Source organism: Homalodisca vitripennis, chromosome 5 (assembly GCF_021130785.1).
Source record: "Homalodisca vitripennis isolate AUS2020 chromosome 5, UT_GWSS_2.1, whole genome shotgun sequence".
Taxonomy (NCBI): domain Eukaryota; kingdom Metazoa; phylum Arthropoda; class Insecta; order Hemiptera; family Cicadellidae; genus Homalodisca; species Homalodisca vitripennis.
Window position 1 is genome coordinate 7,933,197 of NC_060211.1, and position 60,948 is coordinate 7,994,144.

The following is a 60,948-nucleotide window of genomic DNA, read 5'->3' on the forward strand; positions in this document are numbered from 1 at the left end:
AACCAAGAAATTTTCTTCAAGACTCATATTAATCCTGCAACTTATAAATTTACCCACAATAAGTTTTGAATTTTTTAATACATATTATATATATATATATATATATATATATAATATATATATATATTATATATATATATATATATTATATACGAAGTAATTGAAGAATAAAACGAAACCGCAAAAGAACCTTATTGATAAGTCCAAATACATATAAATTTCATTAGATATTGTTAAACATTAGCGGACATTAACCATGATACAACTAGTAAATCACAGAATAATTATATCTATAGAGAAACTGAGTACAATCAAAAATGTTAACATGTGACATTATGATGTCTGGTTAAATGAGCTATAAACCTATAATTTTGGATAAACCCTTATCGGAGCCTGTTAGCGGCATGTGATGTGATATACCACCGTACTGTATCTTGTTTATACGCAGAGGCTACAGGAAAACAAGGAAGTGACGACGTATCTTCTCTTCTACATGTTATTATGTTCTATTTTGTAAACTAAATTTCTATTGTAAGATATTTTAATGAATTACGGTTTTATAAATGGAGTTATGAATTGAAATTAATTACTGAATCAAAATCAGCTCAAATTTATTAAGGCCTCAAACATTCTAAGACACATTCTCAATCCTCATGTCCTTTATTCTGATTGGTTGTATACATTCATGTACATTATGTATAATTGACCCACGTTTTACGATTGATTTAGAAGGATGCTTTCATTACGTTCCGAATTACACCTATTTTAATGTTTTCGATTTAAGCCATCCTATTACTAATCCGTTTAGAAATCCTTGTTTTAGTGCAGTGGATCAGAATAACAGATTATGGCATTGTCGTAGATGGCACAACACTGTTCTAAATTACAGATACAATAACACAAGAACTTTGAGTTAGCCACATTTCACCTTCCGCTTCTGAGATCTGTCACTGTCACAGACTTGACTCCTGGAATCTGGAGGCCACGTTCGCCTGAAGAGATCAAACAAGATCAGGAGGTACTTCTACCAAATCTCTGTTGTAAGCGGTGGGTGAAAATAAATTTACTATAAGGACTTTATATTATGTGCAATGAACGATATCGGCTGTTTTCAATATTACGAAAACATTTATTATCTACGACTTTGTATTATTCTCCTAGAGATTTGAAATTAGTGTAGATGCAATTGATTTTCTGCGAAAAATCTTTGAGTAATAGGGTAACAACCAGCCTTACTGGCAGCCATCTTTATTGTAGAACCATTGGATGAGTGTTAAAATTTAAACGCTTTTACAGTTTTTAGTCTTATAATTTTGAGAGATGTCTCATTTTAAACATATAATTAAAACACATCCAATAGGCTATATCGATTTTTTTGATTAGTTTATTAGTTTCAAGTAAGAAATCTTTTTGTAGTTTATATTTAAAATGCTCAAAATATGTACTCTATACAAGACAAAATTATAAAACGTTTAGATGCATATGGTTTAACGCCTTGACTGCGGCAGACGATTTAGTTAGTCTCACTCGACATAGACCTGCAGTGAACGGGTTAAAATGAAACATCAATCATAACTCTACTAAAAAATAAGAACCTAAAAGCATAAAAAGTGTATTGAACGTATTGGACAAAACTCAATGTCGTTTAGTTACAGCCGACTGTTAATCAACATCAGAATGCCGGTCGGTAAGTTATCTAGCTTTTCATTACTATCTTCTATTGCCTTCATTTCAAGAATATATTACAAAAAAAGTAAAGCAGTATAACAATTTTGTAAATTTAATCGGATAGCAATTAAATTTTCCATCGAATAAAAATATTTTAATCATTATTATTACTTAACTTACCTTGTTTGAAAGTTATTTTTTGACGATGGAAGGATTATGAAGGAAACAGTATTTTTTCCGGACATTTGCCATCGTTCAGTGAAACAAGAAATCAGTAACGCTACGTTTCGAGATCTGCAATCTGATCTCTTCTTCAGGTAAATAACTAAACTAATACATAATTACAAACTAGGTTAAAATAAACAAATCTTACCAAAGCGTTGTGGCACGCCTTAGTCAGGAATCACAACTTACATGTTGTTTGTCATATTCACAGTCATAGTTAGGGCTGTGTTTATGATTCATGCATTTAAGCGCAGGCTATGAATGTCTTTTATGTAATATGTAAAAAATATAATGTACTTTGTAAGAGTACATCATTTACATAAGGAGGTAATTACTGTTTCAATATAGCCTAGTCCCAAATGTTTTTGAGAGATTCTACCATCATTTCTTTATAACAATTATTACCTTTGCTAATATTAGATAGCTGTAAATTACAGGCAATTTCATTTACATAATTTACAATCATTTACTTAATTTTTTATAAATAACTAGCTGTATCCCGCTGCTTCGCACGCTCTTCGTAAGCTTTGCCCGTGTATGTGCACTTCTGGTTCAAGTGAATTATATTTCCAGTGCCGATGTCGAGTTTGCCTTGTTGCCACGGTCAAGAAAATCTGTGTATGTTTATAGGCATCATACACTTACATGTAATTTATTATAATGTGGTCTAACACTCGAACTTTTGAGTTAAATCAGAAATTTATCTTCAAGACAAATATACATCATCACTTCAATATAGTGTTTGGTTGTTAAATATACATAACTGTTTTGTAATTGCAGTTTTTAGTGTGCAGGCGCTTTGAAAACTTGTATATTTTGCAGCACTGCCTGGTGGCGAATTACATCAATAGGCATAGTATATAAACCTTTCTCTGTGGAAAAAATAAATATACATAAAAATTTTCATAATGGTCTTTTAAATAGTTTACGATTCCATGAAGAACAAACACACAAACATTCATTTATATATAGATAGATATATGATAATAACTCTTTCAAAAGTGTATATTCACGATACTCTTAGATGTATTTATAATTATTCGATACTTCATATGGTTTGCTCATAATGTTAGCCTCCACTCTCTTGTGTGTTTGAAATTATAACATGGTTTGTTATATTATATTCAATACCCGATAATCCTCCTGAGGAAACCCCAGAGCACAATGTTCGATAAGACACTAACTCCGGTATCACTCGCTGTCGCACGTTTCTCAGTAAAGCAAACCGCTCACATTCTCTACATCTTTCTCTCTCCTAGCAGCTGTGCATGTTAACATTTAGTAACCCTACGACATTTTATTTCAGTCTAATAATTTTCCAAGCCTTTATGAAAGGTAACTAACGTTTAATTGTGTAAGAGGTGGAATCGGAAACTCTAAAATAGACTTATATCATACTATTATCATGTATATAAAAACAAAAATCTAAGTAAACCGAATAGAGCAAAAAACTAAATTAAATATCTAATGGTTTACTGCAATAAGATAGATTTATATAATCAATAAGTTTGAGAACACACAAATGTTTTAAACGCTTGAACACTGACATGAACAGTATGGCAAATACATTTAGATCCACGTGCGATATATTCACACTGACACTCTGACTGGATTGAGCACGTCGCAGGGTTCAGGTCCACGGGCGATACATTCACACTGACGCTCTGACTGGATTGAGCACGTCGCAGGGTTCAGGTCCACGGGCGATACATTCACACTGACGCTCTGACTGGATTGAGCACGTCGCAGGGTTCAGGTCCACGGGCGATACATTCACACTGACGCTCTGACTGGATTGAGCACGTCGCAGGGTTCAGGTCCACGGGCGATACATTCACACTGACGCTCTGACTGGATTGAGCACGTCGCAGGTTCAGGTCCACGGGCGATACATTCACACTGACGCTCTGACTGGATTGAGCACATCGCAGACTTCAGGTCCACAATCTCTAAACCAGACTTCCTCTTAAAAAACGTCTACATATTACAAATATGTAATATATCGGTAAATCAAATATTGGTTATTGTACTTTGTACCTCTATAAATACAATACTTAGAAATCGTTCCGTCTTTGTCTATATCAAAGTTACTACCCGCTGAATGTCGGAAAAGAACAAACATTTTTTATTAATGAACACTAAATAGATTTTGTGTTGAAATAATAAAATATTTTCAAAGCCTTTTATATTAAATTTCTCTAAGCAAAATAATAATCAAATACAGAAATTAAACAAAATCACTGTCTCATATTTGGATAAAACTGTTTATTGACTGACCACATCGGTTAGAACGTAACACCACGTAACGTGTAACAGGCTTCGTTCAGGTTACTTGCAGAATTTCAAATCTAGAGCACATCCTGCGGACATATATATAAACATACAGACAACCATATAGAAAAGAAATGTTTTCACCCGTACGACAGAGAGAATAAAAATTATGTCTGCGTCCTTTAATAACAGTGTCGAAGGTTAGTAACACCTTCTATACAGTAACAAATGTCGGAGGTTTTATATTCATTAAGAAAATAATCGCAGGCCGACATCACAGCCACACTTTCCGGAATTGTAAGATAAACTGTATTTATATAACAGCTGCTCCTATTTGAAGTCGGCTGGAATAATTATACGTGAAACAGAAGGTTTGTACACAATTAGTTTTTGTGCTACTACCCCAGTCCATTGACAAACGTTATTATCCCCACCTCACAACTTAAGTGATGTGACGTAAAATAAGTAATAACAGAAGACGTAAACTGAACTAATGGTGATAGCAGAAATATAAATTAAAAATATATACATAAAGAAATTGCTCCTTATTGGCTGTTGTATTGGGATACTACTCTAAAGATTCAAAAGTATATTTCCTATTTTAGGGTTTAACTGTATATAACGTAAACCTTACACACATTGGTAGAAATGGATGTTTACCTCAAGAGTATGTCACACTGCCAGAAAGAGTATATTTGAGAAAACAAATTATAGCAATTAAAATTACTAACGTAAAATGTTCCAATATTGGAATTAGCGAATCGAATAAAAGTGTCACTGGGGAAGCAATTTCAGTTGTTTATATCGGTATTGGGGATCCAAGAGTCCGTGTTATTTTCACCCGTCCGGGCGAGTATGACTTCTGTGTAAGCGAATTATACATGACTACATGTCCTTGTTCAGTAGCTCACAATAATATTTGTATGTATATATTTGTATATTTATTCATATTTATTCAAAATCTGTTAATATTTTTATTTTTTTATTTCCTCAAAGCATTAACATGGAACACATTGTTATTACTAAAATATTCAATACATAAGTTAAGTAAAAGATGTGTGCATTACAACGTAACCATAGTTTTACAAGATACACAGCTTTACTAGAAAGTCCAACCGGTATATTATAACTATTATAACTTTCACTAAACTTCTGTTAGAATCCGAAATCCATGTGAATGGAGGATTCCTAATGGATCCCAATTGAGTTACAAAGTAGACTCAGGTGGTGTATAACTTGTAACTAACAGTTGGCATGACGCCGAGCTCAGGCCGTAACTTGACTTTCAGAACATATCACTGAACACTTACTGTGACTGGAGGATTGCTGATGGAGCCCAATCGAGTTACAAAGTACAGTCAGGTGGCATATAACTTGTAACTAACAGTTAGCATGACGCGGAGCTCAGGCCGTAACTTGACTTTCAGAAGATATCACTGTACACTTATTATGACTGGAGGATTGCTAATGGAGCCCAATCGAATTACAAAGAAGACTCAGGTGGCATTTAACTTGTAACTAACAGTTGGCATGACACGGAGCTCAGGTTGTAACTTGACTTTCAAAACATATCAGTGAACACTTACTGTGACTGGAGGATTGCTAATAGAGCCCAATCGAGTTACAAAGTACAGTCAGGTGGTGTATAACTTGTAACTAACAGTTCGCATGACGCTGAGCTCAGGCCGTAACTTGACTTTCAGAACATATCACTGTACACTTATTATGACTGGAGGATTGCTAATGGAGCCCAATCGAGTTATAAAGAAGACTCAGGTGGCATATAACTTTTAACTAACAGTTGGCATGACGCGGAGCTCAGGCCGTAACTTGACTTTCAGAACATATCACTGAATACTCACTCTGACTGGAGCCCAATCGAGTAACAAAGTACAGTCAGGTGGTGTATAACTTGTAACTAACAGTTGGCATGACGCGGAGCTCAGGCCGTAACATGACTTTCAGAACATATCACTGTACACTTATTATGACTGGAGGATTGCTAATGGAGCCCAATCGAGTTACAAAGAAGACTCAGGTGGCATTTAACTTGTAACTAACAGTTGGCGGGACGCCGAGCTCAGGTCGTAACTTGACTTTCAAACCATATCAGTAAACACTTACTGTGACTGGAGGATTGCTAATGGAGCCCAATCGAGTTACAAAGTACAGTCAGGTGGTGTATAACTTGTAACTAACAGTTGGCATGACGACTAGCTCAGGCCGTAACTTGACTTTCAAAACATATCACTGAACACTTAATGTGACTGGAGGATTGCTAATGGAGCCCAATCGAGTTACAAAGTACAGTCAGGTGGTGTATAACTTGTAACTAACAGTTGGCATGACGCTGAGCTCAGGCCGTAACTTGACTTTCAGAACATATCACTGTACACTTATTATGACTGGAGGATTGCTAATGGAGCCCAATCGAGTTACAAAGAAGACTCAGGTGGCATATAACTTGTAACTAACAGTTGGCATGACGCGGAGCTCAGGCCGTAACTTGACTTTCAGAACATATCACTGAATACTCACTCTGACTGGAGCCCAATCGAGTAACAAAGTACAGTCAGGTGGTGTATAACTTGTAACTAACAGTTGGCATGACGCGGAGCTCAGGCCGTAACATGACTTTCAGAACATATCACTGTACACTTATTATGACTGGAGGATTGCTAATGGAGCCCAATCGAGTTACAAAGAAGACTCAGGTGGCATTTAACTTGTAACTAACAGTTGGCGGGACGCCGAGCTCAGGTCGTAACTTGACTTTCAAACCATATCAGTAAACACTTACTGTGTCTGGAGGATTGCTAATGGAGCCCAATCGGGTTACAAAGTACAGTCAGGTGGTGTATAACTTGTAACTAACAGTTGGCATGACGACTAGCTCAGGCCGTAACTTGACTTTCAAAACTTATCACTGAACACTTAATGTGACTAGAGGAATGCTAATGGAGCCCAATCGAGTTACAAAGAACACTCAGGTGGCATATAACTTTTAACTAACAGTTGGCATGACGCTGAGCTCAGGCCGTAACTTGACTTTCAGAACATATCACTGAACACTTACTGTGACTGGAGGATTGCTAATGGAGCCCAATCGAGTTACAAAGTACAGTCAGGTGGTGTATAACTTGTAACTAACAGTTGGCATGACGACTAGCTCAGGCCGTAACTTGACGTTCAAAACTTATCACTGAACACTTAATGTGACTAGAGGATTGCTAATGGAGCCCAATCGAGTTACAAAGTACAGTTAGGTGGTGTATAACTTGTAACTAACAGTTGGCATGAAGACTAGCTCAGGCCGTAACTTGACTTTCAGAACATATCACTGAACACTCACTGTGACTGGAGCCCAATCGAGTTACAAAGTAGAATCAGGTGGCATTTAACTTGTAACTAACAGTTGGCATGACGCGGAGCTTAGGTCGTAACTTGACTTTCAAAACATATCAGTGAACACTTACTGTGACTGGAGGATTGCTAATGGAGCCCAATCGAGTTACAAAGTACAGTCAGTTGGCATATAACTTGTAACTAACAGTTAGCATGACGACTAGCTCAGGCCGTAACTTGACTTTCAGAACATATCACTGAACACTTACTGTGACTGGAGGATTGCTAATGGAACCCAATCGAGTTACAAAGTACAGTCAGGTGGTGTATAACTTGTAACTAACAGTTGGCATGACGACTAGCTCAGGCCGCAACTTGACTTTCAAAAAATATCAGTGAACACTTACTGTGACTGGAGGATTGCTGATGGAGCCCAATCGAGTTACAAAGTACAGTCAGTTGGCATATAACTTGTAACTAACAGTTAGCATGACGCGGAGCTCAGGCCGTAACTTGACTCTCAGAACATATCACTGTACACTTATTATGACTGGAGGATTGCTAATGGAGCCCAATCGGGTTACAAAGTACAGTCAGGTGGTGTATAACTTGTAACTAACAGTTGGCATGACGACTAGCTCAGGCCGTAACTTGACTTTCAAAACTTATCACTGAACACTTAATGTGACTGGAGGATTGCTAATGGAGCCCAATCGAGTTACAAAATACAGTCAGGTGGTGTATAACTTGTAACTAACAGTGGGCATGACGACTAGCTCAGGCCGTAACTTGACTTTCAAAACATATCACTGAACACTTACTGTGACTGGAGGATTGCTAATGGAGCCCAATCGAGTTACAATGTACAGTCAGGTGGTGTATAACTTGTAACTAACAGTTGGCATGACGACTAGCTCAGGCCGTAACTTGACTTTCAAAACATATCACTGAACACTTACTGTGACTGGAGGATTGCTAATGGAGCCCAATCGAGTTACAAAGAAAAGTCAGGTGGTGTATAACTTGTAACTAACAGTTGGCATGACGACTAGCTCAGGCCGTAACTTGACTTTCAAAACTTATCACTGAACACTTAATGTGACTAGAGGAATGCTAATGGAGCCCAATCGAGTTACAAAGAACACTCAGGTGGCATATAACTTTTAACTAACAGTTGGCATGACGCTGAGCTCAGGCCGTAACTTGACTTTCGGAACATATCACTGAACACTTACTGTGACTGGAGGATTGCTAATGGAGCCCAATCGAGTTACAAAGTACAGTCAGGTGGTGTATAACTTGTAACTAACAGTTGGCATGACGACTAGCTCAGGCCGTAACTTGACGTTCAAAAACTTATCACTGAACACTTAATGTGACTAGAGGATTGCTAATGGAGCCCAATCGAGTTACAAAGTACAGTTAGGTGGTGTATAACTTGTAACTAACAGTTGGCATGAAGACTAGCTCAGGCCGTAACTTGACTTTCAGAACATATCACTGAACACTCACTGTGACTGGAGCCCAATCGAGTTACAAAGTAGAATCAGGTGGCATTTAACTTGTAACTAACAGTTGGCATGACGCGGAGCTTAGGTCGTAACTTGACTTTCAAAACATATCAGTGAACACTTACTGTGACTGGAGGATTGCTAATGGAGCCCAATCGAGTTACAAAGTACAGTCAGGTGGCATATAACTTGTAACTAACAGTTAGCATGACGACTAGCTCAGGCCGTAACTTGACTTTCAGAACATATCACTGAACACTTACTGTGACTGGAGGATTGCTAATGGAACCCAATCGAGTTACAAAGTACAGTCAGGTGGTGTATAACTTGTAACTAACAGTTGGCATGACGACTAGCTCAGGCCGCAACTTGACTTTCAAAAAATATCAGTGAACACTTACTGTGACTGGAGGATTGCTGATGGAGCCCAATCGAGTTACAAAGTACAGTCAGTTGGCATATAACTTGTAACTAACAGTTAGCATGACGCGGAGCTCAGGCCGTAACTTGACTCTCAGAACATATCACTGTACACTTATTATGACTGGAGGATTGCTAATGGAGCCCAATCGAGTTACAAAGAAGACTCAGGTGGCATTTAACTTGTAACTAACAGTTGGCCTGACGCGGAGCTCAGGTCGTAACTTGACTTTCAAAACATATCAGTGAACACTTACTGTGACTGGAGGATTGCTAATAGAGCCCAATCGAGTTACAAAGTACAGTCAGGTGGTGTATAACTTGTAACTAACAGTTCGCATGACGCGGAGCTCAGGCCGTAACTTGACTTTCAGAACATATCACTGTACACTTATTATGACTGGAGGATTGCTAATGGAGCCCAATCGAGTTACAAAGTACAGTCAGGTGGTGTATAACTTGTAACTAACAGTTGGCATGACGCGGAGCTCAGGCCGTAACTTGACTTTCAGAACATATCACTGTACACTTATTATGACTGGAGGATTGCTAATGGAGCCCAATCGAGTTACAAAGTACAGTCAGGTGGTGTATAACTTGTAACTAACAGTTGGCATGACGACTAGCTCAGGCCGTAACTTGACTTTCAAAACATATCACTGAACACTTACTGTGACTGGAGGATTGCTAATGGAGCCCAATCGAGTTACAAAGTACAGTCAGTTGGCATATAACTTGTAACTAACAGTTAGCATGACGCGGAGCTCAGGCCGTAACTTGACTTTCAGAACATATCACTGAACACTTACTGTGACTGGAGGATTGCTAATGGAACTCAATCGAGTTACAAAGTACAGTCAGGTGGTGTATAACTTGTAACTAACAGTTGGCATGACGACTAGCTCAGGCCGCAACTTGACTTTCAGAAAATATCAGTGAACACTTACTGTGACTGGAGGATTGCTGATGGAGCCCAATCGAGTTACAAAGTACAGTCAGTTGGCATATAACTTGTAACTAACAGTTAGCATGACGCGGAGCTCAGGCCGTAACTTGACTCTCAGAACATATCACTGTACACTTATTATGACTGGAGGATTGCTAATGGAGCCCAATCGAGTTACAAAGTACAGTCAGGTGGTGTATAACTTGTAACTAACAGTTGGCATGACGACTAGCTCAGGCCGTAACTTGACTTTCAAAACATATCACTGAACACTTACTGTGACTGGAGGATTGCTAATGGAGCCCAATCGAGTTACAAAGTACAGTCAGGTGGTGTATAACTTGTAACTAACAGTTGGCATGACGACTAGCTCAGGCCGTAACTTGACTTTCAAAACATATCACTGAACACTTACTGTGACTGGAGGATTGCTAATGGAGCCCAATCGAGTTACAAAAGTACAGTCAGGTGGTGTATAACTTGTAACTAACAGTTGGCATGACGCGGAGCTCAGGCCGTAACTTGACTTTCAAAACATATCACTGAACACTTACTGTGACTGGAGGATTGCTAATGGAGCCCAATCGAGTTACAAAGTACAGTCAGGTGGTGTATAACTTGTAACTAACAGTTGGCATGACGCCGAGCTCAGGCCGTAACTTGACTTTCAAAACATATCACTGAACACTTAATTGTGACTGGAGGATTGCTAATGGAGCCCAATCGAGTTACAAAGTACAGTCAGGTGGCATATAACTTGTAACTAACAGTTGGCATGACGCTGAGCTCAGGTCGTAACTTGACTTTCAAAACATATCAGTGAACACTTACTGTGACTGGAGGATTGCTAATGGAGCCCAATCGAGTTACAAAGTACAGTCAGGTGGTGTATAACTTGTAACTAACAGTTGGCATGACGCCGAGCTCAGGTCGTAACTTGACTTTCAAAACATATCACTGAACACTTACTGTGACTGGAGGATTGCTAATGGAGCCCAATCGAGTTACAAAGTACAGTCAGGTGGTGTATAACTTGTAACTAACAGTTGGCATGACTGAGCTCAGGCCGTAACTTGACTTTCAGAACATATCACTGAACACTTACTGTGACTGATTGCTAATGGAGCCCAATCGAGTTACAAAGTACAGTCAGTGGTGTATAACTTGTAACTAACAGTTGGCATGACGCCGAGCTCAGGCCGTAACTTGACTTTCAGAACATATCACTGAACACTTACTGTGACTGGAGGATTGCTAATGGAGCCCAATTGAGTTACAAAGTACAGTCAGGTGGTGTATAACTTGTAACTAACAGTTGGCATGACGCCGAGCTCAGGCCGTAACTTGACTTTCAGAACATATCACTGAACACTTACTGTGTATTGCTAATGGAGCCCAATCGAGTTACAAAGTACAGTAGGTGGTGTATAACTTGTAACTAACAGTTGGCATGACGACTAGCTCAGGCTGTAACTTGACTTTCAGAAAATATCACTGAACACTTACTGTGACTGGAGGACTGCTAATGGAACCCAATCGAGTAACAAAGTACAGTCAGGTGGTGTTTAACTTGTAACTAATAGTTGGCGTGACGCCGAGCTCAGTAACTTGACTTCCAGAAATAATAGAAACACTGTATAAATTTCACATGATATTACTACGGGTATATAGTACTAAGTTCCGATTTGCTAATGAAATAATATCTCTATATCCTACTTGTGGTTGCCGTCAATGTCCGCAGTCATGTTCTCTTTCATATCGATGAGATGCAAATGGACAGTGACATCTGCCGACAAAATGTGAGGCGACATCTCTATCAGCTTCTCTTGTGATATCTACCGCGTCAATGTCCGCAGTCATGTTCTCTTTCATATCGAATGAGATGCAACTGGACAGTGACATCAGCCGACAAAAATGTGAGGCGACATCTCTATCAGCTTCTCTTGTGATATCTGTCGCGTCAATTTCCGCAGTCATGTTCTCTTTCATATCGAAGAGATGCAACTGGACAGTGACATCAGCCGACAAAACGTGAGGCGACATCTCTATCAGCTTCTCTTGTGATATCTGCCGCGTCAATGTCCGCAGTCATGTTCTCTTTCATATCAATGAGATGCAACTGGACAGTGACATCAGCCGACAAAATGTGAGGCGACATATCTATCAACTTCTCTTGTGATATCTGTCGCGTCAATGTCCGCAGTCATGTTCTCTTTCATATCGAAGAGAGATGCAACTGGACAGTGACATCAGCCGACAAAACGTGAGGCGATATCTCTATCAGCTTCTCTTGTGATATCTGTCGCGTCAATGTCCGCAGTCATGTTCTCTTTCATATCGATGAGATGCAAATGGACAGTGTCATCTGCCGACAAAACGTGAGGCGACATCTCTATCAGCTTCTCTCTTGTGATATCTGTCGCGTCAATGTCCGCAGTCATGTTCTCTTTCATATCGAAGAGATGCAAACTGGACAGTGACATCTGCCGACAAAACGTGAGGCGACATCTCTATCAGCTTCTCTTGTGATATCTGTCGCGTCAATGTCCGCAGTCATGTTCTCTTTCATATCGAAGAGATGCAACTGGACAGTGACATCTGCCGACAAAACGTGAGGCGACATCTCTATCAGCTTCTCTTGTGATATCTGTCTCGTCAATGTCCGCAGTCATGTTCTCTTTCATATCGAAGAGATGCAACTGGACAGTGACATCTGCCGACAAAACGTGAGGCGACATCTCTATCAGCTTCTCTTGTGATATCTGCCGGGTCAATGTCCGCAGTCATGTTCTCTTTCATATCGAATAGATGCAACTGGACGGTGACATCAGCCGACAAAACGTGAGACGACATCTCTATCAACTTCTCTTGTGATATCTGCCGCGTCAATGACCGCAGTCATGTTCTCTTTCATATTGTAGAGAATACACCAGATGAATAAATTACATTAACGAAAATGTCTGTTCTTTCACTATTATTTCATAAAATTTTCCGGTTGAGAAAGCGGTTGAGTTGTTTTAGGCTAGAAGTGAGCACATCTGTCAAAGTGTGAGAAGCACAATATTGTCGCGTGTAACGACTTGAGAACAAGCTGTTACAAGGCTAACACGTCATTCTTGGAAACTGTCGTTTCTTGTCCTTGTCCTGTTATTGTGAAACACCGCTATTTGTAACTTATTTTAATGTTCTTTTGTACATGCTTTCCTTAACCACACTAAAACTTGTTTACAATGATTACATATAGCTCTGTGTTTATTCGTCACAATATTACATTTAAAATTTACTTGGAATTGAACTTTGCTGTGTGCTATATAATTACAATGAAGTTATACATAGATAAAGTAATTGTTTTGAAGTTGCTATATGCGAATCTTAACAAATGTATTCATACTGTACTATTATGGATGAATGTGTACATACGAAATGAATATTGTTGTCCATACTATAGTTAATTATAGACTAAAACTATATCCTTGGTTAGGAGATTTTATTAGTTTTCTTCGATTTTTGGGGAGAGAGAGCGCGGCTGCCAAGAGTCTGATCACTTACTAAAAGACTAACAAACACGCGCACGCGCGTACGCGCGGGAACCACCTTTGGTATACAAATGATTGTATCAAATTTTTTTATCATCGTTATTCCAACGAACTAACGTTTTCTCCAAGAAATAACTTCCACTTCCGCAGGAACTTTGCTTCGTTTCATAAGAACATTTTTATCAAAATCTCTCGTCAAGTTTTTAGAATCTAGAATAATATTATACAAAGTACTATTCTTGTACTTATAGAAGAAATTTAATAAGTTTATTAGGTAGAGTCTCATGTGAACTATTTTTTTTTATTCCACGATTTTGTAATACCTTAAAGAGCAAATTTTAATATTTAAATATTAATAATAACAAATAACAATATTCGGTTTTATTACTAGCAATTACATGCATTGGATGTTTAATATAATTGCTTTGAACTCATTCTAACATTCCTCGCCCACTCGTTCATTTTGCGTGTTTAAAGTACGAATAGAAGAGCTTAAGCCTTAATTGGAATCATAAATATATCCTCTTTATTTAAGTAGAAACCCCTCCGCTCCAATTGCTTGAACCAAAGCCAACCAAAGTTTGTGTTATTGTGAGGATGATCAAATTATCCAAACAAACTGTAACTAGGTTTGCCAACTGCCGCAAAAGTTCAAAAGCTTAAAAAGTCCTGAAAGCTGAATCCATTATTTATTTCTTAGTATCATGCGATATTCTGTAGGATGTCATTTCCTTGTTTAGTGTTTGTTTTTGGCGATGGAGGTTTGGGAAGTGTAAGGTTGGTTTTGTTTAGATTAAGGTTGTGAAATATATAGTGAAATATATGTATAATGAGCAAGGGCTGTTGTGAGAGGATTTAAATAATAGGTTCGATTTGCAATACAACACCCTCAAATGAACCAAGAAATATTTTATTTGTAATAGCATCTCTTTATAATGATTAAAATTTTAAATGACAATGGATATATGGCATATTGAACACAACTTTCATACCAATTATGTTTAACATTATTCATTACAATTTATGTTGTGCTGCAATAAATAATGAACTAACGTGAGAAAACTTTCTCTTAAAATATCTAAACATTTACATAAATTTACATGATTAAAACAAATGAGTGACTTTTCCAAATTGAGAACATTTAGATAAAATATATGAAATATATTTTTTAATATAAGAAAATATGAATTTCAATATTAAATTATTCATTTGATTTCTACACTTTATAATCTTTTCTTTTCGTTATTTTAGGTACAGGTACCTTGGAATTGTAAAATTAGACGTATTAAAATGATTAAATGAACCCTGATATATAATACTACGTTCCTAAAATTAAATACAAGATTTTCTTAACTTACATTTTATTTGCACTTGACACTTATTACGCCTAAAAGATTTTCCCCGCACACACACAAGCACAACACAACACAAGCACTGGCACTCCCTAACGTCGTTTTTCGAATCCAGTCCTCGACTTCTTCCCTCTCCCTCGTTGTTCCTGATTTTTTATGTTGTTCTCCCGCCAGATCTCCTGACCACGCCTATGCCAAATCTCTCCATCATAATTGGTGAGTAACAAGTTTTCATATCAGCATGGTTGTCCCTTACATCATGGCATGATTTTTAGAAACAAGCATTTCCGCTGCTTAAACAAGCATTTCCTGTTTGTTCATCATCGGTGTCTGGGTGGATGTGCGTATCCACTTACATCCGGAGGATGTTTGTATCGAATTGTAATACAAGACTTCCTTTCCATCAACTATCTGTACATTGATTCTATGAATTTTGTTATATTAATAATTACGTATGTCTTACAGAAGTAATAAAATATTTTCGGATATTTGCAACTGATACTTGAAACTAAAAGAACAGTCTCACTACGTTTCGAGATCTGCAATCCAATCTCTTCCTCAGGAGGATAACGAATCTAAGATAAAATTAAAAAATTAAGTTAAAGTGAGTAAAACTTGCAAAGCGAAGTGACAAGTTGAAGCCTGAAATCATATAAAACATGTTGTGTGTCCACTACGTTCACTCAGTAAACTAATGCAGTTATAAAAGCAATTAACGAACTTACTACATCTGAGCGCCACAACCAATCTCAGAAACTTGAAAGTTAAAATATTGCATTGTTTGAGAGACCACCCTCCAAGCACTACTGCGATTATCTACTCAAAGTCAAAGTTTTGAAGTCGTTCCCATTTCGGCTATTTAAATAACTAAATAAACTAAAATTCGGCAATAACTACATCGACCAATTCCTACGCATTAATGGTTGATTTAAAGACCATTTACTGATAGAAATTAAATATCATATAGTCTTGATGGAAAAGTTACAAGGTCACTATGAGTGCTTATATTAATTATATTTAACCTTTTCACATTTCAGATGGAATTTAAAGAAGGCTATTGAATAATGAGCTTCCGGAAATGGAGTAAAGGTACTCCTTCAATCCTTTTCCTAAGGTCATGCTTCCGTGCGTGTGTAGATTTTTAGGAGATTTTCATGAACGTGAAAGTGTGAATTTCGTGTGTGTGTGTGTGTGTGTGTGTGTGTGTGTGTGTGTGTGTGTGTGTGTGTGTGTGTGTGTGTGTGTGTGTGTCTTTATTCAGACAACAGCATTAGCATCGAATTCCAAGGACTATAAAACTTTTCTCTTCTTCCTTCATGCCTTCCAGCTTCCTTTTCTTAGTTTTTGCTGCTGCTCCGGTCCTTATGGTAATATCCTCAGATCTTTTGTCGACTTTTATTTGACGCATACGATCGAACGCTTGGTTCTAAGTTACTAATAGAATCCCAAACTCCTATTTTGAAAACCTCCAGTGCAACACAAACTTGTTTGGATGTCCGTGACCATAGACATTACAGACAGAATCATTTGGACTTTGAGGCTTTCCATGCAGGCATTTCCAGAGCAGAGTCCTATTTGAAAAGTCTTTGTAGATAGGCTTTATTTGATTCATAACTGCCAAAGGGAATAAAGATTAGTATATCCGACAAAAAATATTGGGCAAACAATTAATATTTCAAAATATATAGTAGTATAAGAATAAAAAAATGGAGAAATAAAAAATGTTCCATATGACGAGTAACTTAGCTAATTGAATGTGTGTGTGTGTGTGTGTGTGTGTGTGTGTGTGTGTGTGTGTGTTTTAGTAATTATAATAAAGTACAATAAAAAATTTAAAATAAAAACAAGTCCATTTTTTGAAAAAGATACGTCTGTCTCCCCTTTAAGTTAACAAAATTTTACAGTCAATTTTCATGTGTTTACTTATTTTCTACGTGATAAATAATTAGCAGGTCAAATTTTATCAACGATAGAGGTTATTCTAAAATAAAATCCAAATAATAGTGATTAAGAAGCGAAACTTTCCCTCCCTGAGATTTTCAGGACATATTGCAAAAACTTTCGGTATAGTGAATTTCAGTCACCTAATCACTGACGATAGCTGAATCTTATGTATATCAAGGTTTTCTTAGTCGGTTTCATTTAAAAGCTCCATTTAATTACGTAAATAACGAACGTAACTCGGATATTTACGCTGATCATTCTAGCACCCACGCCATTCAGGGCTCGTTTTCGTCAGTTGGCGTCCACTAGAGAGTATTATCGGGCTTCAATAATCTACCACCTTCTCTTGAAATATGCCTATCAACGATATCAAACAACTTGCCTATCATCTCGAAGAGCTCTTCGTATATTCATATGAAGAAATCAGATCAGCAAACTATTGTCTATGTTCATTCATTACTTCTTGAAATAACGGTTAAAGTAAGCGGTTGAGCGGTTGAGTTGTTTTAGCCAAGAAGTTAACACATCTTTCAAAATGTGGGAAGACAATATTGTCGCGGGTAACGACTTGAGAACAAGTTTGTTGGGAGGCCAACACACACGTTATTCTTTGAAACTGTCATTTCTTCTCCTCCCCTCTTATTTTGTTTGATCGCACTGAAAAACAGCTGTATTGAAACTTTAATTTATTATACGCTTTTGCACACATGCTTTTTATCCATCTTAACATTTTCGCTTGAATTACAAACCATATAATATCCTTACCAAAACCTTAGTTAGGATCTGTTAAATAATGTCAGCCACAGACCGACTGTTTGATTACCTGTTTTCTTCTTAGGACTTCTGGTAACATATGATTGAAGTTAGACCCTTACCTAGGATGCCTATTGGCACGAGACATCAACAAAGAAGTATAGTCACTCACTCTTCCACATCAGTTGTCTTTATATCAATTAGTTTTAAATGTACGTTCTATGTAGAACAAAAATTTATATTTCATATCCATTAATTTATTTCAAAATCACAGCTACACAAAGGGTTAAATTATTATAAATTATTATTATTATACATACATTATAAATAAATATATCTGTATAGTAAAGAATTTTTTGTTTACTTTTTATTCTGTGAGTTAAATAAAATACTCTACGATTATTTTATAGTGGCTCCTAAAACACTTTTATTAACCGTAGAATTAAATGTATACTCTAAATACTCACCATTGCAGAAACCTTATACTCAAGTGACATATCTTCTAGATCAAGCACTACATGATTGTAAATGCTAATATTGCTAAAATATACGATTTTAAAAGTAATCAAATTTAAAATGACTATAAAAATACGTATTCATATACGACAAGGATAGTGCAAACAAATCTATAAATATTTATTCAGTTATAATTCACCTACATTTTTAGTATATCAAATTCTTAAATTATTAATATAATATCAACTATGTTTCTCGACACCCATAATGATAAGAAAGCTAGAAAATCACGTACTCTTCATTATTTTGTCGGTACGGTTTATATATTACTGGATATATTACAAACAAACGAGTCCTGATAATAGTAAGGACAGACCAGTAAAACAGGACGAGATAAGAATAAATAAGGACAAGTTTATCTGGTAGCGCTCCTCTGGACATACATCTTCCGATCTCTCTAGGTCTCGATTCTCAAATATTTCCGTTAAAATACCTGATAACTTATACCTGATACACTGAATATGTATTTATCTCAGTACTAACTGATAATATATTTAGTAGAGGCCGTATTGCTCTAACGAAGAAAAATATTGTACGCATATGTAGGTCTGAGAAGCCTACTTTGGTTAAAAGGTTTCTAAAAACCGTATAAAACCAATTATGATGCCATAGTTGATTTTGCCATATTGCCTCGACCAAACAACTATTGGTCAAAAGTGCTTTCGACTCTTGTAATCTAATTTCGATCTAAGGTATTTCCAGCGCCATAGTTGAGTTTGCCTTGCTGTCCCGATTAAGAGAATGTACGTACGGATAACTAAGAAGCCTAATATGATCTAAGAGGACATTTTATCATTTTCGATATTATTTTCCTTATTAGGTTAATGCAATTTTCCAAAATAATCGTTTACAAGGTATTGATTGTTTTGTAGAGTCTTGTTTTTGGACTGTAATGTGGCAAATCACGGATCGTTACAACAATAAGTCGCCATTTTTCAATAAATCACTGTTAAAATGCCGTATCACAATTATAAAGAAACCCACCAGGTTGGAGTAACTTATTTGAAATCATTCACAGCTTTGTGCAATAAATTTAGTTTTATAACAGGGTTCAAATAATATTAAAATGCATTAGATGTTTTTAATTTATCACAGATGCAATCTGGAGTAGAAGTTAGAAACTAAAATCGTATTTGCTATTTGTATTAAAATATTGATCATGATCAAGCATTGCACAATTAATGTTTTATAAAATTTATATTTAAACATATATGTTTTAGCTCATTTGTAGGACGTTATCTGAAAGTGTCACCGGCTTTCTTGTATCAATTAATTCAGATTATAAAACATAAGTACTATCCAAATTATTCCAAATAATTTTTCTATATTTCTCTTCTAACAAACCTTCCTCGGTTTTCAAGGAATATTTTACAACGCAAATTAGCCGGATTCGTTTTCAAAATTAGTACTTACCAAACACATGATGTGATTAATTTTAATTTATGATTATTATTTAGCGTAACTCAAATTTAAATGCTGCAAAATGCATTATAAATATCATCTTAAGTTACATGCTATGTTTTTGTATTTGTGGATAGGATTTTATTTACTACAAACAGTAAATTTAGAAATATTTTGACTAAGCCATTTTTTTTAATTTGATGAGTACTAAACGTCTCCTTTTAATATGTATTTGACTTTATTTATAATACATTCCTCATTTCTTACTGTATTTCCGTTAAATTTAATGTGATTACTATTATATGTTAAATAAATTTACATATTTTCCCTTGAAACGTAATATTTTGTTATAATTTCCTGGTATTATTAATTTGATCTATAAAATTTTACATTCCGTACTTAATAACAAAGAAAAATTTTTCAATAATGTTTTTTTAAGGAGAGGTCGATCTCTTTTTAAGCCTTATTCTGGCCGTCCTCATGGGTCATATCACACGGAATAAAGGGGTGCGTCGATACCTTACAATGACAATGGTACTCAAGACAGTCACATACAGGATTTGAAATTAAGAGTATTGAATTAATAAATTCCATTGTCATTTGTGTTTATACGTTTTCATTGGACATATGACAGAGGGTAGACCAGGGATATTTGTGTCACCAGGACGATCACTTCCGGATGTTTACTCCCACACCGGAAGTTCTGTGTCAGTATTGGAATATCACATCTTCTTCCAAGCTTCCCGACTACATTCGCGGTTTTTAAAAGTGTACACAAATAACCACTGTGCTCCTGAAAGCTTAAATATATACGTATGCTAAATATATTTCAGTAATATAACACATATTATCCTTTACCAAACTAAGAATTCAAACTAGAACTAGTTTGTTCGTGTATTAAAAAGAAAGGTAAATAGTCTGTTCTGCAGAAGGGTATATAGTAAGTTGTACACTTTCAATTCCAGAAGAAATATACCTCTGTTACTTAAACTAACGTATTGAAATACATAATCTTGATTTACGTTCACAAAATAACCAGCATTCTTGAATGTAGAGAAGAGCATAGAATTAGCATGAAAAGATTATCCAGCCAGGTGCAACGTTTTATAAAAAAATATGTCATTTTATTTTTATTTTTATTTGTTTATAACAGATTACATACCTTAACCAATGACCCGATGTTTTGATATAATGACAGCAGTACGTGACGTGAGATAGCTGTTAGCATGTCGAGTCTCAGATTGTCACATTACCTGTTACCGAGCAACGTTATTTTAAGAACAGTTAGAAAAGTTCCAGCAATTATTCTATTTATAACTAGACTGCATTAAAGGAGAAGTGGATACATTTCAAGGAAGAAACCAAATTATATCTAAATCAAGCAATAAATTTCTGATCTATTTATAATAAGTTTTCATGTTTTCTTCAATAAAACTAACTTCGGAATATAATAGTGGGCAGAAATAAATATCACATTTACTTGATTGGCGCAATTCCTTTGGCACAGAAGTTCTCGACGTGTATCTGCAAAGAATACACCATCAAATTTGTAAATATTGTTTCAAATAAATGCAACATTATTTTTATTTTCATGTAAAACATTTAGTATGAACAAATACATCTAGACACATGTAGCATTAGAGAAAAACGAAATGTTCAGCGTTGTGTGCTTGAAGTTTTGACAGAAAAGTGTTCACTCTACTGTTAACTAACGCTATCACCCACACCGTCACCTTTTAATAAAGACATGTTTAGAAATTAACATAATAAAACAGTACACAGCTGCGCATAATACCTTTCACTCACTTTTCAATTGTAAAACACACTTCAACTCTAATTTACTTCGTCATGAAAAACATGCTCATCTAAAACATTCGAACAATAGGATGCGCTTTAATACTAACTTTGGCATCATAGAATAATTAGGAAGCAGCTGAGTATATTTAGGGCAACTTTATCTCTGAGGTATCATTTCGTATTGTAAAATTCACACAACAAAGAAAAAGGTTTAAACTGTTGTTGATTGTTTCAAAGATGTTCGCATGGGAAATGTTCTCTATTATGAAAACTTATTAGGTAAAAGACATCTTTAACAATACGTGACGGTAAAATAATGTGTTGTCGTGGGAATTATTTTTTTCTGCTCACTAAGGACATAGAATGAAATAACAAATACCACAAATGAGTGGGAAATTACTATAAAATAGGGAAATTATAAATGAACACTACTACAGAATGGTGGTACCATAACTCCCTTAGGCTGCTGAACTTCGTCATAAATATGTTCTTGTGAGGGACAAATAGAGTAATTTGATTCTACCGCAACTGCAGAGTTAGAAAAATTTTCATTTCTGTCTGTCTATCGGGTTTTGTCTGTCCGCAAGATACCTCGAAAAAAAAACTGACCTATAGACTTGAAATTGTGTGATTTGGGATCATATAAATTTTCCTATTAGCTAATACAAATTGTTAGGTCCATTTCCGAGTGTCTAGAGAAATGCTCTACAGCAAAAAGTCATTAACATAAGGCATTAACAGCAGTAGAAGCGTATTCATGTAGTGAAAAGGAAAATACTCGTAATAGAGGTGCAAGGCAGTTACTGCAATAGAATGACAATATCTGATTTAAACGCACTCTTCACAGTACATTCCGTAGCACACCAGAACTTTTATTAACTAAACAGTGATAATTTAATGGAACAAAAATGTAATTTTATCATGTTGCTAGTTATTTTGAGAATGATTTCACTCACTACAGACTTTAAATTTTACATAAAGCTTCATTTCTACACTATTTATTAAAATTGCCCGTTTTAATTTTTATAGGTGCTGTTAGTGAAAGATTCTTAATTAAATTATCCATCCTAGCTTTTGTCAAAGAATGTCTGACATGTCCATTTTGTACACGAAAATCCACGGTGTTTATAAAAGATTTTGAGGAGAAGCGCCTTGAAGTTTGTATATGTAATCATTGGTTATTTTTAAACTAAAAATGAGTCTTTTTGTATATAAGATATTAAAATAATTCTTCTATGGTTATTTCATTGTTATAATTGTCCCACTCATAGCACAATTGCTGTTGTGTAGTCGCCATCTAAAATATGACAAAAAGTGCTGTGAACGTAAACACACCAGAGTGAAGTTAATTGTTATGTTCATGCTAATCAGTTCTTGGGATCCGACATTGGATTTCCGTAAGATAAGAACTACCATTTCCCAATCCGTTTTTACTCCAAATATGAGAGGGTTATAAATTAACATTATGAAACAAAGTAAAGCTTAACGCATTTACAATTAACTCAGTTTCGTATAACCTCATATAGATCTTGAGTGCTTTAAACAGTCATTATCAACGCCTTCACATAATTGAAAAATATAATTTGTTTATTTAAAGCATATAATTAAAAAATGAACAACTATATAACCTTGTCCATAAGCAACGACCTAATACGGGATTAAGCAGTGTATATAAGCACACCAAAGTAGATGTGAATGTTGTGATAAATACTTGAAGGAAAACCACCTGGAAAATTTCCTGTTTCATGCAAATCCCTCATGCATGCTGATTAGTTGGAAGAGTCAAAGGTTGCATAATTGTGAATAAAGGAGTTATCTCCCTAGTGCTTTATTAAGCAAAGGGTCGACCATCTGGTGTTTAATGTAACGACATTATACGAGCAGAGACTATTTATACTTTAAAGTAGGTTTGAGTTGGTAGTTTCCGGATAATTTTACCAAAGTCAAAGACTTTTTTCTGCACTGCTACCAAGGAAATGGAATGCGGTGAGAATAATGAAGGGGAAATTTTATTGTAGTGACCAAAAGTAACCGAATGGTAATCTGTGAATTTGTGTCATAATCGTTTTTGAATCCTGGCGAGTGACGTGTCTAACATTTTCAAGGCTCCAAGTTAGCCCTTTTCTTTCTTCCCTTCTATCTAAGGTAGAGCATTTTTCCTTAATTAATTGGATTTTGTTGCAATTAAGGATATTAGCATGTAACGGTTAAACAGGTCTGCTCCTGTCGCAAGCATTTCCCAAACAGTCAGATTTGTACTGTAATTAAGATATAAAAGCGGTGAAATTGCTAATAACTGACCGTTATACCATAGATAATGTAATACAGAACACTAAAATATAATTTCTGTATTTGTGTCCTAAATATTTTAACCAACTACTCCAAAGATATTAAAACAGTATTATAATCTTAGCAAATCGAGTTAATACCTATTTTTTTCAAAATGAAGAAATTAATTTTTTTATTGTTATAATAACTTAGGTTATAGAACTACTGTATGTAAATGAAATACATCAATACATATACATTTAGGGAAATCGTTATTTTTATTAATATAGTAAAGCTTAATTGTAATAGTTCTTAGAACGTATGTAAATATGTATGAGTATACATTATGACAATAATTGTATTTTTATCATTACAATTATATCTTTACATATTTCTGGTATTTTTACGGTTCTATTTTATGTCTGATAAATAATGCTATTGCTGAGGCTACAATTAAAAATTTAAAATATCATATTATTTGATTGTAAACAGTATATTCTTTTATATTATATAATTTACTACTATCATTAATCGTATTGTTTAGTATTATATTCATATATTCTATAATGTTTATATTTTATGTAAGCATTTGCTACAGATAGGTGCGTATTTCAGTGTTTTGTGAATGCTGCATTCGATAATATAATATTGATAATTAGTTGCAATAATATAAAATTTCTCCCCTCAAATATTATATATCCATATATATTTCTTGAAAACCTAAATACTATAACACCATAAGCAAGTAAATTATAAGTAAATGAGTTAATCAGTTTAGATTATCAGCCTAACTTTCCTCCAATTGCTAGCATACCAACTTGGTTTCTTCGTTTTAGACAGACTTTTATTATTTACTTCTATTATTTGTACATTGGAAAAGTGTATCTTAAAATCTTAATTATTTACTATCCATTTAGTCATTTGTAAGTCTAAAAAATTTAATTTTATTCTCCAATCTAAACTTAATATTTTCTTACAGTATGTATATCAGGAGTAATGTACTTTTCTTGTATTTCCATAATGTTGCATTTATATACAAATCTTTACATTGCAGCTCGATATTATTGTTCCTTACCTTTGGTGGTTGACAGTTTCTAATGATAATTGTCCTAACAATACATTTTGTTTCGTTGTATTCCAATAGGAGATATTTTTAAATAGAGGAACTACACACAGACAATAAGCTTAATAGTTTAGTTCCTGACTTTTTTAGTATTCCTAAGTTAATTTTTATTTACATAACTTTTATAAAATATAAGCTACGGTAGTAAAATCTTGAGCAGTAAAAGTGTACGAGAGCACTTGTCACCACGCTCTGAAGCGCGAGTCTCGATGTAATCTGGCAGTTTTTCATTAGCGTGATCTCATCTTGTCTTCAATCATAATATACATTAAAACTAAAGAGCCCTCCAAGCGATTATGGTATTTTAATTCAGGATTTAATACCACAATTTTATAATTTTATTTTCGTCATTTTAGTCCAGGTATTACAGGGAATTAAATTATAATGAAATACTTTATAAATTACGTAGAGCTCATTTCTACTAAAACGTTCCACAGGTGTTTTGAATAAAAACTCATTATCTCTCACAAATATATTAATATAATTTATTATTGCGTTACAGGTGTTTTGTGATTTTAAGATTTTTTTTATTTTAGCTATTCAATTTTTTACTGTTTATATCAATAAAACCTGAAAACTACACTAATATCAAAATTCACCAGATATTTCAATTTTAGTAACGATTTCGGTAGGCCTTATATCATATCTTTGATTACAAAAAACTTCTTTGTAGAAAGTTCCTAAAATTTAAGATTTAAGTTCTCTATTAGGATTACGCGTAAATATTTGTGTCTTTCAATTAAATAACCTTTAAATGTCTGAGGGTAATGTATAAAGTGAGTAAAATTGCATTGTATTCATCTATCTCTGGTTTTCAGACATTATGTTTTGTTTCTAGTCTATATATCATATAGAGTAAGACGCTGCAGGAGCTTTAATTTATATTTATGTAATTCGTCTGAGGATGCACACTAGTCACAGAGCAGAAATTTATTTAAAACCAGGCAAGGTGATGCAATATTTTGAGATATTAACAAAACAAAACTAAGTCTATTATTATGATTGTTATGAATACGCTCAAGGTTTTTTTTGGCACAAATATATTTCCTTGTTTCTTAAACAGTTTTATTGTTTAGTATGTCATTTAAAAAGCTCACCGCGTGGATGCCTTTCGTTATTTTCAAACATTTTTAACATTAGGCCCTTCACCTCAATGACTTTTGGATCTTTAATGGGTACTTTGGGATTATACCGACCACACCCAGACATGAATCGTTATTTCACATTTCGTTTCTACTGATTACTTAGATTAGAGTATAGAACAATATTTCGTCAATATAAAACAGGAATTGTCTTATCGCAAACCCCTCCCCATCTCAGACAGAGGTCAAAGTCGAGCGTCTAGTAGATAACGTGATTGCAGAGTCTCGCCGCCCGTTCAGCTGGTGCATCGCTTTGTGTACTTCCGTGTTTTACCTCTACATTTCTCCAAACACAAAAATTCAACAAAAACAAACATTTACCAAAACTAAACTCTTTATTTAAAAAAACACTCAAAACTTGTTTTATTCTTGATCACATTCCGCCACCCAAAATGCGAGTGCCTCGGCCATCAGCGCGGGCTTCGGCAGCACCTTCGGTGCTGCCCCGCGCTGATGTCGACGAAAGAAAAACATCCCTCGAGATAGTACCTATCAGTAAATATCAAATTCTAGGGCTAGGGCTAATCAGAAATATAAATTGAATTGTAATGGAAAGGTAATTATGTACCGTGCAAATCACGTGATGCCGCGCGGCCTGCCGTAATCAGGATTTCTCGAGAAAGATAAGATAACAGCGACAACAATACCGATCACAATACCTGGAAATGCTTGTAAGTTTGTAATTTTGTAATTGAAGAGTTGTTTTTTCGTTCTATCATGTTTGTTTCTATAAATTTCTATTTTTGTGTTCTTCATACTGGTGTGGTCGGTATAATCCCAAAGTACCCTTTAATGTTACTGAAAACCGTGCATGATGACTTCATATTCCTAAATGAAATAAATGTAATATGTGATAAATTAAACAATAACACTTTCATAATTTAGCAACAACTACAACTAAATGCAAAGTTGTAAGGCTAGCTTGAACAACGAATAGTATTATCCTATTATATATTATAAATCCAAAGTTTTTGTGAAAACATTTCGGTGTTTCGATGTCTGAATGTATGGATGTATGGATGTTTGGATGTTTGACAGTCAATCAAACAAAATCTAATGGACGGATTTCAACAAAATGTTGCATGTACATTACTTAGACATAGGAATCGAACATTGTTATACGCCTACTTCTACTCTTGAAATACCAATCACAAATACAAACCCAGCAGGGTCACTCCTGGCTGGTTTGTACCTTAAGTTAAACTCACACTGGGCACAGCAAACGAGGGCAACCTTATGGATTTTATTAATTTCATTTGTATACCTTAGCTCTAACACACACTCTGGTACCTTAAACGTCTTCATTTCATGTTTTCCAAGCTCATAATTTATTCCAACTTTTTAATTATTAATTTCAAATTAATTTCTAATAGTAAAATTATATATTTGTAACCTATTTCTGGTTTCCTAATATTTTATTATTTTCATTTGTATTCCTTAGCTCATAATGCATACTCCGTCTTCTAAATCAACTGGTACCTTAATTTTTTTTACATGAATTAAAACTCAAAAATTATTCCATTTTTAGATATTGTCTCCATTTCAAATTACATCCTTGTAACATTCCTTCTTATTCCTTCCCTTGTTTTTTTTTCTTTTAACGAACAAATTTATTTTATAAAAAAACATTATTATTGAGGCTATATTAAGCAATTAATTATTGATCTTTATGTCAACAAACAAAATACAACAATGACATTGTTACTCGATGTAAACTCAATTATCTTCTAAATTAATCTATATAATTGACTAGATTAAACATGTTCTATTTTTTTATCACCAAATGGTTTAATGTCTCTCTCTCTGGTTTAATGCATTCTCTTAAACGTATCTTTGTTTTCTAAAGTTTTTACAACAAAGAGTATGCTTGATATAATTGAAACGATTCTTTAAGGTCCGTCATATTATAAAATAATTGTTTTACATTTTTCTGGACATTTATTCTGCAGTACAGTATGTCAAATATTTTTTTAATTTCCTATGATTTAAGTTATATATTTAGAATTCAGCTCATTTTCTTCTCTAAATTCATATCTCTGCTCCAATAAGTTCCATCACAAACTTCTTTATTCAACCATTTCAACTTTCATTTGCTTTGTAATTGAACATCAAATCAAATGCAGTTTTAATGCTCTCCTTGTGGCAAGTATTATGTAATGCGATTTGTATATGCCACAAACCCCTATCCCAATTTGTATTAGTGTGATGATGGTAAGCTGCAAACTCAGGTTCAAATAACGAATTCAGCTATCACTCTGTCCCTTTATCTGTGTAGGGAATAAATACCCTTTTAATACCAATGTTTAATAAAACAGTTTTAAATTGTTCTCTCTCTAAAAAAATGCTGTTAACTATCGATAATCAATTTTTTAGGAAAATAAAATTTATTTATACATTATTTTTTTAATACTAAAATAATATTACTTGAAGTTGTTTTCCTGAATAGTAGAATCAAATTGAATTTTGTAAAATCCCTCACCATTCTACTAGATGACAAGGTCAGTGGTCCAAATAATTTTCCCTAGATCTGGTGCTGATTTTGCTGTGCAAAGTCAAATATACATCACTGCACACCTTACATTATTTTTCTCACTCAAATTTGGATTATAACACAACCTGTTTAGGCGTTATTAAGTTTTTAATATTCCAAATTGACAACTGATCACAGAGTTGTGATAATATTCATATACAGAATCAAATAAATATCTAGGTAAATATACTCTTTTGTTTTTGTCATTTATGCTTTGAAATAATAACACATCTTTATGCATATAAAACATTCATTGTTACATTTTATTCTATACTATTTGTAATGTCACAGACGTTAAAATTTTGTTAATTATGAGTTTTCAAATCAGTGAAGGTAATAGACATAACACTAATTTGAATAAGTTTTGTTAAAGACATCAAAGATTAAATTTAACTTAGATGTAATTAGATACAGTATTTGTGGTTAGAACCCGATACACAGCGCAATATTGTTCCTGCATCCGGAATTATATAAATTTATCTGTTTCACTTCATATTTGATTTATTTTAAATGTATACCTTAGCACATGGTATATACAGGGTGTAACTTAAATCCTGATACGTTTGGATATATTCCAAACGGATTGAGATATCGATGTAACATTTTGCACCATACCTATTAAAAAACTTTTTGGACTTTTGGGATGGTAAAAATATCCTAACCTCCCTCCCCCATGTTCAAAGGGGAGCAGAGGAGTGTCATTCAAATTGCAACCCCTATCTTGTGACATGGAATTTGAAAGGAAAATTCAAAAGAAACCCAATGACATGACTAGAAATCTCAACGATGCTCCTAGCAAAGGTTATGGGAAAATATCCCCCTTATGTCTAAGGGTGTAAAATTTCTGACACTTCTCTATCAGCTTCTCTTGTACCGTATATGTATGTTAAGTTTTTACTTTTTAGTCTATATTTAATTGCTGACTAGTTACTGTACTAATATTTACATGTTATCAAGTTTCATATACCACGGAAAGACGCCATGCTTTTAACACTATGTCCCTCTACAAATCAAATTTAAAAATTTGAGTAAACTCTCTTCGTCTTCTGACGTCGTCATTTGCCAAATTCGATCTTTTTAAAGTACATTCATGCAAACGAGATTCACTACTGATGCGGAAATATTCTCTAACCATTTTTACCTCAAAGAACGGGTTCGTTATTCTGGCAGCAAAGACATCAGTTAATCAGAGAGGGAAGGTCTTGTCAGAGACCACATTCTAGGCCAGTAATTGCTTCTTTCCTTTGGCCGCTGATTGCATTAGCTTGAGTTCATCAGCAGTTCACCACCTCCGGGCTATCAGCTGGTTGTAACTCGGTTACACGATGAGAAAACATGCCCTCCACTTTATTATCATTTCTGGTTCGTTCTCATTACGATCCTTTCTTAAAAATATTGCAGAATGGTAAACATACTTCAAGCGTTCTGTTAATGCATAATAGAAACTTCATAGAAATCTACCTTATTACAATTATTAACGGAATTTCCGTGACATTTTTTGGATTTTCTTAAATTATGACTCCCATACTAAACCTTGCACAGAGGAAGTGTTTGTATATAGATTCGATCAGTTTCGTTAGCCAGTCTTACCAATAAAACGTGCCCAGATGGGGGTCATTCTCATTTGGGCAAAAGTTTTATCTCCAGTATTTCACGGAATAAACGAAAATTGACACCATTCTCAAAAATGTTAAGTAATTCCGAGCAACATTTGTTCCTCCTTATTTTCAATAAATTTTAAGATTTCAAGATGGTAGCTGTGTTAAGCTATATAAGTACTGTATACAATTTAACTGTTATGAGCAAATATGTTTACAAACATCGTTTTCGAGTAATTGTGACTAAATCTAGTCTAAGTTTTTTGTTAGAAGTGTTATAACAATTTTTGTCTAGTAAGGTTTTACGATTATGGACATGTAAATATTTTAAATTGTTACAACTATGTTACATTGGTCTTATGGGTAGCTATGATGTCAACGACAAAATCGCAGAATAAATAAATATTAAACGACATCTAAGGACTTCAATTTTGCATACAACCTCAGCTAAGCCTGTTACGTGGCATGTGGTGTAGTCTTGTTCATTAGTAAGGCTTATACACTCATTCTGAACATTTTAAATACAACCGTGACAGAATTGGTTGCAACCAGTTTGAAATTACGGTAGTGAGACAGTGTTCACTTGACCGCTACTGCGTTGCTGTATACTTCTATACATTTTTTTACGGTTACCATACTGAAAACTATTCAGATGTCTTTAACAAAGTTGTAAATATAAAAGGTACTGCATCAAATCAAATTAGTATTTTAAATTACTTTAAAATTAATAATATATTATTTATAAGTAATAAAAAACTTCAAAACTCCGATCTATCGCTATCTTGAAATTCTTAGAATAATAACAAATATTTGCTTTTAAAATAACATTTTACTTTTATTACACATTATGTAATATCTGAGATATAAATTTTACAAATAAGACCGCCATTTTTGTTTTAATGAGAACTGGCTAATGAACTTAGATCAAAGAAGCTTGACGTCACTGCGATGTGTCTTTCAAGCCCAGTGATGAACTCTGTGTAATTCCTAGAATAATTCCTCACAAAGAGGTGTCTTACAGTCGGCGGTTTCTCGTGTTTATAATTGAAATATTGTACCGTGGATACAGCGGCAGCTGCATTCATTTATTTATTATTATTTAGGTTATTACGCAGTGTTATTGCGCTATAAACGAAACAACGGTTATAAAATCGGCAAAATAGTACTGTCATTTATTATTTTATTTAAATCTATAATAATTGATTCTCAACCTATATAGTTACTAGGCGGCCACCAAGAAAGAAGAAATACGAGAAATACAAATTAATAGGATAATACTTTAAATCTATGATTTTAAACTAATCTAATCTTAAATTAAACTAAATCTATAGCAATATATACACTTGTATTCGAATACATATTATATGTATATACTGTATTCGATTCCCCCATCACTACCCCTAGTAGGGATTGTCTCGGCATTCCGTACATTTTAGTATGCCACTGTGATAAGATTTGCTTATATTTCGGTATATTAGGCCTTGTTTTTGCTAATAATCTTGTTTATGTATGTTTTGGCATTCCTGTACTATACTCAAAGCTATCAAAGCCAAGATTGCATGAGTGCATTGCAACAATGATTATTCTGTTGTTATTTAACTACGCCCATTGCTTGTTTAGTTACTAATGATTATTTATTTAAAGTTGAGGTGAAATGTAAAGATATTTATTATAACGTTATTAAATTAAGTTCTATGATTGTTGACATATTTAAGTTTATTTTTTATGTATTAATTGTTATTGTTATGTTAGTTATATTGTTAATTTAGCTTGTTTATGTTTATTTATTGGAAGGTTGCAATAAAATATTAAATATTTATTAGAATGTATAAAATTCAGTTCTATGACAGTTGAGTTGTAAATAAGTTTATTTGTTATGTATTAAATTGTTATTGTTATGTTAGTTTATATTGTTAATTTATTGTTATTCCTTCTTGTAAGTTATTATATATGTATAGTTTTGTGTTATAAAAATTATATTGCTTATCAAATACAGGGAGATGGTGGTAAAAGACTGCATATTTAGCCATATAAAATACAATTAAATTATAATAACCCCGCACGTGCGAGTGCACATGGGGAATGATAAAGTGTTTAAAAAATTGTTTGTTGAATAAAGTCTTTTTAATTGAATTGAATACTTGATATCAAACATATTAGATTTTTTAACACACGTTATTTTTATATTCATTAGCCTTTTATTTCAATTACATTATGTCGTCATCGTAAATTTATTTAATTATAATCTTAGATGTAAATTGTTTAACATTGATAACAAAAGTTCTATTAGGTAATCAGGATGTTGGATTACATTATTATCACTGAAGCGTACATATGTAACATCCTTTTAACACAAGAAAAATAGTTCCTGATTTACATTAATTAAATTTAAATTTATCAGTAAACAAAATCTTATGAGATTTTATATCTTACTTCTTAACCGATTCCAAGGGGAGTAATTTTTTTAGTTAAAAATACGTATTAAAATCATGTGAACCTATTTTTCAAATTTGACTTGTTTTTATACATACCAGTGTAGTTTCCTATTTTTTAACATCGGAAAATAAAAATACTGACACTGTGTACATTTTATAAAACATTTGCTGTTCTAAATTTTATTTATGCTGTCCCCTTGCCTTATAAAATGTTTATGACACGTGGACTAAAAATCTATGAGTGATAAAATAAATATAAACTAACTGTTACATGACGTAATGTATCTGAATATCTCCCGGCTGTGTCGGATATAAACTTAATTATTTGTGTTGTCTTGTCTCTGGGTCGAGAAACAACTTTGTGATCAAATGTTACACCACAGATAATGTAAACCAAACACAGGCTCTCTTTCACCAAAAACAATATTGTTGAAACAGTGAAAACAGACAAATGCTCGACTTTTCTCTTTCTGTCAGTTTCAATAATAACAACGTGAATTGAGTTCCCCTGCTTTAGTAACTTGTTTAATTTAAACAACCTGTTAATAAATATCCTACACATAGTAACATATATACACGTTGTATTAGGTTTGTATACTCTGCGGAACATTCCTGGACCTTACAATCCAGAAATATTTTGTGATTCTCTTTATAGAATAGTTCTTGCTGTTTCAGTCCTGACATTCTGTGCCTTTTTACTTGGCAAAATATGTTATCTACGTTACATGAGTACTGTATGCAAGATTTTTATTTTTTATTTAAAAAATCTAATTTATCATGTAAATGAATTGGAGTTCATATTACGATACAATAATTATAGCATACTACAGTAGCAAGTCTAGTGTTTGGTTGGGGGGATCACGTCATATTTTATTTAGAGTTGAGACTTTGAACGAATTTGTCCTTTTTAAAAATAAATCATGTAACATTTGGATAATGTAAATCTTAGGAAATGATTAAATTTGGTACACCTCTTCTAGAAGACACGCCACTAGGTTATGTTTTGTTTTACTTTTTAATTTATTAACATTATTGGAATTTCCCTAGCTTTTCAATTGAATGTATGTTATTACTAGCACTTACCCGCGGCTTTGCACGCGATTTCGTAGCTGTTGTACCTGTACGAGCACTTCTGGTTCGAGTGAATTGTATTTCCGAAGCTAATGTTGAGTTTGCCTTCTTCCCATGATCAAGAAAACATGTTAAAAAGTGTATATGTATGGTCATTGTAATTTATTTCGATGTTAATATATTTTTGTTCCATTGCTGATTTTGCCTCTTTTCTGATCAAGAAAATATTAAAATAGTGAAAATTACTTCATAATGGTAATTACTGCTCATGATTATAAATTGAAATGTGGACTATTTTATATTTTTTTGTAGGCTAAGGTGTCTTGTTAACCATAAAAGAATTATAAAAAGGCGCATGCTACATGTACATGAACTTTATTATAAACTAGTGTAATACTCAAGCTTTAAGTTGAGATATTCATTTTCAAAGCAGATATAAATCATAACTTCGCGCCTTCAAATACTGCTTGGCTATTTAGAAACTGTCTCCTTATTGCAGTTTATAATGTGCAGGCGCTTTAAAAAATTTGCAGCGCCGCCCGGTGGCAAGTTACATAATGGACATATCATATAAACTTCTCCGTAGGATAAATACATATACATACACATTTTCATAATAATCGGCTAAATAGTTTCTGAGTATATCAATGTCATATATACAAACATCCTCTTACATATACCTATGGATGACCTAATTTAGTCAAAACGTCGTGTAATTTCTTAAATCGGGTACAACGGAAATAAAATACAAGAAACTCTTAAATCACCTCTCCAAGATAAATATTATCTATTTTACGGAAGATAACTCATGACATTTTTTCGTTTATCTTCTGTAAAGAAATTTAGACTCTTTTATATAACGCTGGCAGTTACCAGCGGCTTTGCCCGCGATTTCCTATTGAATAACAGATACATCATCGGCATGTACTTTCTATCTTCTGTAACGAAATTTAGACTCATTTATATAAGGCTGGCAGTTACCAGCGGCTTTGCCCGCGATTTCCTATTGAATAACAGATACATCATGGGCATGTACTTTCTAAGTGGCATAATAAACACTCCTGGAAAATAAATTATGGTCACTGAAAGATATTCCAGTCTCCTGACCCATTTCAGCATAACTGGACTTTAAGTTTAAAGAGCCTGAAGTCGGAGAGTGATACAATCGTTTATGAGTATCGATTGCGTAGAAGCGTTTTACATTCTTGTCCATATTATGAAATATCGTTGGTTTGAAAAGTGAATTTCGGTCAAAAGGCGAATATTTTCAGCCATTGTAATTTATTTACAATCGAAGCTACTTTCAGTGACGTAGAAGCGATGGCATTGATTCTCCGATCAAGAAAATATAAACAAACATAGGCCAAAAATTGTATGCTTACGTTTTAAAACGCGCTACAGTAATGTTTTCCAGTCAAGGACGTTGGTATTAAAAGTTTATTTCTGTAAAAAAAACTACTACTTCCGCTTATTGTAATATATTTCCAGTACCATAGTAGGGTTTATTACTGTTGCCTAGAACATTTCTATTTCGTTGGTTTAAAAACTCTACTACAGTCAATACGTTACTAATGCAAGCCATTATAATATATGTCCAGTTTAAGATATTTCGTTTACCGGTAGTTAGTCAAGGGCAAATATGATACACATGTGTGTCATATTTCATCATTCTAGGAAATTGGGAAGTTGTAAAAAAGATATTGTAATAGCTATTTCTAGAGTTTGTAATTCCATTTAAACACTATGGGTGGTTATCTTCATGGAAAATTATTTTATTTTAAATGATGACGAACGTGTGTGCCAAATTTTGTCTCTCTAGGACATTGGGGAAATTAAAAAACAAAAATAGTTAGTTGGAACCCCCATTTCAAACCCTATGGGTGAGTGGGCTTTATGGAACATCTTTCATTATTTGTCTACATTTAGCCAGGTGGTTTGCATCCCCATTTCCAATCCTACGTGTGTTTGATCTTCACAACAAATCTTTTATTGGTATGTTGAGAGAATAAGATACGTATGTGGCAAATTTTCACCTTTCTAGGACATCGAAATAAAATAAGAGGCGTTTTATATATAGAGATTTTTATTCAACAGTGAACATACATTTTTACTTCGATCTAAATCTAGTATGTTTATTTAAAAAATATAATTAGCTGATTCTCTGAGTTTCTTCAAACGTTCAGTGAATTTCTAATCAACTCCATTACATATGTAGAATGTAGAATCTTGGAGCATTGGAAAACGGTTTATTGTACTATCACTAGATAAAGGAAATAACAACATTTTCCAATATATCATTTTTTTTATTTTATGCAAGGCCTTTCTGAATCAAAGATTCCATCATCAGGTACTTCACAAATTATCAATTATATTCATTACATATATTATTGCGCAGCAGTTTTTCCTATGATCATTATTAACAATGAAATAAGCCGGTTATTAGTATACCTGACACAAAAAACCCTAATTTTTAATGTGTCCCCATAATATCCTACCTGCAAATCACTCAATAGATTGAAGTTATCGATAACTTTATCACACGTAATTTCTATAAAACTAATCAACAGGTCTTTATTACCACACACCGTAATTTGCCTTGGCCGAATAATACAGTTTAAGAGCTTAAATTATGTCTGTTATCTCGTATTGAAGGATAATCGCTATAAAACATAACGGTTAATAAAGTTGTATTTATATACAATAAAATTAAATAATGCATATTACTTAATGAGAGAAACTAACATACTATGCTAAACATTATTCTTTTCATGCATTATTTTCAAAAATGGTTATGATTTAATAGCATAACACAATTTACAATAAAATAATATAATGATGGAAGCAAAAAATGTGTGTTAGGATATTTCAAATTTGCAAGCCAAATTTTTACCATTCTGAAATATAATTGATAAGTTTTAGCTGGTTGATTTCAATTCACATTACATAGCTGTAAGTCTTGACCCACTCCTGTAGACACTCAGACTCTGAGTGTTTTCGGAATTCGGTGTGTGTGAAGATAAGGATACACTCCAGTGACCACCATCACACTATTTAGGAGTTGCCTATGACACCCTTGTAGCTGAAATAGCTAGTAGCACATATGTTGAGGAATTTACTCCACCTCATCAGCGCTACTGAGTAAAATTATTTTGAATTCTAAATTCTAATTAAATAAAATTTTAATAATTGACCAACTATGCTGACTAACACGTGGGTTTCCTGTAATCAAATAATATGAGCAGATTCGATCTGACCAAAATACACTATATTTTATGTTAATTATGGTACATTTAATACGATAGGCCAACTTTATATTGTGTATTTAGCTATTAAATCATGGCTCAATAAATCACTTCATAAAATGTTTAATTAAACAAAGAGAAAGCACCTCAGGATTCCTATTCTTATCTCAACTTGAACTCTCCAAGTTTTAATTAGTTTTACCTTATTTATGTCAGGTACAAGTTTATCCCATTATTCTTTCATTATCTGCATCATATATACCAACCAATACATTACGCTAGACAGTGAAATATAACGGAAATAAATCTTGCAATATTGAATATTAAAATTTATTACCTAGTTTTCAAAATTATTTATTTTACTTCTACATATTGTGGAATCATCAAGTGAATTTCAAGCTTTGTGGGACATTTCATTATACATTCTTTAAGTATAAATTTCACATCCGCTCAGAATTGTTCGTCCTTCCGTCACCTGGAGGATTAAGACATACATTCATCAAAGAAAGGCCTGATGACGATGTAACATCCAAACACGCCCTAAGAGCTATACTAAGAGTATTTTGGAATGCCTCGCAGAGGTAATGCAGTAAATTACTAGTTGTATTTGTAGGGTGACCTTGACTTTTGCATTTGTTCTAAAACTGAATGATAAATACTTTCATAATCCCTAGCCTCAAGCAAGAAACATCTCTGGTAGTTTTTGTGAGGCCACTGCATCAAGATCATATTATATAATTCGACCATCGAGCACATGATCACATACTTACCATCACTGACTTACCGATTTTTAAATTGATGTGTAAATATTTAAATTTTAAATATGACCTGTTGTCTATTGTCCTATCAAAAAACATTCACTTGTGCTCATGATATAGGGCACAATTACCCTAACAAATTTGTAAAAATTACAAACTACAAGTCCTTTGCAGCTTTCTCACCGAGGAAAGCTTACGCAAGATGTGCGATTAAAGATATATTATTGCAATCGTAGCCTACGTAGAGTTTTTCAAGATCATTACGAATTTTTCAATGGAAACTACAACTCCTGCGGAGTTCTTGCGGTTTACAATGTTTTGTTTCATTTGGCATTTATGTATGTACATCTTTATTAAAAGAAATATTTTAAAACAAACTGTGGGAAACTCGTATTTTTAATTTTATGTGGACATAATTGGTGCTGTTTATATGTTAAATCACATAAAAGACAGGGAGCTGAAGTCTTAAAACTGTCTAATATCTTATGTACTCGAAAACGTACAAACATAAACTTTGTACAACTACATAAGGCATAAAATTGAACTTTTTTTATGCATTCAGTAGCTCTTTTACCACCTCAGAGGATAGCCCGTAAATAGTCGGTTGAAAATCTTAAATGTAAGCATAGGTCGTTGTGCATACCACTTTTGAGGTCTTAATTAGTAGAAGATCACGCCGCAAATTAGACCCTCAAAAGTTTAATCCTTAACAAGATGGCGGTGCTCGAAAGTTTTAATATTGAGCTTATGTGCAAATTCAAGAATGGTTTTATTCTAATGTAACCATATCAGATGAAGCTACAAAAACCTCACACATGCTTACTGTACAAGACGTATTATTAGTGTCCAGCTATTCTTCTATGGGAACGGTCCACGAGGTGTCAGTAGAAATTTTTAATTAAAGCATAGTTCGATATGCACACCATTTTAAGCAAAGAAATGTCAAGCAAAGAAGTATGCCGCAAACCGCACTTAAAAGCTTTTTCTGTTACAAAATGGTAGCGGTTCAAAGATTTTTAAAGTACTGTAAATGTAGCAGAAAATTTAGGAAGATGCTTTAATTAGCTTATACACAGGATTATACATACAACATGAACACCGTATTGTAGAAGATGCTGCGCGTATTCAAGTAGATGTAATAAACTACGCGTTGTCAGCGTTTGATCATCGGCTGGGATATTTCCAAAAAGCCGAGGGGAAACAATTTGAACAGCTCCAATAACAATCTAGGTAGGTTATTTTGTATTGGTATTGTTACTTACCACAAAAATTGTGAATGTGAAATTAAACATGCCTCAATTTTCTGCTGAATTTACAGTTTACTTTTACAATTATTTATCGAAATAAACTGAAAGGATGTAACATTTGCAAAATTCAGCCTTTTTATCATTAGTTTCTAGTCATCAAAAGTCTGAGGAAACAGAATGTCTTTGTATGCCATGAAACCTGGCTCTGGCTCATACTTAAGTATGAATGGGTTATCAAGCAAATTCAAGCCAATTTTATTTTCCAACGGCTCAGAAACATTGGTCTTACTTGTTCTGATCGGAAAATTTATTTAAACAAGTCATAAACTTTCATTTCAGAGGAAACATAAATCATATGTGTTAGCTTCTTTTCCTATTTCAACTTCCGGTTATTTTAATGAAAGTGCTCGGCAACGTTTGGATAAATATATCGAAAGTAAAATTTTGCTTTGTTCACATGTGTTCCATTAGCTCATTTCCAACCTCTGTACAGAATGTAAGCGAAGATTTCGTTGGTTAGGTGTTCTAAAAATTATCGTAGCACACTATCTTATCCTTTCATAAGAAAAAATTATTGTAAGCTTTAATGATTTTTTTACAAAAAAAGATTTCGAGATAACAATATATACAAATTCCAAAAGAATCGTTCGATCATCACCAAGAGCTGACGAAAGAAATGCTTAAACAAGTTCAAACTTATTTCTAATCTATATCAGTTTTATTTCTCGATTAATTTCATTTTCAAGCTTGATATACCATTTCGTTCTAATATGAAGACTGTTCAAACTTTTTAAAATTCACAACTTTGTTACTTATGAGCCTAGAGAGAAAAAATCATTCCTTATCATTAAAGTTGGAATCCTGAAATTTAAAAACGAATCATAATCCATAAGATTAATATTTTAGCTATCCAAAAAATCTACCTGCTTCATCCGACTTAGCCGGAAGGACAAATTGTACCTTTAATTTGGCATCTTCAACTATTAGGTAACTACTGTGGCCAAACCCTTCTTCAATTGAACATCCTCCCCTTTGATTATTAATATTATAATCCATATATTTATCTATACTGTTTTGATTTTCAATTAATTATGATCATTTACAATTTATTCATATCAATAAACATTTTCCGAATCATATAACTGAATTGTAAAATGGATTAACTTTGGCTTTTTTAGTTTTACTGTTTTTTTAAAACTGCTGAAATTAATTCTATTTATTTTTTTTCATATTTTAATTTTCTTAATAAACCAAATTACAGCTTTCAGACTATAAATTTCTGTTGTATATTCGTTACTTCCCAATGAACAAATATTATTTTGGTTTTTCCTCGCTTTATAAATACGTCTATTTTTTACAATTATTAACATTTAAGACCGTTTATACGAGTAATATTGTCAAAAATACATCATAAAAATGTCCTCTTTTCCTTCAAAATTTTACCACTAAGAATAAATGTCCCTCTATAACAAAAACAATTCAAGTGTGAGGCGTGTGGATACAAATGTGTGCATTAAACATATTGCCTTTTTTATTAAATTATTCTTTATAAGAATGAATTTGTTTCGTAATCCAAAAACAAAGGGAGTGCTAGTATCCGACAATAAATCATCATCATCACCTTGTTCCTTTCTACAGATATAATAGAAATCATTACATAACTTTGGTAGACATATATTAACTACTACCACATGGTTAACTGTTGTAGCCACGTCACTACAATGTTACTTTATTTACTTTTTTAGTTACTTTAGTTACTTTTTTGTTATTTGTAAACTATTATACACTCATTTATCTATCATCTTGTGTAATTGTTACTTTATCCATTATTATATTCTTATGAATAAACAAATATTTTTGTATTAAATAACATCATCAAATGTGTAGTTGTTGGTGTACCAATATGAAAAGACTTTAGACACCCTCAAGACAGTTGTCTTTATCAGCTTTGTCTGCGAGAATCAAACGCATACTGTACTATATCGGTGAACAAATAACTGTTATTAATCACACATCCGTGTGGTGTTATTGTCTGTTTTGTGTGTACTGGTAATAAAAGAGGAATTGTGTGCTGCCACATTGCCGAAACAGTTCGGCCTACGCACGTCCCGACTGAAAGCGTTACATCCGCTATTTATTTGAAGCTTTATTTCAAAAGATGACAGGTAATTTATTACTGTTGCGAAACACAGCGAAACCTCAACAAAGACTGGACGTTGACTGTTTATCGTTCTTTGCAACTGTCATTTATGATTTCATTTATAACGGCACATTATTATTATATTCCGTTTATTCTGGCTTATCACTTTAAAACCAATTTCGTTTACGTTTTATGTATTTACGGTTTGATTGTGGCAGTCTTGCGACAAAAAAGTTAAGTTCACAAATATCATACACTGTAATATAAGTAGTACGGTATTTGGATTAAAAATATATTCCAACTATACCACATTGATATAATGATTAGTTTAATGGCTGAGCGTTGGCGAAGGCTATCTCTCGAGGGACTGGACAATTGTTATTTCTCTGTGTGTCCGCTCGATACCAGGAGAGCGGACTAACCTACAGAATTGAAATTTGTCGTGGAGCTTCATTCATTATAGGAAACATCGAGTTAGATGATCGTACATGTCACCCTATGGGATTTGGCTGAGCGTTAGCTCATATTTTTTACATTAGTCTTACGGGTCATGATGGCAACGAAAAAATCGCAAAATTCATTAGTAAGCAAAACTAGTACAATAATTTGGCATTTTAACATGTAACATAAAAGTAACACAGTTGTAAAAAATGGGAGACAATTATCCCTAGTGTCTTCAAAAATCTTTACACGCCCATTTTTAGTATAACAGCAGCTATAGGGTAACATGGAAGATTTCTTTGCATTTGTTTCAGTAATGTATTACTCAGTAGGTGTTTACCACTCAAATTCAAATTATGAAAATACAAATGAAATAGTTGCAATAACCAACACCCATAATCCTTAATTATACTTACTGTAATTGGTCATCATGCCATAGAAACTCGTCAAGTTGAAAATTACTATTGTTTCCCAACGAGAAATTGACCGATGGATTTATTTCATCTTATTTTCAATGTTACTTACATCTATTACAATATTATTTGTCACTTTAAAGTAATAGCCCCAAACTATTCCATCCGTTATAAGTAAACAAACTATAACTAGACAAGCATTAACCCCTCCACTATCTGATTTTTTTTTGCAACCTAGATCCATATCTGATTTTAATCAACTGTTTGGAGACTATTATATCTGTTTCCACAGTATCCCATCTTGAAAAGAAGAAGAATTAAAAAGTTGATTATGACATGAACTTTTAAGTTTTGGATTCACAATTTAATTTTAATATTCCTAATCATTTATTATTTTCGATTTGTTTTAACGATTTTTAATGTATATGCTGCATTTTTCACAATTATTAGTTAACCATTTGAGTTGTTTCTGATTTCTTTCATTATAAATGTTCGTTCATTCTAATTTCTTTCCGATTGTTAAAATATACATAGCATGAATAATTTTGACAGGTGTTTGGAGAGCTACACTTCTCGACTGTGTAAACTACTAGCCAGATACTTCCGCACCTCCTATGTCAGTACGTGACTGACTTGACAGCTGTTTCAAATCAAATCAATTTGTTATTGCCAGGACATTATCACATGTATAGCAATAGTCAAGACTAAATATCTAAAATTTAAAGCTTTCATTTCGCCTCAAACCACATTCAAACATACAAATCTTCAGCCACTCCATTCATCCAGCCAATATTCCCATTTCCAGCGCCGGTAGTCAGTTTACTAATTGTGCGGTCACCCAGTCGAATGCCATAAACTCGTCAGCACTATGGAATGCTTTGCGACACTAAAAAGCGTCTTAAACGAGTTTTTAACACCTTAGGCGTTGGGGCATTTCTTAACTGATCTGGCAACTTGTTGATGAACCGAATACCTGCCTGGGAGGGCAAGTGTTCATAAACCCCCGTCCTGTGTCTTCCAGTTCGGTAGGCATCTCTGCCTCTTGTCTCATACTCGTGTATGTCACGGCCTCGGGTTAATGCACATTTGGACAAACAAAATGAGCTTGTCTCAAGAATGTAGAGACAAGGCAGAGTCAACAGTTGCAACGTTTTGAAGGCTTCTTTGCACGATTCCCGGAATTTCATTTTTGCGATTATGCGAATCGCTTGTTTCGATCCTGCATACGGTGTTCGGCAGCATCCCGTGGTGGAGATACATCATCTCGTATACTGAGGTCATAAACGAATCTTACTGTAGTGTTTTGTATTTTGTAAATCCTTCCGGCATTAATCCTTTTCGAGATATTTGACCAATACGCAGAAAACTGTAGAATACTCATAGAACAAGAGACAGGGTGAGACACGGCTTTAAAAGTTTCGGTAGAGCTGTCAAAATCTCTCCATATCTTGCAACTTTCCTGTGCCCCCAGAGTGTAATAGGACGAGGCGGGCGAACTTTCAAACGCTGACGCTCAAAATTTGTTTCTAACGTTTTCCTTTCCAATGTACTGCTAAACAGATGTGCACGAGAATAACACCGAGTACCAACCTGTTTTTTACTAGACCATTTCGTATTGACTTCGTCCTTTTTCTAAAAGTACATTAGGATTTGCCATTTCCAGTATGAGAAAATAGGTCAATAGAACATGTGGGCAGTCGTCAAGATGCATGCTAACGTAGCAGTGATGAGCACAACTGCGTAAAGTGGCATGATCGGCTTTTGGTACGGTTGATTTAAATTTGTCACAAGTTTTATTACGTTACTGAAAGGTATTTTTAATGAAAAATACAAAAATAAATACACATTTACAAGTTACACCAGCATGGCAACTTTCATTAAAATCGGGCCATCCTTTGTGGTATTATATGGTATTTTATATGGAATGAATGGAGAGTGAATGTTTGAATGTTGTAAGTTTGAATATGACCTTGATGTCGGATGAATAAAAAAATAAATTGACGTTTGCTATGCAATGTATATTGTTAACAATGCAATTAAACGATTTGATTTGATGGTATCTAGTGATAACCACAGGCGCATAGAAGAGCAGAACATACGCACGCACTCGCACGCACACAGACTCCACAAAATCCATTCACTGCTGTTCGGTGCCATAACTATGATTGTTTATGTATATATGACAAATAGTTATAACTGACAGTTTTTTGCATAAATTAATGAAGCAAATCTATAACTATCCTAGATTAAATAATCGGGATAGGAGTGGATCTGGATAGGATCCGGATATCATAGTCCAAGTGCAAGATTGTTTCATTCCAGAAGCAGGATCATCCTATATTATTAAGTGACACCTAGCAAGGTGGTAGGCCTAAATTTTACAAGGAATTAATTTAAGGCCAGAAATGATTTTTGTATTAATAAAAATAAGCTAATCTCAATTTGAATCTATTCTCATAAAAATCTGTTCATTTGGCACTCAAATTATTAATTTATGTTTATCTCAATTTATTGTTGGTTTTAGTCTAATTTGGAGCCGAAACAGGAGTAATGAGATTAACCACACATTCAAAACTAACTAGAATGTCATTACTGGTTTATGTTATAGTATTATGAACTTGTTTGAAAGCTACTTACCCTTTTGAGTTTAAAAATTAATCTTTCACTATTTTAAATATAAATTAAAATTTGGAAATATTTTTAAACATGGTCTAAATAGACATGTATGGAGTATCAAAATCTAATTAGTTTAAAAACAAACATTTGGATTCCAGATGCTGCATTAAGAGGAAGTTAAACTGGACCTTAACTCAACATTCACCTTAATAAGTTGTGTATTTGATTTGCAACCCAATATTGTTCAATTGTATGAAAAATTTAATTTGCTTCATAAATTTGAATTGTAATTTTAAGTACTATTTGGTGGTCTTGTTATTTATATTCAATGCATCAAACTAATTTTAATATAAGTTATAAATCGTTAAAAGTTGTTGGTATCACTCTATTGAAATAATTTTTTATCACTCAAGAATACGGAATATAAATAAAGACAATAACATTTTTTTAAGCGATCAGTATTCCATTAAATATTGAGACTGCTTTGTATAGCGCATAGATATCACTCCGTACTTTACATTTATAAATTATTACTTCAGTAAATTCTTTAGTGATACAGATTCCAACTGAGGTGGACATATTTTTATCTAAAATCTTCTCTTAGAAACCACTTCATGGCTTTCAATTCATTCATCAGTTAACTTCATAAGCCAATTCTGCTTCAAGCAAACCTTCCATCCTGTCCTGTATATATGTAGGCTACCCTTTCAGAATCCTCATCCACCCCCTGTTCCCTCTCCATTAGCAACATCCTGGCTGTCCTTGTCACAGTTAAAATATTTTTATATCTGTATTCTTTATTTACGTTTGTTATTTACGAGAGGTTTGAACGAATTATAGGATTTCGGACATTTGCCATCATTATACGTTACAAAAAAGTATAACACTGTTTCGAGGATTAAAATCTAACCTCTCCTTCAGGTGTAAAAAAGACCCTAAGACGTTAAAAAACTAAACAATGTGACAAATGTTTTAAATCCTATATTTGGACTAATGTCCAGTGGTCAGTACCTATTGACATAGTCTAAAAAATATCAAACCTAGTCTTTCTTAATGTAACTGTTCCTGTATAATCTCAACTTTTATTAATAAAAGTTATACAAATAAAAATCACACAAGACACCTCAAAAACTACTTAAGTATGTACAAATCATACCTTTAAAATGAGATCATTCCAAAAATTCAACACAATATAAAGACGGATATGGTAGATTTAAAATTACAGGCAGCTCTCAAGGTTTTTTCAGTACAATTCTTAACCTCCTTCATAATAGGGCTAATTTATGGTCATTTACAGTGCATTCCAAAGATTAAACACATAATAACAATGTTAGATAACAAAAATGTGTGTGAATTTTCAAACCAACTCTATATACACTTTATGGTACATGTTGAGGAGCAGAAACTCTCATGAATTCTATACTTAATTTTAGTATCAATTTGCAAGTTTGTGAGGCCAACTTACCTACATCCCCAACTTCAAATTTTAGCTGTGCTGAGAATTGATTCATGAATTCAATACTAATAATTAATTATAATAATATTAATTATAATTATTATATTAATTAATAATTAAACATTGCTGTTGTTACTCATAGATATAGAAATGTATATATAAAATTTAAAACATTTACATATAACTAAAAGTAGAATCAGGGAATCCATCAACCAAGACCCAAATTTATATAATTTTAAAGTGATACAAAATTCAATAATCATGGATTATTATGTGTTACACATCTGATAATTGGATCTAATGATGGTCCAAACTAATGTTGTATAATTATCTTGTTGTGTACTAATGGAATATCTTTAAAAGGGAGGTGTAAATGTTACTTATGAACATTCAGATTCAGATTCAAGTTGTGAAAGGGTTCAAAGTGATATATACACAAATTCTAAAAATATGTTTAATTAACAACTTTGTTTTAAAGTTTTTTGTTCAAAAATTAAATATATTTGTACTTATCAGACTGAGTCTTCAATCTTCAAAAATAATACAATTGTATTGTAACTGTCAACCAAGACAGCCAACTTAGAATTTAACAACACTGGTCTTTTTCATGTTTGATTCTTTGTTAAATGAAGGTTGCTCTTCGATTTCTTCTAAATTACTGCCCTTTAGTTTTTCAACAGTGATGACTTTCTTATTTGACGAGTTGTCCTCGGTTGCTTTCGGACAGTCTTTTCTGAGGTGAGTCACTTCCCCGCACAAATGACAGGATCCTCCCTTTGGATACTGACCTTGTGGATTTAGAGGGCACTGTCTTGCTATATGCCCTTGCTCCTTGCAAACAAAACAAACAGCATATCGAAAGCCTTGGCTTTGTATAACTTTACACTGAAAATGTGAGTGTTCCATAGATCCGCACTTAAAGCAAATTCCAGATTTTGACAACTCTGTGTCTTTTATTTCAGGACAGTCAGAAAATTTATGGCCAAACTTTCTACAGTGAAAACACACATTAGTTTTTTCTCTTGCTAGAGCTTTTTCCGCTTTTCGTCTCTCCAATTTCATTACAGCTTTAATTTGTTCTTTGGGCACATTTTGCTTTCGTAATTTTATTCTAAGTTTTTTCAATTCAGATGCATCATCTTGCTTGATTAAAAAACCTTCAAAATCAACTACTTTAATTTCTCTGCCATTTGCAATGATTGTATGAGAATTATTATGATATTTTTTATTTTGAAAGTAAGGTTTTGTTTCTTTTTCAGAGTCAAAAGAGTTATTTAAAGATCTTTTTTGCTGTTTGCAGGTTTTATTATCTTCTAGAATAATGTTATTCTTTTCCTTACATTGTTTAGAGCTATTAGGTTTTTTAATTTTATTATCTGTGTCAAGTAGCTTATCTGATCTGTCATTATCTGATGTCATATTATCGGTTTTTAATACTGAACTATCCGTTTTTTTAAATTTTTTACCTCCTTCATTTATTTTTTTCTTACTTGCTGTTCTTTTTCTCTTCTTTAGGACACCAGAGCCATCAGTACTTTCATTTTTTTCATGTATTGGGACTTTTTCATTTTCTTCATGTTGTATACTTTTAAGAACTTTCTTAGTCTTCTTTTTTGTTTTTGATTGTCCTTCCTTAGTTTCATTATTATTTATTACATCATTTTTATCACTATCATTTTTCTTCATAACTTTTTTCTTAATTTTCTTTACTGTACAATGTTCAGATTTTTCTTTTTTAATTTTAGACTTTAATGTAGAACTCTTTTTACCTTCCACATCACCAAAATCACTCCATACCTCCTCTTTCACACCATGGGTATTATCAAGAAGATGTTTCAAACTGTACGTAGTATTTTCACTGGTTTGTGCTTCTGTGTTGTTGAGCTGGTCTGCAAGCTGTTGTCTCATTACATGCCATGGAGTAGGATCTTCTTCCCTGCGTTCATTGGAAGCTTTCGAACCTTTCGCTCGGGCAAATCTCGTCATGACTAGGCAATTTCACTGAAAATAAAACAATGATTTGTTATTGTAAAGATATAGACCATCAAAATTACAAGTATTACTGCATATTAATACTACATACTGCAGTTCTATAAACACCATTTTATGTACAAATTAAGCTTTACAATTCTTTATCACAATGTTTCAAAATTGATTATATTTTGAAAAATTTTAAAACAAATTTAAAATCTTCTCAGAGATATGCGTATTATTCAGTAAATGAATATTTATTAGATTCAGGTAATTTTCAAAATTTATAAATATTTTAAATAGTAATTTTCTTGTTACTTGAACTGCATTTTTAATAATTTTAATTACTTTAGTCAGTAGTTATTTAGTTAGTAAATATTTGACAAGGCACCTGGTTTGTATTATGATTTGTAATTGTGGATTAATAATCATAATAGTCATGTGCTTATTAATGACTCATGACTTAAATATTACAGAGATAGTGATTCTTCTTTCTACTAATAGAGTTGTGAGGGAACCATTTTCATAAAAATGAGTAGTAAAGTTTTAACCCTACTTAAGTTTATTTATTATTACTTTTAAAATTATTTTAACATGTTAACTGTTGCAGACAAGTTATTGCAATGCTGTAACCCTTATGTGGAATAAAAATTACTTAGTATATAGCCACAGTGTAGGTAGTAAGAAACATTTGTAAATGACACTGTGCAACTTTTTAATAGCTTTACTCCAAAAATACTAAACCAAGGAAGACCAAATGTTAAAGACACAAAAAATTTAAATTATATTTTCTTCTTTCCTGCTGTTACTCACCCTTTTTAATAGATCCATTACACAGGTTTTTCAATATTGTTACTCACTTATCATATAACCAAATAACTACAAAAAGGTGAGGAAGGAACTGGGCAAAACCCAAATATTGGGCATTTTTAAATGTTACAAACTAAAGAGGAGGGAAAGCCCTCTAAAAAATTATTATAATTTTTATTTTTATTTTATCACCAAATGGCACAATGAGTAATATTTGGAGAGTTAAATTAACACGCTAGTATAGACATTACACTATTAAACATAACATTGTGTTCAAATGATTAAAAAATACTTTTACTACAGTATTTTATATAATTTAGAAATTATCCGTACAAATAATATGTTAGGAACCGACTTTAGCGGTGACTATCTTGATTTTTGCCTCATAAGAACAATGTTATGTTTCAATCATTCATAACCATAGTCATGGGAGATATCTCATTTTAAAGATATACATAATGCATACTCAAACAATTTTTAAACTTTTTATATTTTTATTGGTTACTCAGAAAGATTGTAAATGATTTAGTACTTAAATGTTTAAATAGTAAAAAAGAATACACTTTAGGAGACTCAAGACTTAATAAAAGTAAAATTCAAGATTATTTTAATGCACTCGTCTTAATGTAACTGTAATTATTACTAATCAAAGAAGTTACTTGTGTAAAGCCAAAAAAGAGTAAGTCTGTTTATTAATGATTATCTTATCAAACAACTTTTAATTTGGCCCATTGAAACATGTTATATGGATGTAAATTAAATTAAATTAATTAAAAGTTCTCATAAAAACCATTTTTGTCAAACTCCATACATTTGTTTTTTCAGAAAATATATTCCCTGAAAGAAATTAACAAAGCAGGAATTTGTATATGCATATGCTACATAATGCGACTCATAGAAATGATAACTGTCCCAAAACAGCTCAAACAAATTAAAACTTGGTCTTGTATATAGAAACCGTTCAAATTTTTATTTTAAAATAACTCCATTATAAACTTAGAGAAAGAGTTAAAAGTGTTATTGATTGCACATAAGATTTACAAAACTTTTTATTCTAAACAATTTGTTGGTTTCTTCAAAAGATACTGATTAAATGCAAATGCCAAATAAACTGTTCTATGCTGAAAAAATTCTTTTCAATACCTTGGCTAAGTTTGTTGACCAGCTTGGTATGTCGCTTCTTTCCATTATGATGGATGTTCAAACTGTTTTTAATTCACAACATTGTTATTTACGATCCTAGAGAAGAAACTAAAGCTTTCCTGTGATGCTTATGAAATGTCCTAAACTTTTTGTTATAAGCCATTTTTGTCTATATCAAACTTTTTTCAAGATATTGAGTACTTGTAAATCCAATTAAAACAAAATAATAATAATTCAATTGCCACAAACTTTATCTACCTCTTCTGACTGAGCTACAAGGAGTAATAACAGATACCAGAGAAAAAAGACCTTAAACCATGCAGTTATCTTATTTGATCTCTATCAATACAAAAATTGATTAATTTTAACCTCCAAATTATTTTTAAAACTTGAATTATACAGTAATATCAAACTTACGCAATGTAGATTAGATGATCCAAATATCACTTCATGTGGACAACCTGTAAGAAAACTTCAGTGAGAACTTTGGTCTTAAAAATACAATCATTTTTGACCATCCATGTTATGTACAGCATATTTTAGATCTTACTAAACTATAGGACTTATCTATACAAAAATGCTCATTTTAAATAGTTAATTTTAATAGCTTATAAAACATTATTAAGATATTATTTATTTGTGCAAATACTGCTGTAGCTCTGTAGGACATGTATGTCTAACAGCCTACAGGTCCTTTTATACATCTCACCACGCAAGTGACTGGCCCTTTCGTAAATCTTTTAGCAGTTTTCATATCCAATGAAATGATAGAGAAAATTGTAAACTTCACAAACATGCAGGTTACAATTACCGGGGGGACGAGATTGCCCTTTTAATAACAAGAAAGAAATAATGGATTTTTTGGTTTATTGTATTTAATTGGTGTTAACAAAGAAAACCATTTAAATACAGACGAACTGTGGTCTTTAGACGGAATGGCTCCAGAAATATAACGTAACAAAGTCGAAGCGAAAATTTCATACTGTCATTCAAGGAATCCGTTTTGATGATAGACAAACACGGGCTAAAAGACAAAAAAGTGACAACTTGGCACCAATAAGGGACCTTTTAGAAAGCTTTGTAAGTCAATGCAAAGCCACTTTCAATGTCAATGCATATGCTACCATAGACAAAATGCTGAACAATATATGCCAATATATAGCAAACAAACCTGCAAAGTATGGGATTGAAATTTATGCTGTTTCAGATGCTAAAACATTTTTCACAATGAGTATAGAGATATATGGAGGTAAACAGCCCAATAGGCCTTATCAGGTTGACAAAGATGTTGCCAGCGTAGTCAAAGGAGTTACAGAACCAGTACTGAATGGTGGTAGGAATTTAACAATGGACAACTTGTATACATCTGTACCATTGGCACTGTACTAATCATAGAATAACTGTAGCTGGAACTATGAGAAAAGACAAACCCCAGATACCACCACAAATCAAAAACATCCAAGGCCGTCTTAGGTGTAGTAGTATCTTTGCAAATACAAACAAATTTAAGTTTTTTATGTTCCTGATAAGAAAGCAAAGAAAAACATTGTTATCTACTGTACGCAAAGACGATGTAATTGACATGTCAACTGAAGGTTCTTATAAGCCCGAGATTATACCTTTTTATAATGAAAACATAAGTGGAATTGATGTTGTAGAAAAGCTAACAAGTGAATATTCAGTTTAAAGAGTGAGTAATAGGTGGCCATTCACATTTTTTGTGGACTTTTGAACTTAGGCACAGTAAATGGACATATAATGTTCAACACCTCTAAGAAACTACTGAGAAGTCTTTATCAGCTCTCTCTTTCATGCCATTCATTGAGAAAAAAGCCTCCATTCCAACACTGTCTGTTCCATTACGAGAATCAATTCAGAAAACAACTGGAGTAGCAACAGTAACCAATAGTCGCAGAGAAGGTGTAAAAGCAAAGTGTGACTTTTGCCCTGCCAAAAAGAACCATTACACACAAAATCGCTGTTGTTACTACAAATAATTGCTATGTAAAGAATACACCAAACAACAAGATCTTACAAATGCTACATGAGTGAAGATGCAAACAGCCAATAAAATCCGGAAAACGACACAACCCATAAGGACTTTGATTGGATTCTTTTCTTTTCTATTTTTCTTGTTGTCACAGTTATATTTTAAGTGCATATATTTATAAATTAATTTAAATTAAATAATTAACCAAATTTAACATTTGCAGATCTCAACAGTTTGATATATTTTAAGACAACTAATACATTATTTTAACCAAATCTCACCACACGAGGGAGCTATTATTTCAATAAGAAGAGTTCTCGCGAGTTAAGCCTGTTCCACTTTTGCAGACATAGTACCTGATTCGTTGCCACCTTGGTTCAACTAAGGGCTTGTTGGCACACTTTGACCTCCCAATAAAAACAGTCATTGTCGGGTGGATACAAGTTCCTTGACTTTCACCTTTCTTTAGCTTGTATGATGCATTGTGCAATACATCCCATCATTAAATTACTGTTGGTGAAAAGTGCACTTGAACAATAATTATTGCACTGTAATTTTATCCACAAGGTACAAAATACAGTTTACCTACAATGTGGTTGTCTATGAATATGACCTGCTCAGGCCAGTCTGAACCAAGGTACATTAAATTGTTTAAACAAACCCATTTCAGGTATTGTGTAACACATATATCCTATGTGAGTCTCCTAATGATAAAATAAGTGGAAACACCACACCATTTGAAACAAATATAATTGCGATGGAGTAGGAATATGTTAGCCGACATGTGTCACTTACACATACAAGGAATGAGAAATAGAAAAATGGGTCTCACACAAAATTTCATTTAACATTTATTTTCAATATATAAAATCATTCCGGGTGACTCCCTCCTCCTTTATTTATAGTAATGAATTAATTTTTCTCAAAAACTTATGACAGTAAATTTAATGTTTTCTACATTATTGAGTTCTACATGTTTCTGTATAAAAAGTCATGTAAGCCTATAAAAGATGTTTCCAATGTATACTTATTATACAATAATTGTTATGGAAAGGGTACAAATCATCTGAAAACAGCCTATTCTACAAGAATGTTTGAACTATCACTTGAAGGACTAATATTTAAAAACCTTTGATATATGAGTATATTTATATATAAATTGAAAAAACATACAATTATTACTCTCAGATAATACATAGGCTACTGTTATGAGTGAAATTATTTGCTGGATTACCGATCATAATTTATTATTATTATTATTGTATTATCCTCCTGAACAAAACTATAAATATATGAGGGTGGAAATCACATTCTTTTCAGTATTGGACATAGAAATCTCATTATGTGGTTAGATTTGTTTTCTGGGCTTGTTATATCTGTGTTTTCAGCATTATTTGCAACCAATACCTTTTTATTATTCTGTTCTGTGGTCAGTACACCATCAACAACTGTCCTGTAAGCCTTGTGTCCAGTACTTGTGGCATCCAGTACTCAGCTACCGATATCACCTTTTAGTTTGGAAAATTATGTATGACTACTTTCAAGTGGATTATATGAGCAGTTAAAATTGTAAGAAATTTAATTGTTGATTTTTTTAAATTGATCACCATGTTTTTTCAGAGTAAGAGTCTGACTTTGTCGCATGATCATGTGTTAGTGGCATCATACCATCAAAGCCCGAACAAACGATCAGGGGCATTTCTGATCGGTACATTCCCGACCTCAGATTGTGTCCAAGGTCACCCCGCACTTCTGGCGAAAAAAAGAAAAGCACCCTTCGAGATATTACCCAAATTCAAGCTTAGATCACGTGACCGGTCATAAAGGTTATCTTTAACTTTGGTATTACTAGTAACATATTTATGATAACGCAATCTAGACCTACTTATATCACGTAATAACAAGAAATAGATAGGGACAGCATGGGCTACATATCACTGACATTGCTTCCTTTCGGGAGGCAGTAAAATATAATCAATCATCATAACGACACATCATTTTCTTAATAAGTAAAATAAAGACTGTAATTTAATCATGTAATTTTTTTAGGTTCCTGATAAGAGAAACTATTCCAAATATAGTGGCCTCCGAATAATACCAAAGTACCAAAAAATATTCTAGAAATGAAAACTGATTTTATTATTTTAAGAAATTGATAAAAGTGTTTAAAACCTTTATAGCTAACATAGCTAATTTACACATTATCCAAATTTTGATAGTGCAATTGTAAGTACTACACTGTTCGTTCAAACTTTTAAGTTATAACTTTCAAAGTTATATTATTTTCTATAATTTAAAATGTGTATATTACTTTTATATATAAAAATATAGCTAACAATAAAATACAATCTTAAAAGCCTAACATAATTAAGTCAAACATAATTTAGTTTGACATTATTGTTCCAAATTAATTCAGACAAAGCTAAATCATGTGTATTGTATTTGAGTAATGGCTGATAGAGATGGGGAATACTGTTATATATCAATAAGCTACTACGAAATAACGTATTGAGGTATTAAGTTTATGAACCCTGATACCGTAGTAACATGTTACCAACCGATTCAATCTCGGTGTCTGATGTCGGAGAAGACACATATTCATTAATTATACAAACAATAAACTACAAGTTATTACATACAATGGATAGCAATAAAATAAGAAAATACAATAAATTTAATTTAAATGTTTATGCAGGAGCATATTGGGAGACAGCCAGTACTCTTCTTTGATAACGTAATGTAATCTGGTTTAAGTAGTTGCATCAAGGATTTGTTACTCTTGAAGGTCTAAAGTTTGAGTGTTAAGACGCTTATTATACTGTAGCCCTTTATTTTTTCCATGTATGGTTAGAACGTTAAAAGATTCCCATATTTTAACATGTTGATTGCAGCAGAAGTGTTATAGCATCATACACTGGGTAATTGTCACATTAACGGCCAGATCGGCAAAATACGAGTTTCACGTTATTAACTTATTGGAATCGTCCTACAGAACAAAACAATATAAGGTTTGACGGGGAGGAAATGAGAAATAACGAAGTTCTAGAACATAAAAAATGAAACAAATGTTCAAGCGCGGAGCAATATTTCCATGTTCTACATCCACATCGGGCATCACGTGACTTTTTGTGACCATGATTCAACCTCGTGATGACGTCATCGGATGCGGCGCCATCTTTGCAAACATAAATGAAAAATAATACTGAAATGAGCAGAATTTTGATCCAAATGAACAATGTTTTTCTTAAATTTCGAGCTACAAATTAATTAGTTATCGAGTTGAGACGAGTGCCTCCAGCCATCTACGTGGGGCAGTGCCGGACGCGGGGCAGCACCGAAGGTGCTGCCCCGCACTGATGTCAACAAAAAAAGAACATCCCTCGAGATAGTACCTACCAGTAAAATATCAAATTCTAGAGGGGCTGATCAGAAATATAAATTGAATTGTAATGGAAAGGCAATTATGTACCGTGTAAAAAACTTAATAAATCATGAATAAATACCCCTAATATGAATACGTATATAAATGGACATTAATAGAGAACACTTACCATTAGTGTGTTCCACAGAATGTACAGAAACTAAATAATCTCATTTCGGTTGAAACGTAAACTCTTAACATGCCCGACAAAACACTCCGACACACCAATTCACTACGATTGGTCGAACTAGTGGATGGTTGATCCATGACCGTCATGGACTCACTCGATCCAAACTACAGTACATGATATCTACTGAAGCACTGACTTCTGCCACGGAGCATTTAGATAACAGATACGCTATCAGTCCCAGCCACAGATAATATTTACGACACACCAGTTCACTACGATTGGTCGAATTAGTGGATGGTTGATCCATGATTGTCACGTACTCACTCAATCCAACCTACAGTACACGTTATCTCTGACTTCTGCCCCAGAGCGCTCAGATAACAGATACGCTATCAGTCCCACCCGCAGATAATATTTACAGATATCCAGACACAGCACACAAACAGAACATTAAAACATTAAGAACTTAACTATTTATGTATATACCCTCTAAAATCATGTTATTTGTCATTTGCTCCCCCTAAAACCATATATATTTTTTGTTCAGGAGGATGAGCAGAATACGTTGATAACGTCAAATTCGTGATTTGCCACTTCGGCCTTTAATCTTATAATTTCCATACACTTTTATGAGTACTCGGATCACTCAGTTTAGATTCACAGCAAAGGTGTACAACACAAGTATAGAAAAACTATTGTACTGTACAGTAACTCAACATGTTAACCACAGTTAAGGTATTTATTTCATTCTAAGCTAGAAAGACCTGTGAAACAAATTTCTATACAAAACTGCATTATTATACCTACAAATTGTGAATAGTAATATTGAATAGCAGCTCCTGAAACAAATAACTTTCTTAAAGAACATGGGACTAAAATTACTGAATAAGTATTCCTATTTGTAACAGTTTTTAAACACTGGGTATCAAGTTATTTCTACTAAATATGTTACGTTTACTTACGCTACCTAGCACTTACTGACGGATTGTAAGTAAAAATAAAGTTATAATAAAAATAAATAAGCATACCTCAATAATATTATACAATGCAGCTTTCACACAACACGTTTAGAAAACATAACCTATAACAATAACAAATCGTAGACAGTCGGGCACGCAGAATAGACAGACAACTCCAGTCATAGACTAAAGAATACACAAATCATGAATACATATCTTTTTGATACTCTATGCTCCAGATCCGCTAACGGCGCGCATAGTGCGACAAAGTGCCCTAAAATCGGCTTAAATATCATATATTTTTAAGACAAATTCCCAATTAATGATTTTTGGGGTAAAAAGGTTATAAAATATGCATTTACACACATTTCATACCATCAAATTTACCATAAAAACCAGTGGTTACATTATTAAGTTAATACTTTTCTTTGCAACGATGTAGTAATACCACCAATGTTACTGATAGAAACCACATGAAATAACTGTCACTTGCCTTAATGTAGCTTTATTATTTTGTTATCTCCATCTGTGTAATTTCTATCTGAAATGGATAATACAAAGCAATATTTCATCACATTCAACTAAACATATAAATTCTTTATAGCTCGAAACAAATTTTGTAGAACATCATTTCAGTTTCCTAGCGAGTAGTTTCATGTCCTTGCTGATTATTTAACAATAACAACTGTATTATTAATATAACAACATTAAGTTTTATAATCAGAATCATCATTCAATGCAACAATTCTTTTATTTACAGGACGTGTCTTTTCCTAATATCTTAATACTAAAAGATAAATAAAACTAAGTATAAACTTTGATATGTCCAAATAATATTATATGGAAAATGTGTTTAAATTTATAAAGTGTTAAACTTAATAGACAATATACTTTATTGACATGTTCTTTGAGAACAGTACATAGCGTCAGTTATACAGGTATATAGGTAACAATTTTTAGCTGTTTGTAAATTCTTCTTCTGTGTAAAAAGGTCTCTCTTGGAGCCACAGAGTCAGTTTGTTTCTTGAAGCGGTGAGGTGGTTGGTTCTTTAAGTGCTCTGGAAGGTGGTTGAAGTAGGCGGCTCCTTTATAGGATGGTTTCCTCTTGTATAGGCTCAGATGTGTGGGGGCAATGCGAAGTCCGAGGCATGTCTAGTGTTGTGCTGGTGCAGATCTGAGTGTTCTTGGCTGTGATGTTTTTAACAGTGTGGAAGATTACTTCTCTTATGTAGAGTGATACGACTGTCAATATTTTAAAATTTTTGAAGTGTTCTCGGCAGCTGTCACGGTAGTTAAGGCCTGCGAGGCATCTAATTGCCCTCTTCTGGTTGATCAGAACTCTCTCAAGGTTGGTTTTGGATGTTCCTCCCCAAGTGGCAATGCCATATCTTCAGGTGTGATTCGAAGAGAGCAAAGTAAGCTACCTTGGCCGTGTCTGTGCCACTTTATTTGTTTTATTCTACGTATAACATAGTTTCCTGCAGATAGTTTTTTGCACAGTTGATCTATTTGTGGCTTCCCATGACAGTTTATCATCAACAATTATGATACCAAGGTGTCTGGTGGTGTTTTTTTTATTTCTAGGTCTGGGAGCGTCAAGTTAAGGTCTCTGCGTAGATTGCTGAATGTCATCTGAACTGTTTTTTTTATTATTTAAGACAAGGTCATTTCTGGTACAGAATAGTTTTGTTTTATTGAAAGTGGCAGTTGTGTTTCTCTGGAGTATTGCTATTGATTTATTTGCTATTGTTAGTGCTGTGTCGTCTGCATACATGACGGTATGACAGATGTCTCCTAGCCAGTTGGGCATGTCATTTGTAAGTAGGAGGAACAAGACTGGCCCCAGAACCGATCCTTGTGGTACGCCCCTTTGTGTGTCAGTGGTTTTTGATTGACATTTCTGTAGTATGTTGTTTTCAGTGTAATTTTACTTCCACAAACATCTTTCTATCAGTCAGGTAGCTACGGAACCAGCTTTGAGCTTTTCCTCTTATACCAAGGTTTCCTAGTTTTTTTGGAGTAGTTGTTTCGTGATTTAGGCAATCAAAAGCCTTAACTGAAGTCTAGGAAGAGGCAGGTTGCTGTGCAGCCTTCTTCCAGTTGATCTATAATGTATTCTATGAATTGTATTAAGGCTGTGGATGTTGATCTGCCCTTTAGGAATCCGTGTTGTTGTTGGTAAGTAAGAAGTTTGTTTTTCCTCAAGGTAGTTTAGGAGTCTGTGTAAGACAACTTTTTCCTAAAATTTTTGAAAAAGTAGAAATGAGTGAAATAGGTCGATAGCTGTTTTGTGTCATTAATGTGGTCCGGCTTTGTACTTTGGGTAGACTTTAGCTATTTTTTAATTGGTTGGGGAAAATTCCTTGTGAAAGAGATTTGTTAGTTTATAAGGGTGAGTGGTCCTTAACAGTTCGTTTTTTACATGCTTTTACAAGTTTAGCTGATATGTGATCTGCTCCAGATGAGGTTTTTGGTTTTTAGGGAGTCTATGATTTTTTAAGATTTCATTAGTTGTTGCTGGTTTGAAGTGTAAGTTCTGCTTTATAGGTGGAGGTGGTTCATAGTCATCTGGGTCTGGGTTCGGATTAAGATCAGAGTTTTGGAGTGTTCTGTGTGCCACAGTTGAGAAAAATGTGTTGAAACAGTTTGCCACTTCTGCTGGTTGTGTTATAATGGTGTTGTCCATGAGGAGGAGCAATTCTGTGTTGTTGTCAGTTTTAGAGCCTTACGCTGGTTATTTACCACTTGCCATAACGCTCTGGACCTGTTGTCAGCTTTGTTTATATATTCTGCCATATATTCTTTACGTAGCGATTTTAGTTTAGTGTCGTAACTCTTTTTTCATTGCAGCCGTCTCCATTTTGTCTTCTGCTCTTCCTGTGCATTGTTCCTTTTCCAAAGCTTTTATGTATTCACTTTTTAATTTGGCACATTCCGTGTCCCAGCACTGCCTTAAGCCTTTGTTATGTCTGGTTGCGCAGGTTTTTAATGGGCAGGTTTTCATCTAGAATAGATTGTGTGATAGTGTGGAAGGTGTCATACAAGTCGTTTATGTCCTCTTGAGCATGGAGAATGACCCAGTTTTGGTTTGCAGTCTGGATTTGAAAAGTTCTATTGTTTTTCTTGCTGAAAATTCTTTTTCTTTCTTTGAAGCTTTCTTTTATTTTTGATGTGATTATTGTGGCTGATTGGGCTGTAATGGTCAGAAAGTCCGGATGAGATAACCGATGTGTTTATCAATTGTTGGTCAATGTTAGTGCATATCCAGTCTATTGATTTAGAGGTATCTCTGGTGATACGTGTGGGTGGTAGGTTCATTCTTGTTATCTGATAAGATGTTAGGAGCTCTTCGAGTTTTGGATTTGTCATTGCTTTCAGTCAGGCTGTCCACATTGATGTCTCCTACAAGCACGATCTTTTTGTGTGACTCTAGAGATCTGTCGAGTTGTTCTGTAAGTATGTCAATACCTTGGTCTAAGTTTGCGTTGGGAGGTCTGTAGACTCCGAGTATTCGTAGGCTTGTTTTTCTTTGTTTTTTATCTCGAAGAGAGCTGTCTCGCAAATAAGCTCGCTCTCATCTCCACTTGTGTATATGAGATTAGTGTGCTGTTTTGAGGTCATCTTTTATGTATCCTGCCACCCCTCCTTTGATATGGTTTTTTTCCTGGCAAAGCCACCTACAAGTGTATAGCCATCAATGCGGGGTGTTTTCCAGGTTTTCTTTGGTCAAGCCGTGTTTCAGTTACTATTATAAGGTCCGGGTTTTCCTCGCTTATGAAATGAGTAAGTCTGTCAATTTTTTGTTGGATAGCCAATTTACATTTTGGTGCATGATTTTAATTTTGTGTTTTGTATAAGGTGCTGAAATTTCCTCGATGTTGAGTTCTGTGTCTTTGTGGGTTGTTAGTTCTGTACATGTTGCTATTTTCTTTTCCTTTCGGAGTTTATGAACGTCCTTGTTACAAAAATGGTTTTTTTTTCTTTGTCCCTTGTCCTTCGAGTGCAATCTAAAAAAGAGGTTTTTGTTTGTGTTAATTTGCAGAGTTGCGTGTCTCTGTTTTAGTGTCCTTATCTTTTGTAGTATTTCCAGTCTCTGAGGATTTATCCGAGTGGTCTTTAAGTTCCAATAAATGATCTGGTTCTGGGGAGGCTTGATTGTGATATTCAGATATTACTATTTCATTGGGATCCTCTACTTGGTTTTTATCTCCCTTACAGGAAATTTCCTTTTCAAGAAGACTGGAAGCTCTGGTTCGCTTCCATCATCGTATTTTGTGTATTTCAGGTAATACTATTATGTTGTTTGGGCTGTTTGTTTGGAATGGCGATGTCGGATGTGGCGGAAGGGTGGTGTTGCAG

The 60,948-nt window shown here is 33.6% G+C and overlaps 1 protein-coding gene across 1 annotated transcript; it reads right to left on the reverse strand.

Moving 5' to 3' along the window:
• Positions 1-46,605: 46,605 nt before the first annotated feature.
• LOC124361745 (zinc finger CCHC domain-containing protein 9-like) lies at positions 46,606-56,776 on the reverse strand. Its single transcript, XM_046815701.1, has 3 exons — positions 56,659-56,776; positions 50,507-50,550; positions 46,606-48,166 (listed from the first exon to the last, which is right to left on the reverse strand). Exon 3 carries the CDS (start codon positions 48,149-48,151, stop codon positions 46,745-46,747), a length of 1,407 nt encoding a protein of 468 aa, XP_046671657.1. The 5' UTR covers positions 48,152-48,166; positions 50,507-50,550; positions 56,659-56,776; the 3' UTR covers positions 46,606-46,744.
• Positions 56,777-60,948: the final 4,172 nt, after the last annotated feature.

Excerpts from the sequence above, each read along its gene's own strand:
- LOC124361745 (XM_046815701.1), bottom strand. The coding sequence starts at position 48,151 with ATGACGAGATTTGCCCGAGCGAAAGGTTCGAAAGCTTCCAATGAACGC.